Genomic DNA, 72,089 nt, shown 5'->3' with positions numbered 1-72,089 from the left:
GGAAGTCTGCCAGGGACTCTTATGTATGGAGACTGACTTCTGCTGGAAACTCAGAGATCTTGTTTAGTGCACAGCGAATGTTTATAATCTTCATTTTTCCTGAATGTGAAAAAGGATACACTTAATATCTGTCACTCCTGGCAGCTACTTTGTGATTAAGGGGAAAGTAAGTCTGAGAATGAAAACAGCTCTCAGGCAAGGAAAATGCCAAGAGAATTAGAGAGATGGGCTGGAATGATTGATGGTTTAGTGGCTACGAGCACTGGCTGCTCTTTCTTAGGAGTCGGGTTCAACTCCCAGAACCCACATGGTACCTTACAACTGTCTGTAGCTCCAGTTTTGGGGGCATTTGACAACCTCTTCTGTAATCAGTTGGCACCAGGCACATACACAGTACACATACATATAATGCTGGAAAAATACTTACCCACATAAAATAAAAAGAAAGAAGGAAAGAGAGAAATAAAGAAAGAAAGGAAGGAAGGAAGAAGGAAAGAAAGGAAGAAATGATAGGGAAACATAACGAGATGAGCTGAGCTGCTTGGAAACTTCTGTCAGCAAAGTTATTTTTGTAGAGGCTTGAGTATAGATTTCCTGTGTTCTGCTTCTTGAAACTAAACAAACAAACAAACAAAAATTCTGCTAATAAACAGCTTCCTGCCGTATAATAACTTCCTCTATATGAACAGAGATTCAGGTTCAGCTTTGCTATTGGCTCAGCTCCTGATTGCCCAATGTTCCAGAATTGCAAGGTATGGCAAAATGGGCCAGACTTTGTGGAAAGATGGATAGATGGACGTACAGCCAGCCAGTCCTTTCTCTCCCTCCCTCCCTCCCTCCCTCTCTCCTTCTCTCTCTCTCTCTCTCTCTCTCTCTCTCTCTCTCTCTCTCAAACACACACACACACACACACACACACACACACACACACATATAAAGAGGCTTGGATGCAAATGCTCTTTCGAGTTTGCTGTACAGGTGGCCATCTTGGCCTAGAGGTCAGTCTCTCTAGGGCCTAATGGTGTGGAGTGGAGGCTATGGTGACATTTAGCTACTGACACTATTCTTTACTTGCCTGACTACCAAGAAGAACCAATCTAGTATATGGACCTGTACTTTGATCCAAAGAGAAAGTAGTGTGTGTGTGTGTGTGTGTGTGTGTGTACTGTCTAGCATATTCAGCTATATCAAAGAGCTGGAATTCTTTGTGGGCTTAATTCCAGGCAGAATAAAATCTTCCCAAAAAGAAGTTAGCCGAAGTTGAAGCAGTGACACTGGATGATGGCAGGTGAAAAATGAAAGGAAAATTTCTAGATTTCAAATAAAAAACTAATTGCAATCAACTACCTTTTAAATTTTTATTTAACTTTTAAATTTTTTTTGCAGTAAACTGTCTTAAAACTAGATTATGTTTTACTCTCTTCTTTAGATACAATATCAAAATCATTAGTATATAAAAATTGATCAAAGAATATGCTGCCAAAATATGGCAGATAAAAATTATATCACTGTTTTGGACCATTAATCATTTATTAAAGTTTTGAATTGATATGTTTATGTTACATATCAACTTAAAATATGTAATATATTTTGTTCTCTTCTGAATATTCTCATGGTAATCATTCTGTTCTTTTACTGGAATGAGTTCGCCCATACTAAACACTCTTCCGATCCATCTGCCTCTTGCATGTGTGATGGGGCCATTGTCCCCTTCCTGTAAGTAGGTTTTTCTCCAGCATTTTCCTTTAGTCTATAGGAAGGAGGAACATGTTAGAGTACCTGCTTATTATTTTATTTTATTTCTAAAACTCCAGTAATGAAGTCCAGCTTAAGCCACTGTCCTGTTCTTGCGTGGCTTCATTTTGTGGGACTGCTCCAACAAAGGACCACAAACGGTGTCATTTAAAATAACTGACACTTAATTTATTACATTTCTGGTGGCTAAAATCTGAAATGACCTTGTTGGCAGGGCCACACTGTTGGTGAAACCTCTGAAGATTTCTTCCTTGCCTCTTCATAGGTGTTAGTGTTCCTTGTATCTGCCTCACTCAGAGCTAGTCCTACACTGTCACATGAACTTCCCGTGTGTCTCTCCGCTTTTAATAAGGACACTGGGCACTGAAATGGGAATTCACTTAATCCCCTATGGCTTCATCTATATACATGCCACAGTTTTGTAATAAGGCTACCTTCTGAAGTCCTAGGTGAATAAATTATACATATATATTTAAGACAAGGTCTTTGTACTGGCTAATTTTGTGTCAACGTGACATAGGCTGGAGTTATCTGAGAAGAGGGAACCCCAGCTGAGAAAATTCCTCCATAAGATTGAACTGCAAATGAGACTGTAAGTTCTCAATTAGTGATTGATGTGGGAGGGCCCTGCCACTTTTGGGTGGGGTCATCCCTGGCTTGGTGGTCCTGAGTTCTATAAGAAAGCAGGTTGAGCAAGCCATAGGGAGCAAGCCAGTAAGCACCACCCTTTCATGGCCTCTGCATCAGCTCCTGCCCTGTTTGAATTCTTGTCCTGACTTCTTCAGTGATAGACTGTGATGTGGAAGCAGAAGCCAAATAAACCCTTCCCTCACCAGCTTGCTTTGGTCACGGTGTATTATCATAGCAATAGTAACCTTAATTAAGACAGTCGCACTCGGTAGTTCAGGCTGATGTCAAACTCCCTATGTAGTCAAGGTTGGCCTTAAACCCATGGCAATCCTCCTGTCTTTTGAGTACTAGGATTATAGGTGTGAACCAGAGTGCCCTGCCTAGACCTGAGTTTTCAGGTGGCATTATTTAAGCTATTATAATACACAACAGGTAAATGATTCATCAAGAGAAGATGGAGGAATTTGCATTGTCTCTATTTCATCTTCACTCAGCTAGTTTCACATTCCAGGGTTTTGGCTTGAAAAGATTTAAATTCTAAGTCCAAATCCACCCTAGTGAAAAACCTTTGGGTTTCGAGCCATTTTATCCCCATTTGAAGTTATTAGGGTCAAACCATTGGCCTACACTAGCATAGAAAGGGTAGCGGTGGCAGAGGCTGGGGCTGGGGCTGGGGCTGGGCTGGGGCTGGGGCTGGGCTGGGGCTGGGCTGGGGCTGGGGCTGGGGCTGGGTACTTCACTTTCCATCATTTCCTCATTCCAAGCTTGTTTTTTAAGACTGGGTCTCTCTATGTAGCCTCAGGTGTCCCACACTCTCTGAAGAACTCACAGAGGGAGACCTCAAACTCACAGAGATCCTACCTTTGCCTCCTAAATGTGGGGTTAAAGGTATGTGCCACCATGCCTGGTTATCTTTCCTTCTGAATGTTGCTTCTAGATGTGTTGAGGCTGAGGCATGTGGGCATCCTCACATTCCAGGGTGTCAGGGGTTCTGTTTCCAGAATAAAAGGTGGGGGTGGCTATCAGGCAGACAAAGTTAGATGGCAGGGTCAGTAACTTCTCACCTCTTTTCACTCCTGCAGTCCACCCCCTTTTAGAATGTGGAGCACCACAGCAGGTGTTGTATAGACTACAGCTGAAATAATTGCCAGGTCTAACAAAAAGAGGAAGAATGGTGGTTCTGTGCTCAGATGCCAGGAGAGAATGGAAACAAATAATCTTGGATGCAACAATCTGCCCTTGAAAGTTCAGTCGATGAAGTCCGGCCCCGGATGTGTTTCTAACACTGTTATCTTGAATATGGGACTCAACATTGCACTTCCTCACTTCTATTATATTAGAAAGTATTTTAAAAATAGTTTATCTTTGACACAACCGCATGGTCTGATAGTACTGCTGACATAATAACAAAAGTAAACGAGAGGAAGTTTTGTTCAGTGAAAAGATCACTTAGTTTGTACCAAGGAGCTCTGATTGTGGCTATGTCCTGTCTAGCCTATCTGTTTATTTATTTTCCCTATAAAATCAGTGAGTTAAATTTAGTTTACCTTTAAAGCTGCTTCCAGTCCTTATGAGATTCAACTACACCTCAATTATCCAAATCTTATATTGTTTCCAAAAAAATGTATGTTTGTGTTTATTCTTCTTGGAGTTTGTAAAATTTCTTGAACCTGAAAAAAAAATAACATTGACATTTTTTCTCTTCAAAAATTGTTTACTCCTCTTTCCCCTTTGCTTTAGTTTTGTACTTTAAATAAGCCTTTTCACTGAGTTTGTTAATCTGATGCAATTGTTTCTTTTCTGTTTTCCAACCTCAGCTTTGTGTAAGTCAGTTGTAAGTCTTTTCAGCTGTGTCCATTCTGGCTTTTAACTATCTGCCTGTGAAATTCACCCTCCACAGTGTGAGTCTTGTCCCAAGATAGTGATTTTTCTCCATTCCTTGGATTGGTATCTTTTATCTTTTGAAAAATATCTTCCCTCTTTTCAGTTGTCGTTTCTGCTCATGTGTATCTGATCACACATTGAATCTTTTACTATAGCCCATGAGTCTCTGATTTTTTCCAATTTGTTTTTCTGACAGTTTTCATATTTTCTATATAACTAGATTTGGTTGTTTAAATCTCATGTTCTACCTTGTGAAATTGGACTTTAAAACCAATAATTTTTAGTTTCAAATTTAAAACATTTTTGGGTTAATAATATCCTTTTCATTTTATGCTAAGCTCCAGTATTCTGTGTGAATTCTGCCAATCCTCATTTTTCCATAATTTTCTGTTTTCTTTTATACATTAAACAGTGTTTTAAAGTCCATGTCAGCAGTAGATCTACCTCTTTAAATTCTTCTTTTCTTTTTCTTTCTTTTTTTTTTTTTTTTTTTTTTTTTTTTGGTTTTTCGAGACAGGGTATCTCTGTGTAGCTTTGGAGCCTATCCTGGCACTTGCTCTGGAGACCAGGCTGGCCTCGAACTCACAGAGATCCACCTGCCTCTGCCTCCTGAGTGCTGGGATTAAAGGTGAGCACCACAAACACCTGGCAAAAATTACTATTTTAAGCCTTGTCATTCAGTTTTATTTAATAAATATTCCTTCTTGGAGGAAACAAAAATAACCCCTGTGTTAAATGCCCCTAAAAGATGCTCCACTTTATGCCATAAAGAGATGCCCAGTTCTGGTCTTTGATTTTCTCTCTGGCTACCCTAGAATAATTATAGTTTTTGTTGTAGCTTCATATACCTTTAAAGTACCAATTAAAATAGAATTCCATTTGGGAAACAGACAAGAACTAATATCATTTGATTTTGTGCAGAACTGTATTGTAATCTTCAAGGTGAAGATGTGTTCGGAAGGAGATGTTAGTATTTATACTATAGTATAATACCACAGTGACTCACTGGCCACCATCCCTGCAGACTCTTAATTCCAGCAACAGGTTGAGGAGTTCATGAACCCACCCCTGAGCACACCAGGGAACACACTCCAGTATGTCATCAGGATGTCATGTTTTAGGTTTTGAGATAATAAAACAAAACATTGGGGGCAGTTATGTTATTACAACTTTTTATCTGTGATGTTACTATACTGCTTAAACATTATAATAAGTGATAGAGCAGCCCTGTCACCCTTGAAGTAAGAGTGTGCTAAACACACACAGGCACACTTTCAAATTGGGCCAGGCCACCCTCATTATTCCTTGTGCCCCTTTGTGCAGGGCAGGTTACAGATAAGCCTCATCAACAACTCTTCATGCACAGGGCTTAGGAGAAGGCTGTATGCTTTGGACTGTGATGGACACACAGTAAGGGCGGTGAGCCTTCTTCCCTTCTTCACGATTTTCTCAGTGTTGTCTAATATTCCAAGCACAGCTCATCTCATTAAAGATTAATGTGAGCCCCCCAGTGGCTCACAATGTGATTGGCAGCTGCCCTGTCTCTTCTATGGTACAATCCAAACAAACTTTGTGCAAGCCAGAAAGAGGGACAGGTTTCAAACTTTCTACTTTATTTTCTAGAACTATGGGGATGCCAGTCAGCTATCTTTGATATGATACTTTGAGTTGCCTTTATGGAGATGACCACTAAGAGCCATCTCACAGCTCTGCTATATCCAGAGAGACACATATTCCTTGCTTAGGCAGCAGATACAGAAATGCATCATTCAGTGGAGCAGGCTGCTAGTCTGTAGATGGCATAAACCAGGGACTACAGCAGCTCAGTATGGGGAAGTCTTGTAATGGAGGTTGCTTTCACAAGCACCGGTAGTGACATAAGCCTTTGAGGTAGCTGATGCTCCAAGCTCGGGCAGATGTCATTGCAACACTCTGGGCCCTGGAAAGGCTGTGGCCTGCTTTCTTTTCTTCAGTTCATTTTGGATGTCTGCTCTTGTTTTCAGTAGGTTTAAAGTTTTAGTTTTCAGATTAGAGGTGATAAGACATAAAGGCTATGTGTGATTTACCCATTAAATGTCTTGTTTTTTGAAGCATTTCATTGAATGACCTCACCCATCCAAGGTGTTGTCTTAACCTTTGTGAAGTCAGGCTTATTTCAATGCTGACAACTATAGGGTGTGATCATTAATTTTAAGATGTGCCTCTTTACTGGAGTCTGGCTGTAACAGTTCTCTTCCACTTTCAATTCCAGCCTCTGTTTCGCTAGTATTGGTCACCTGCTGAAATCCCTGCATTAGACTCTTCTGTCTGCTATGGTCTGTGACAGTTCTTTGAAGCTTGCCTCACACACAAGAAGACAGAGTTTAAAGGGAAGGAAGGCTGAGGGCTGATGTGTGTGTGGGTAAGCTCTTCGGTTTGTCTCAGGTTCATTTCTCTCTATAGTTTGCTCCTCAGACCAAAGCTCCATAACCAGCTGTCCTGGTTTGCTTCTCTATGGCTGTGATAAAACTGCATGACCAAACATGAGTTGGGGAAGAAAGGGTTTATTTCTTCCTACAGCCTACAGTCCACCATAAAGAGAAAGGAAGCAGGTGTTCAATGCAGGGACGGGAAAGCAGGGACTGAATGCAGCACAAACCACGAGGAACAATGGGTGCAGGCTGGCAGGCTGGATCTGCAAGGCTTGTCCCAGCCTTCTTATACAACTCCGAATCATCCAGAGTGTCACCACCCAACGTGGCTGGACCCTTCCACTTCAGTCATTAATTAAGAAAATGCTCCAATCTGGTGGAGGCACATGTCAGTTGAGACCCCCTTCCCAGATGGGTCAAGTTGACAGACAGCTGATCAGCAGCACAGCATCCTCACCTGACTCTCCCCTTAGATCTATGAGACTTGCTTGCTTCCTGGATTCCCTTCACTGTCACGATAATTTGGGAAGTGCCTTTGTGAAAATCCTGAGGTTAAGGTCAGAACTCCAGGTACTCAGTGTCACTTGATATTTGATCGTCATTACCTTCAGAGGTTTGCGAATGCATGTATGTACGTATGAAATTTTAAACTTATTTTTAGTAGATGTAGCTCAATATATTATACACCATTGGATCTAGACTACAACTAAATTTTAATTACAACAACTATTATTATTAATAATATTAATATTATTGTTACTTTTTACAGTTTCTTGAGACAGGGTTTTTCTGTTTAGCAGTCCTGGCTGTCCTGGAACTTACTCTGTAGACCAGGCTGGCTTCAAATTCCCAGAGATCCTTGCCTCTGCCTCCCAATGATTATTACTTAATGATTATTACTTTTAGTTACAGAAATACAAAGTAACCATGCCTCATCCAGCCTTGATGCCTAATCCAGACTTGAAATGAGGGTTTGTGCCTATCGTATTGCATTTTTGCTATGCCATGTTTGGTTGATATCTCTGGAAGACCTGCTCTTTTCTGAAGGGAAATGGAGGAGGAGTGGATATGGGGGAGGAGCAGAGACAGGGGGAAACTGAAGTCAGGATGTATTGCATGAGAGAAGAATGAATAAATAAAAAGAAAAAAAAGAGAAAAAGTAAGCATGCAAGCAGAGTACTAAAGAGTATATGGCACTGGGCTGGAGAGTGGCTCATAGATTTTGCTTTTGCAAAGGACCTGATGGTGGGTCTCAAGCATCCATCACTCCAGCTTCAGGGCTCCAACATCCTCTTTCTAGCTCTTCAGGAACAAAGATACATGTGCAGACATCTGGGCAAAATGCTTTTATGGATAAATTAAATAAAAAAATTAAAAAGAATTAAATGGTACATGTCACATGCTCACTCTGTCTTCCTATAAACTTTTTATGTGCAACTCATGGTTGGATCTGCTTTTCCTTCACATATTTATGATTTCTTATATTCATGTGACACTAATTTGTGAGGGTTTTAAATTCAAGAACCTTTACATTATTTGTTTTGTTTTTTTTTGAGAAAGGGTTTCTCTGTGTAACAGCCATAGCTGTCCTGGAACTCACTCTATAAACCAGGCTGATCTCTGCCTCTGCCTCCAGAGTGCTGGGATTAAAGGTGTGTGCCACCACTATCTGGCAAGAACATTTATGTTTTAAGGTAACATCAAAAATAATTTATTTTATTATGTATTTTGTGTCTGCATACACATCTGTGCACACGAATGCTTGTGCACATGTATGTGGATGTGCACAGATTAGAAAAGGGTGTTGGATCTGGAGTCACACATGGTTGTGGGCTATGGTGTGGGTGTTAGGGAACCAAACTTGGGTTCTCTGCGAGCGCCATCAAGTGATCTTAACCAATGAGTCATTTCTCCAGTACCCAGATCTTAGGAAACTTCTTTAAAAAGTGTTACATGTATTTTTCCCTATTTATTTTGAGTATAATCTTGAGGTAACAGGACTTGTGGGAATTTCTAGATTTATATTATCAATTGAACAAAAATTTATACAATTTAATATTGAATTCTGCTATCTACGGAAAACTTGAAACTAATAAAAATGGTTTAATAAACTTATATTCACCAAGGTTCTCAGACAAGCTTCAGCCGTAGAGACTCCAAGCTCATCTTATTAAACCTCTTCACTTGTTTTAGTCATATATTTTAGAGGGGAAGTTACCCAGCTCTTAGCTAAAATGAAACTACATTTTTTTGCATGTGTGTATGTGGAGTGTGTACTTGTGTGTGTGTGTGTGTGTGTGTGTGTGTGTGTGTGTGTGTGTGTGTGTGTGTGAAGGCCTGGTGTTGTCAAGTTTCTTCCTTGATTGCTCTCCACTTCATTTATTGAGACAGGGTCTCATGCTGAACTTACAACATCAACAAACTAGTAGTTAGCTAGCTTACTCCAGAGATCCTCTATCTCGACCTCATGAGTTCTGAGACTCAGGTGACTGTCATGCTTGCCAGACTTACAGTGAACCTCACACTTGCACAAGGATTTTCCTGACTAAGCATCCTCTCCATCTCTGTAACTCAACTGTATTTATGCATTTAAAATAATTTAAAAAACATTCTTATTTAAGGAAAAGGAGGTTTTTCTTTTCTTTTCTTTTTCAAGTAGGCATTGGTTCAGTTTGAAATAGATGACAGATTTGTAGATGATTCACCAATTAGAGTAAAGTGTTTCTATGACTACCCAAATCACCTCAACACTGTCACTTAGAAGATCGTGGACTTGGCATGATTAGAATGGCCGTGTTTGAGGCTGCATATGGCATAAAGTACTTAATTACACTGAGACAAAATAGAGCAAGAATTGATATGGGAAGTGAGACATTTCTGTGGGGTCTGAGCAGGTTCTGAGGGTGGTAAATGAAGCAGAAACTGTATAAAGTGCTTGGGGATTTTAGAGTGGAGGCCACAAGACAGCATTCTTTCCCAGTGCTTCTCAACCTTCCTAATGCTGCAGCCCTTTACTACAGTTTCCTATGTTGTTGTGACCCCCAACCATAAAATCATTTTGTTGCTGCTTCATAATTGCAATTTTGTGGGCCTCACAGTCCACAGAATGAGAATCAGTGCTTTAGATTGAGATGACTGACCAGAGTTTATGTCTTTTTTTTTTTTTTTTGGTTTTTTGAGACAAGGTTTCTCTGTGTAGCTTTGGAGCCTATCCTAGCACTCACTCTGGAGACCAGGCTGGCCTTGAACTCCCTCCAGAGTGCTGGGATTAAAGGGGTGCGACACCAACCCCCGGCTAGTTTATGTCTTTTACTACTAAATCTAAAGTAATTTGATAGGGATAGCAAGTGGTTGCTTTATATAATTAATTAGCTAATTAACTAATTAATTAGTTAATTAATGGATTTTATTTTTCAAAACAGAGTCTCACTATGTAGCCTTGGGTGGCCTGGAACCTGTTATGTAGATGAGACTGGTCTTGAACTCAGAGATCTGCTAACTGAGGGCTGGGATTAATGACAGGTGCTACCATACTCCATGTTCAAAAACTATATTAAAATATTAAAAGTAAAGAATAATATGGCAGTCTAGCAACAGGACAGCAAAGAAGCTTACTCTTCGATTAGCCATCAAGGTTTTCTGTAAAAGAGAGATGCGGGCTAGGAAGTGAGCAGCTGGTCACAGTGAATGAGTATTCTGGAATTGTGTTTGTTTCCTTCCTGATAATGATAAAGCTAACATTATTGATTTGTTTATTGTTACAGTAAGGTGTTTCATTTATTGATCCATCTACTCTTACACCAACTGTATGAGATACATAGGTGCTTTGAGTAAGAATAGTAAAATTAATATTAATATATTTTACTATTATTGTTACCAATCATCATTGCACTGGTAACTGTCTGTGTTTGTGCATGTGTGTGTGTATGTGTGAGTGTGTTTGTACATGTGTGTGTGTGTGTGGGGTGCATATTTATGAATGTTTATATACCTGGGGAGGCCAGAGATTGACATTAGGTACCTTTCAAAGTCACTTTTCTACCTTATTTTTTGAGAGGTAGCCTCTCACTGAACTTGAAACACACTGATTGGCTACAAGGACCAGGCAGAGAATTGCAGGGATCCTCCTGTCTCTGTCCCTACAGTGCTGGAATAACAGGTATATGTCACAGCACCTGGCATTTTAGCTGGACTCTGGGGATCTGAACTTGGGTCTTTATGCTCACCTAGCAGGCTCCTTACTGACCAAGTAATCCCCCACAGCCCCTGTTCTGGCTGTATTACCAGAGGCTTAGGAGAAATGGGTCCCATTTAGCTTAAAAGCACCAAATTATCTCGAAGATAATGCTTCATTTTTTCATTTCACACTTAATATCTTTTTGTGACAAACTTTCCTGATTTCAATCACATTTCCAAGGTGCTAACTATAGCTTCATGCAGATCACCACTGAATGCTTCTAATTTTAAAAGGCAAACATTATCTATGATTTGAATCCAAAGCAGCATGGAGAATATACTCCTGATTACAAGATATAACAGTGAGGCAAATTCTAGGTAATATGTTGCATTTGCAACTTCTGACAACTGTGTCATGGACCTGAAAACATGCTGATGATGGGTCTTAGCTATGACTGGCTTCTTATAATCTATCTAGAGTTTAGCCATTACAAGAAAAGGGGAATGAATGAACAGGCTCCAATAGCCTGCCAATCACTTCGATGAGTGCTTTACATGTAAGGTGGAATCTAGTTGTAGAACCACCCAGTGAGCTAGATAAACCAGCCCAGTTTTTCAGCTGAAGAAACAGAGTAGAATTTGCCCAAAGCACCTAGCTGAAGTAAGAATTTTTGTTTACAGATTCTTCAACCTAACCTAATGAAATGCAAATTGGCAATCATAAACTATATCGCCTCTCTATGTTGTGAGCAATTAGTGAAAAAGCGAAGCGAGGAATTGCCTCTGAGCTGGTGATTACTGCGGTCAAGGATGGCTCCATTCTTCAAAGAACTGGAATCGATATGCATTCTCTTCTGTGGGAATTCAATGAGGGTGCCTTGTAGTTAGGAAAAGTACGTTTATTCATTTGAAGACACTTACTGTTCTTCTGTACCTTTCTTAGACTTTCCTTTTTTATTTTAGAACACACTCCAGGCTTCTAATAAAAAGCTTTTAGATTTATCCGTTATGGTGGCACTACAAGGCACGTGACCCTAAGCTCTGAGGCGTGCCTTGGAAAGCAGTGTGATTCAGTTCGAAGGCTGCTGCTTGGCCCAGGGTTGCTCTCTTCTGCATGTTTTCCTTAGACAGTCCATCCACATCTGGCCATGCATGTTCTTGGCTTTCATCCCATAGACGGTGAACTGTGACTTTTCTCCGATTCCTTTTCCATTGTGATTCACGTATGCATGACCTGTCTGATATATGTCTGACCATGTACCTGTACATGCTTTATAGACTGATAGGCCAAATTGGGAGAGACAGTGTTTCCTATCTACATGCTATAACCTTGCTTAGTGAAAGAGACAGAGTCCATAGGGATGGGGAGGTGAGGACGAATGGCTAGGAAGAGTGTGATGATAACGTATTTTGCTTCTGTGGATTCAGTGACTGAGGTCTTAGTAAGGAAACCTAACGCTCAGGAGGGGGCAGTGTAGAGCAACCATAGACAAATTGCAAACGTGACTGAATCTTCTGGTAGCGTTTGGCTTTTTTGGTCCTTCCTCCTCTAGCATCTTTCTCTCTCCCTTGAGTCCTTCACCATTGCTTGTGACTTCTCATCCAGGACAGTGGTTCTCAGCGTTTGGATTCCTTGGATGGCTTGTGTCAATGCAGATACTGGCACCTGTGTCCAAAGCTCTCAATGCCTAAGTAGATCTGGTGCTAGAGTCAAGGAGTTGCTATGAAACGTCTATGAAACGTCCGATTGTACTGATGCTATGGGGGCGTGGCCACGATTTGGGAAGCAGTAGGCAAGGGGCTTTATTGGTCATCCTAATATTTTCCATCATTAACTCATTTAGTCAACATGAGATATTATTGAGCCAAGCAATGTTGTCTCAGTTTACTCTATTGCTGTGAAAAGTACCAAAACCAACTTGGGGAGGAAAGATTACAGTCTGTCAGTGAGGGACTTGGGGCTGGAGCTCAAGCAGGAACCTGGAGGCAAGAATTGGAGCAGAGACCATGGAGGAACATTGCTTGCTGCGTTTCTCTGGCTTGCTCAGCTTATTTACTTATACAACCCAGAACCACTTACTCAAGGGTGGAATTGCTTACCATAGGCTGGGTCCTCCACCTAAATCATTAACAAAAAAAAAAAAAAAAAAAAGCCCCACAGGCCAATCTGATGGAGGCAGTTTCTCCATTGAGGTTCTTTCTTCCTATTTTATTCTAGTTAGTATCTAGTTAACAACAACAACAACAAAACTAACTAGCTAAAATGCATTAGAAATTCATGCATTCCACAGAACCTCAGGTTTTTGACCACCATGCAGCAGTGTCATGAACACTAAATGGTTTAATAATCTGTGGAGGGGCTCTAGCAGGTCCAAGCATGGCAAACATAGGCTAGGTCATGGCAAATACCACAGACAGGTTTTGACCTTTCCCCCCTTTCCTCTCCCTTGCTAAAACCCCTTACTTTCCTAAAGCTAGCCCCCAAGGTTTATTCCCTTGTTTGGCCACTGACTCATTCCTGAGACAAAACACCAGGTTCCAACAATCAAAATTCATTATTTGGCTAATATGTGCAATGAGGGTTTACCAACTCACTCCAGCACAGACTTCCTCACTTTCCCCTTAAAAACCTATTTTGAGGAAGCACCCTCTTTTGCTCTATTGCTTGTTTTGCTTGCCCTGGCTGCTGCTGCCTTTGAAGTCTCCCAGAGAACCCCTAGCCTTTTGGAGTAATAAATCTCCTTTTTGCTGAGAATTTGGTGTCTGGTTGTGTCCTGTACTGATTCCAGGGGACCAACCTCCCTTTCAGTCTTGTTTCCCAAATCCCACGAAGCACTCTTTAGCAGGAAGGACTTTCCTTGCAGACTGTCACTCTCTTACATGAGATAAGTCCAGAGGCACCCCTCAATAAAGCTCTTAATTGTGCCTCAGGGGTGTCAAGTCTTGTCACTCATACGCTTATAACTTTGTCAGTACTGGTTACTAGACATAAGCCTTGCTCGTGCATGCTTTCTGTCTGTGTAGCTGCTTAAGGGCAAGTCACCACTGCCCCTGTTGCTGCTGCTGTCTCCTATAGTATGATGTGGTCGACCCCATGGGTACTGCCCTGTTATGCTCCCAAAGCAGTTAACATCTAGTATCTGATCAGCACTGGAGAGATCCCTCAGATCCTGTGTCATATCTCCTCAGCTAAAACCCCAAATGTGTTGCTTGTGTCTCATTACACCTCCAAATACCCCCATCAGTGTCTTCCAACAGTTGTATCTCCCATGATTCTGTTAGGGCTGTAGAAGTGAGAATGGGTGAGTGTGCAAGGCTTGTGATATTATCCCATGCTGTCTTTCCTAATCTAGTGTTTTGATGGGTTCATAACACATTTACGAATCCACACATCAGATATGCTGAACATATTTGAATCACAGAAAGTGGCATTTAAACTCTCAAAGTACTAGATTTCTGCCATTTTTTCCCTTGAACTTGTATGGTGCTTACTTACAATTCTGAAGCATTTCTAGTGTGCACAATTCAACCTAGCATAGCTATGGAGCCTTCCTTCCTTCAAATACAATCCCACAGTATATTTTCTGTTGTCTCAACTGTGTTTGAGGTAAGGGGAGATTATTTGCAGTTCTGGTCTAATTTCTTTCTAGGGGCTCAAGTGTTGAGTCACTTTGACCCAATCTTTACCTACTTTCAAAGATTCAGATCTACTGCTGTGTGCTTCTGTGGAAGCTGGGGATGTCCTGAGGCCATATGCAGGTACTGATTCTTCCCCATGTGTGGTCTTCTGGCAGGGGTGGGGCAGCACACAAGGACTCAGTGCCCACCTCTGAAATAAAAAAGGGTTGTTTAGATTCCTTGAGTACTTGGTAATAGTTTAGGTAGCCTTCAATTAATTTACCAGATTTTTTTCCCTGATAGGGCCAGAGGATTGGCCAAGTGGATAAGAGTACTAGCTGCTCTTGTATGGGACTCAAGTTCAGTTTTCAGCACCTACTTGGTCACTCACATCCATCTGTAACTTCAGTTTCAAAGGATCTGACACTGTCTCTTGACCTCCATGGATGGCAGACACACACATAGTGCATATACATGCATGCAAGCAAAACACTCATACACAACAAATAAAGTAAAAAGATCTAAAAATAAAGAAAAACTATGATAGCTTTAAATCCAAGCAAATGGTAATTATTCTAATATTCATAAGTCATCTAAATATTAAGTGGTAAAAATAGCAGCCTTATAAGTACTTCTTACTTCAAACCTAAGTTAAGTTGGCTGCTCTACATTTGGGGAAGGTTGAGACAGGGTCTTGCTATGTAGCTCTGGTTGTCCTACAGCTCACTATGTAGACAAGGCTAGCCTTGAACTCATAGAGATCCCCCTGCCTCTGCCTCACAATTGCTGGGATTAAAGGCGTGTGCCATAACACCTGGCTGCTGCTATATATTTTATCTATCTGTTGTGGTCTGCTCCCACAAACATTTCTGTTAATACAGCAGGGCCATTCTAACACAACTTTGAAGAGGTGACACCGCATTCCTGGGGAAATGAGGCTAAATGAATGATGACAGGACATTTCTTTACTGGGGAAAGGTCAGAAGCCTCCTTTTGCTCTTAATCGGGTTTACCCACAGATCAAGGAAAGCACATCCAAGACAAGGAGATGTCAGGCATTTCATCCCTTGGAAATACAGCTACTCTGTCTCTTGCTTATGTATGAGGTTGTAAGCTATGACAGTCAGTGTCACTACACAGATTTATAAGGACAGCTCTGAGGAGACAGATTCTGCTGAAGCATTTATTCCACTACAAGTCAATGTGGACAGGTAGCTCAGTAAGAATGGTATCTAAGAGTGATACAGATATACACAGATTTCTACAAAACAATGTAAAAGATGGAACTTATTTTGCACACAGTTTAAGAGAAAGATAAAATACAGAACATAGAGTGCTATTTATACAATTACAAGCTAATATGGTGGCTTATACTTGTAATACTAGTGAAATTGAGGCAGGAAGATTGCTGTGAATTCCAGGCTAGAATGGGCAACAGTGAGACCCTGTCTCAAAATAATAACAAGACCACCACCAACAAAATAACAACAACAAACCCCACTAAAGCCATACCCCTTGGTACCAACTAAACATCTACATCTGTCAAGAATTATTAAGATGAGAGTACTTCAGTTCCCTGACAGGGTGGCTTGACTCTGTCCAGGCCTGGTGTGAGAATAGTTAGCAAACATGTGGATAATTTCCACGTGGGAAGTAGGAGAGAGGCTGCAGCAGAATTGTAGTTTCAGGAAAGTGGTGCATCTTAGATACCAAGATGATGGTGAGGGTTAGGGACCCAATGGAAAGAATACAGTGAACATCCATTCATAGGTCTTTAACATGTAACAAGCAAGGGTCAACAAAGAAAAGGAAAGGCTTAGTGAGGGAGTTTCCAGTGAGAGTCCCTATTCATTTTCCTTCACTTTGCAAATAGCTTTCAGGAGGTGGGGGAGCTTGAGCTCACAGGGGCACACTGTAGAACACTTGACAGGAGAGGGGAATGAGAATGTACTGGTAGGAAACTTATGCCTATGCACTGTCTAATTTGGTTCTAGAGTTGTTCCAGGTTGAAAGCAAGGCAACCTTCACCATAATTGGATCTTACAAATGGAATTCTTAGAATCTACTTCTTTGTAAACCTTGGTTTCCTTATATATTATTATTTTTATGGAGAGAAAATATTTTAGTCATAGAGTTTATTAGTATCTCTGATAATAATAACTTTGAGTGTTACACATGCACAAGTCATATTGTGATAAATTTTTCACTCATTCTGATTTCAGCTTCTCTTGAGTCCCACACTACCCAATGGCATCATTCTACTTGGTTTCAGAAGAGATCTTGAGTAATAGGTGGCAGGGCCTTCCATGTTCTGAGATGAGGTGTGGACCACCACATGGAGGAAATTGGGTTGTTATACCAGGTAACTGAGGGTGTGTGTGGATAGTGACTATTCACTTGTATTCCTTATGAGGCATAGGTAAGGAAGCCAGCTTGCTGGTCATCTGACATGCTGCCTTGGAGAACAAATGGGAGATTGTGTATGTATAAATATTATATGATTAATATATAATATATATGTATCTAGTAACTCTGATATAGCAGGAGCCTGATGGATTTCATGGTGTTAGGAGATATTAACAGCCAGATAGAGAGACACTTTGATATTGTCCCCATTGAAGAGACTGCAAGATGCTCATTGGAGGGTCAGTTTCACTTATACCTCATGCCCAGGAACTGCTCAGTAGATTGACAATGTCAAAGGGAAGTTTTTCTGTTCCACTTCTCTCCATCTGCTACCCTTGGACATTGGGACAGCTAAAGCCAGGCTTAGCAAGTAGTGAGGAGGTAGATGGAACCAGAATATATTCAGGAAAAACAAAACAAAACAAAAAAACATTTCAGATGGGTCTCCTTGCTTTTTTGTTTGTTTGTAGATTTGTTTTCTTTTGTGTGTTTGTGTGTGAGGGTTACTCATGAATTCCTGGCCAAGTTCCAGTTCCTGGCTATAGGTTTTTGTTTGTTTTGCTTGAGTGTGTGTGTGTGTGTGTGTGTGTGTGTGTGTGTGTGTGTGTATGTGCATGTGTGTATTTAATTATGCTGCTGTATCCATCTCTTCACCAGGCATTTTGAAAGGACTAAGGTAGCTTCTGCAGAGGGAACATGATTCAACTCTAAAATGAAATAAAAATATTTTGACTTTGTTATAGAATCAAACATTTTAATAAGGTATGTAGATACATCTAGGACTAACAATGACCGACAAACTTTAAATGCCCTCCCCTGTCTCCCTGTGTAGCTGGTGCCCACCCGCAGTTTCACTCAAGGGTTTTGAAGAAACCTTGAGGCCCCAGAACAGGTCTCAGGAGCCCTGGAAGGGAGGGATTTTTGATTACATCTAATGAGTCTCATCTGTTGTATTGGTTTTATTTTTATGAAAAAAAAATGTCCTGTGCTTGTACCAAATGCTAGAATAGTAGCTTTGGCTTGGCACAACGAGCCTCAGTAGATAGAAGATTGAGAGGTTCTGGAAGGTGTGGACAGGGGGAGATAAAGACAAACATATTACCAATTATTCCAGGTGGTCTTTCCATCATAGCTGTCTCCTTTAACTGCGATGGGAAGCTCTCAGATGAGTGCTGTTGTTCAGCTGTTGGATGTGGAACGAGATACAGATGATTAGACAAGTGTGAGTATACACCACAACATTGAGGGGGAGAGCTGTGTTTGCTTCCTTTCCTGCCCATTCTTTACTGACCACATGCCTTAGTGTCTGCTAACCCCTGTTGTGACTGAGGAGGAGTATGACTTGACCATTATGTTGAGGTAAGAGAGGAGTCAGCCAAACTCATCGGCACATGCAATCTTTATTTGCTTCCTAGGCACCCATAAAGTTGCCTTTAAGATGTCTGGAAGAGACTTCTGCCAAGCATTTATTTTTAACTTTTCATTTAATATTTTATATTGTTGAAAACAGGACTTAAGAACTCCCTTATGTCAGGCAAGTGTTCTATCAGTAAACTATATCTTAGCCTATGGCTTTCATTTGTAGAGACTTGGGGCAATTAATCTTTTGAATATGTGAAAAGTATAAGATAGCTGTAAAAAGCAGCTCAGACATTAGCCCCTCTCAGAAAGTATCTAGAAAATAAATTCATGTTCATGTTGTATGTGCTTTAAGAGTTTGGGAGCATAAAGAAAATGACTTCAGTACCAAAGCCTGTTGGAAATACAAGACTACTGTTCATCTTGGAATTGTTTTGTCTCTTTTCACTATGTACCAGAACTTCTAAAGAGGAAGAAAAGTTTGAGAATGGGAAATTGTCAGCTTTTTGTTTTTGGCACTGTAACAGTATTTTTATGGTTAAGCAGCATCATAGTCTGATCTACTCATTCATGACCTTTTTCCTAACAGGGACAATTGCCCCTGTCTCGAAGGTGACTTCTTGTTTGACTCCATGGCTGTAGAAGCAAAGAAAAAGAAAAAAAAAGCCCAGTGAGTCCCCAAGGTGGTCTGCTCCTGCCTTTGTGCCAGGACATGTAAATGACCCAGGCCAATCACTAACCTGTTTTTAAAAGCCCTCCAATCAGAAGGAGCCCAGGCTGCCTTCTAAGTGCTGTTGCTGGGTGCAGTTGAACACCGAAAGTGCCTTCCTGTCTCCCACACTCTAATCTCACACTTCCATTTTCCTCCTCATTTCCAGTGACCCCCTTCTTAGGTTTGTGTCTGCTTCCTGGTCCATTCTTTTCAGAATTGGTGGAAGACAGCTGTTAGTCTGCAAACAGCCCAGATATAAGGTAAGATGCAGGCCCTGGTCCTCTGGTATCTGGTCCCCACCTCCATAGGGTCAGGCAGGGGTCAGCAGAACTCATTTTAGGGGCCTTTATTTGGCAGAGGAGTCTCCACCAGCCTCTGCAAACTCTTCAGATCGCTTCATCTTCCCAAGGCTGACACGCCTGTGTTGGTTAGCTAGTGGGACACTAGAGGGCTCCCAGGGGTTGAAAGAGGCAGAAAGTTGTTTGAATGAAAACTGACTCCGAACTGTGTTTTGAGAATTCAAAATTAAATTTTATTTTTTTAGTCATCTTTCAAAAAGAGCCTCACGTGCCTGAAAACTGTGCCACAGCTGGTTTACAAATCATTTTGCTTTGCTGTCAGGAGGCAGCAGCTTTGAGAGTTGAGCTGAGATGTCTGAAAGGTGGAACTCTTTTGACCATGAAATATGTTCTCTTTACATGCCGCAGTCTCTCCAAGTTCTGTGCATTAGGGTCAGGGATTCCATTCGTCCTGGAGCTGAGCGAGCAGCCAGCAGGGTAAGTAAACTGGTCTTTTTCTTTTTAAACCAGTTTCTTCCTCTATTTTAAAAAGTGGAGAAAAAAATGTGGAGATTCTTTTCTTTCATTCTGCTCTCTTTAGTGGAAAGAAAAAAAATAAAAAGTAATTACATTTGTGGTGTGTGTGTGTGTGTGTGTGTGTGGCTGTGTGGATGGTGTGTGAGACGAGAGAGAGAGAGAGAGAGAGGAGAGAGAGAGAGAGAGAATAAATGTTCCTTTTTTCCAAGCTACACAGACAGTAAAGACAGTTAAATACCAGTGTAAGGTATTAGAATGTACTGTGGAGACAATCCCGAGCATTTCTGTTAAAGAGAAAATGTTTAAATGTGAACTCATTACTTGTTTTTGCCAAAGTAGTTAGTACATATCGCATAAAAATTAGGGTGCTTCTAAAAATTTAAATGTGCTTATTACTTGTCTTGAGTTACTTCCGAATCACACAAAGAGGGTGTGTAGGGAAGCCCGGCTGATGACGTTTTACCACGTTGCTTCACAGTCAGGTGTAGTGTGGCTTTAACTATAAGCCACCATGTGCTCTTTGCAGTTTGTTTTCATTACTTTAGAGTGAAATCAGACTCTCACACCTGTCTTGTTTCCATGTTTTACACTTTGACCCCAAACTTGGTAGTGTTTATGGAAGGAAAGGGTTACTCTCCTCTTTGCTCTTGCAGAGGAACCAAAATGGGTTGAGATGGTGACTCAGTCAACTTCGTTTCCACTCATCCCCAGAGTCAGCCTTCCTTTCTCCTGAGGCAGGCTGATAGGAGTTTAAAAGGCTTGTGGTGGCCCTGCCCTGAGCGTTCCCAGCGCCAGCAGCGACCCCTCTCTTTCACCTCTGCCTATTGGAGACCACTTAGATATCGAAGCGGACTGGACGGCTGGATTCAGGAAGCCATGAATCATGTCACCAGAAACAAGCGGCAGACTTTAAACTCCATTCAGCATGTGGAAGCAGCAGAGAAATGACCTGTCCAGACAAGCCGGGGCAGCTCATAAACTGGTTTGTCTGCTCCCTGTGCATCCCTCGAGTGTGTAAACTCTGGAGCAGCCGGCGTCCCAGGACCAGAAGGAACCTGCTGCTGGGCACTGCCTGTGCCATCTACCTGGGCTTCCTGGTGAGCCAGGTTGGCAGGGCCTCTTTCCAGCATGGGCAGACCACTGAAAGGGGGGCACCCCACAGCCGCGACATCTCCAAGGTACTCTTTCCGGAGATCCCCCTGGATGGTACCCTGGCCCCTCCAGAGTCGCAGGATAATGGCAGCACACTGCAACCCAACGTGGTGTACATTACCCTACGCTCCAAGCGGATCAAGCCTGCCAATATCCGTGGCACGGTGAAACCCAAGCGCAGGAAGAAGTATGCAGTGGTATCTGTGGCCCCTCGTCAGGAGGCGCTGGTTAAGCCATCTTTTATACTGCAGGAAGTCGCGCAGGCAGCAGATGCTGAAGTACCTGGCTATGCTCAGGGTTATCTGACTAAGGTTGGGGAACGACCCTGGAGGGTGCTGCGTGGTCCTGGAATCAGAAGTGGTGTTTCAAACTTGCGGCAGCCTAGGGCTCGAGAGAGCAACATACGGATTTACAGTGAGAGCGCCCCCTCATGGCTGAGCAAAGAAGACATTCGCAGAATGCGCCTGCTGGCTGATGGTGAGGTGGCTAGCATCCTGCCAGCAGTCTCTAAGAGTGGTGCCCACTTGCTGGTGTTGGAAGGGAGCACTTCAGGCTCCGTGCCTGGGTGTGGGCCTAGTCCCTGTGGGTTACTCAAGCAGCCTCTGGACATGAGTGAAGTGTTTGCCTTCCACCTGGACAGGATTCTGGGTCTCAATAGGACCCTGCCATCCGTGAGCAGGAAATCAGAGTTCATCCAAGGTAACAGATTCACTTGCTTCTTATGTGCAGCTGTTGGGAATTTGGGATCATTTTCTCTTTTCCCTCATCCTCTCGAAATGATTTTTCTCCACCCACGTTTCCCATTTGGACAGCAGCAGCAGTGCCGTTTTTCCATACTCCGTGGCATTCTTTCTCCCAGTCTGGTGATGCTAGAGTTCCAGCACATGGCTTTACTGAGCATGTGAGAGTAAGCCCACACTGTGCAGTCTTTGCTCTCCATTTCCCTTGCTGCCCTTTTTCATGGCATATTAAATCTAATTAAAGCCAATGACAGTTTGCATGATGACAAGAAGCCAGGGTAGAATTTGCCAACAGCCCATATATTATTACAGGTTTCTATGGAAACTTCCTTACAATGATGCTTTAAAGAGTAAGAGAGGGTTAGAGAGATGGCTCAGTGGTTAAGAGCACTCAATGCTCTTGCAAAGGACCAGAGGTGGAGGAGTTTTGTTCTCAACACACATGTGGCAGCTCTCAACCACCTGTAACTCTAGTTCAAGGGTATCCAACACTGTCTTCTGACCTCTGCAGGTACCAGACATGCATGTCCGGTACACATGAAGACAAACACTTCTGCACATAAAATAAAGATTCAATTAAAAAATAGTAAGAGGAAACTGAGTAAGTTACCTTTCCTCAGTAAACAGGATCTTTGCCAGAGGTTCAGACAGAATGGACTGCATAAGAGCCAACACTTTAACTCCCCCTATCACCGATGGATTCAGCCTCTTTATCCAATAAGTAGAGAAAATAAGGTGAAGTTGATATGCCTAGAATGTGTGTCATGTGATGTCTTCAAACTCCATTGTTTACAGAGCATGATTTTCAAAATTGGGTCTTTCTGGAACACAAAAGTAGTGTCTAGGGCATGTGGCCACAAACTCAAGTGCAAGGTCACAGTGCTGGTCTGTGGGGATGTTCATGGCCACACAGAGGATACTATCTGAATAAGGATACCATGTCAGTGTTGGAATCTGAATTTCATCCAGTCAGTGGCTTGTGCTGAAACATAGAATAATCAACACGTTACAAAATAAATCAATGCTGAAATGTTATAGTATCTCTCTCCCAGTTTCTTCAGCTGTAAAGTGGCAATACTGTCCTCTTCATGAAGTTGCTGATAGCTCACACATGGAAAACAGTTCTTGGCACAAACTAAACCTTCAGTAAGTGCTGGCTATTGCCTTTATTACACTAAGTACATGAAGTACCAAGTTCATTGAGTTGCTTTGAGCCTTCAACCTTCAAAAGTCATTTTCTCTTGTGGAAAATTAAAAAAAAACCAAACTAGCAATAAAACTAGTTTTGCTCTCAACTCTGTCACAATTGCAGCTCAGTGTGATAAGTTAAATCCCTAGGATTTTGTATCAAATGGCTCCAGTGCTTGCTCTGTCCTTTCTGGTATCTTCTCCATTTGGATTTTTGGAGTCGTGAAGTCAGGCCAGCTTCCCCAGGAGCCTCTGAAATAACTCATGCAGTTGTACATCACCTTATACAAGTGAGCTGTTAGGGTGAGGCAGGCGGCATGAAGAGACCAGTTCCGGCATGCAATGGACACTCTTACCAATTCCTCTTTCTATGTTGCTTTGTGCTCCTGATTCCATTGAGTGTGGATTTCCCCTGTCAGGACCTCCCATTCTTCTCTTAACTCAAACTTACACGCACAAGTCTGAGATCTGGCTCATTCATTCTGTGTCATCATTCCCTTTCCAGGAGTCTCTATGTCTGGCAGGCAGTACTATTTCCTGTATTCTTTATTGTATGCCTGGATCTTATTGGAGAGTATAACATGCTGCAGATACTCAATGAACATGATGTCAAATGATGCAGGAATTCCTTCTTGCCTTGTTCCTTAGATGCTAAACAGTAAGCCGGTATCTGCCTCCAGCTCCTAATGTAAGGACAAGTATTAGTATTTTTACAGTAAATCTTGGCTAAGGTTCTTCTAGTGGCCTCTTAAAAAAGTTCTCTGTGGAGGCCAATAGCAAATGTTGCTGGTAATATCCTCACAGTACAAATAATAAGGCTTATAGATGTGTTATACTGAGGACCACTGGCAGGATGTGTTGGCATTGTGCTAGCATGATTTGATGATGGGTTTTCTGTAGGAGGAGCAATAGTGTTTGTTTAGATGATATGATTTGGTCTAGAAATACATCTTTTTATATGGAAGAGACAGTAGGTAGTTAGCACATCTTGTATATAATATTCCCTAAATATAGTTTCTATTCTTTAACTTTTAATTGTGATTATGAAAACACATTTACATCTAGTACAATGAAGGCAAAGTTAAGTGTAGCTATTTGGATTATCTCAGAGACTCTAAGAATCCTACACAGTTGGCATTTTTTAAAACCTTAATTTGAGATGAAGGAAAAGTAAGGCATTTTAGGGTCATAAAAGGAGAATGAATTCTTGAGAGCATAAAAAATTCTAATTCTTTTTCTCCATATTTTTATCTTAAATTTCTAAGTCTTTCCCATTTCCACCAATCAGCTTCTCTAAACAAATCCTTTAAGAAGCCACACGATCGGCCTTAAATTTTTTTTTTTACTAATTTATTCTTTACATTCCAATCCCAGTTCCCCCTCCCTCATCTCCTCCCTCTACCCCACCCCCACCTCCCATCTTCTCCACGGAGAGGGTAAGACCTCCCCTAGGAAGTCTACTAAGTCTATCCCATCATCTCTTTGAGGCAGGACCAAGGCATCTGGTCTGCCTTTTTTTCTCTCCATATTCTTAGCAATTATAAACTTGTTATTTAGTATGGTTATCGCAGGTGACCAACACTCATGCACACATACAGGTGGTGGAAACCTCTTTTCTCAAGATAACAGTGACCGCCATCATAATTGAGACTTGTCACTTCTTACCAAGCACCATTTTTTTTAAAAAAAGAATTGGGTCTCTATTATCATATTAAGTACACATAAAACTTTTCAGAGGTGCACTCAAGTCATTGGATCTTGGAACTCCATGATAAGAAATTGATGGGTCTGGAGATTGAAACCTGGAGTAAATGTGACTTCGATTAGAAAGCACATAAGTATAAAAGGAAGATAAAAGAGATGGATGACATTTCTAGGGAGACACAAAGGAGAAACCTGAATGATTTGCACACTCTTGGTCTCGAAGTTGAAGCTCCTTGTTGATTCAGTCCAATGACAAGAGGTTACCAATTACAGATACATTCACCTTATAATAGGTTTATGTACTGGATTCAGATGCACTTAATATGGCTAACCTATGGGATCATGGCTCAGCCTGATCACGTATTCCCCAAGGACATTTGCATTAGTCTATAGCTGAGTAAAATTATCTACCACAAAGTCTATTTTGTAATAAAGGCTCATACACACAGAGAGATGTGTCTTGCATACACAGGATGGGATGTAAAACACAATATCCAAATAATACCTGCAATACAGCATGCTGACAAGTGTTGGTTGTCTACCTTCACAGTCAGGTGGTTAACCTGGGCTCAATGCTACCACCTGGCATTTCTGCAAAGCCTCATCAGATATTGCTAGTCCAGGGAGAGATCAAACCTCAGAATTCAAAATATGGTTTTTATTGAATACTCTTCGCCATCTTAAAGTTGAAAATTTATAAGTTAACTCGAGCCATGGTACAGGGACTGCCAATACACAGACTTTCTTCAGCATATTTTTGAGATTAAAACAATTAAATCATATACATACATGTATCTGAGTATTGGCTTATGGTTACTGGTGTAGTGTCTTCAGAATCCAGAGCAGGGCATTGGAGCCCCTGGAGCTGAAGTTACATATGATCTTTTTTTAAGGGGGTGTGCCACCACTGCCTTTGTTTAGATTTTTTTTAAAGATTTTATTTATTATGTATACAGTCTTCTGCCTGCATGCCAGAAGAGGGCACCAGATCTCATTCAAGGTGGTTGTGAGTCACCATGTGGTTGCTGGGAATTGAACTCAGGACCCCTGGAAGAACAGTCAGTGCACTGAACTGCTGAGCCATCTCTTCAGCACACTACATGTGATTTTTAACAGCCTGACATGGGTGCTGGAAATGGAACTTATCTTCCACAAGGATAATATGCGCTCTTAACTACTGAGCCACCTTTCTAGTCCTGTCTTCACAATTTTAGAAATTGATAAAAGTAATAGTGATTCAATCATCACAGTTATTAGCTCAGATTACTCTTTGGACCAGTTCTTGGTTGTAGAATGATACATTTTATATGAATGTTTTTTGATATGAAATATATTTTTGACATCAGTGGATTTGCCAGCATTTATACCCAACCATTTTCTGAGATGCTGCAAAGCTATTACAGAAAAAGGAGAGCATATATATGGGTATGTTTGTAGTTAGGTAGGGAATGACAGCAGTGTGTCACCATACTATATCTAGTCATTATTATGGGCACAGATTCCTGTTCTATGGTTCTCTTCGAGAGAGGTCCAAAGATAAATAAAGCATCCAGAGTCCTTAAAAAAGATACAGTTCTTGCCTTCTCTTCAACCCCTTAAGATTAAAAAAAGTATAAATCTCTAAGGAGGAGAAAGAGATTGGCTGGACATACATAGGTGAAAAAGAGCAAATTGTGCAGAGGCTAAAGACTGGTAGTCTATGTAAAACTTGTTAGGACCAACATGGCCAACTGGGATGACCCCTAAGTGTCCTTTTCTTCATTATTAGGATATCAACAGCTATGTGCTTGCCTAACAAGTACAAGGCCCTTGATTCAACCCTATGTACCACAAAGAAGTGAATAAAATAAAGTATCAGTAACATCTGATGTGTAGACTTGGTATTAAATAGACAAATCATCACATGTGCTATAGGTACTGTGTGATGCCTAGCAGTAAAATCTTTGTGAATGTGTCCACTGCATTTGACACCTTGACAAATGTGGGAAATCACATATAAGGCTAGAAAGTGGGAGAAAACCCTGCTTCGGGAAAAATCCTCTCCCATTCCTGGAATTCCTTGCTTTTCTCCACCTGAATTCATGAATAATCCTTTCCTTTGCTAAGGTTTGGGTATGAAACCTGTAATCTAAAATCCTGAGGATCTTCCCATATTCCTAGAAATCAACACCCACCACTTTGGTATGTCCTACTGTCATTTTCTTAATAAACCTCAACTTAGTTTTATAAACATATGAAATATAAAATGATATTTTCAGCAATATTCAACTATTATAGGTGACTTGGGTTATCTATAAAGACCCAAGTATTAGACGTAATGCAGTGTATAATGGAGTCATTATCCATGTAGTTAAAACAATTTACTACCATGGACCTGGTATCAAGATGCAGTTGGAAAACCAGATAAGGACAGAAGAGCCACGCCCCCAGCCCCTATTACTTTTGTTTTAAGCAGGGAAATTCTGAAGCTGTATAAGGTTATGAATTTTTCTTCAAGCCACATGGCTAGTGACTAGTGAAGATGGAACTTGTTCCTGATTCTTCACAGGCTAATTCTTTCCCAGGTTTCTTCTGCAAACCAACACCATGTTTTAAATACTATCTGGGACAGTTATGGGATAATGACCAAACTGTACACATTTGAGCATGGTATTTTCTGATTGTGCTACTGTGTCAACAGATTTACTTTCTTTTTCAGTTCAACAATATAACTCTGACTTAGTTTTTGCTTGAGGGATGAACTATTGATGTTCTACCCTGACCATTGCTACACTTATTTTTAAATGCAAGCTAAAATTCTAATATTTACCAGATTTGTTTGTTTGGTGTGAACATAGGCAAATGAAAATATGCTTGAACATAATTTGTCTTCTGCCTCTCTTTTCTTACACAAGACTCTCAAATTATTACAAAGGTCACCAGATACTTTGTGGTGGTATGTTAATATGTTCAGATGACTTTTTGAAAAAAATATTTAAAAATATGTTTTTATATTTTATATAGGGTAAGACAAAGCAGACTGTGACTGTGTGAAGGTCAATACATTTAAAAAGGAAACCCAGGGCTGGGCTAGATGGCTTAGCAGGTAAAGGTATTTGCTGTCGGGTCTGCTGACTTGAATTTGATATCTAGAACTCATCCAGTGGAAGGAGAAAAACAACTTCTGAAAGTATGTGTGTGTTCACCCCAAGAATGAATGGATGGATGGATGGATGAATGGATGAATGAGTGGAAGCCCAGTGCCCTCTGGATTGGTAGCTTTGCCATAGTTTCCCAAGAGTCTGCATGTTACTGTGAATGAGGCTCAGGAACACCATTTGGGTAGCATTTAAACATCTTGCTTCTTTTCATACCTAGCATGGAAGATGCATTATGTATGCTTTATTTTTAGGATGCTGTTTTATTGCCATGGAGCTGTCATACTGAATTAAGGTAGGCTAGTTCCAAAAATCCTGTGCAGTATGCTGCTTAGATGACAAACTACAGGCACCACACAAACTTCCATTTAAATTCATCGTGTATCCCAAGTTGCTCACTGTTTCCCAACTTGCATTGCCTCTTCTTACAGAGCAGGAGAAATATATTGTGTTTTATTCTTTTCCCCATCTTCTCAAGTTTACTGGAGCAGCCCTGGGGAGTCCTAGCTGATGGTCTATCTGCCAGGGTGGAAGGACAGCAGCTTTGCTTTTCCTGTTGTTTAGGGAATCAGGTAGAGATGGAATCTATTTGCTTGGAGTTCTGAGAATGCTTCTACAGTTTGGAAACATGATGGTTCTGAATCCCGCAAACCTTCAGCATGCCTGCAAACTTTCTTACAATATTTATTCAAGAGCGTATAATCATGTTTTATTCTAAAATTGTTTGCTCAAAACCACATTGTGTTCTTTATCAGAAAAGCCCCAAGGCTATTTCTTTAGCAATCAAATTGAGCTGGCCAGCTTAATACTTGCATTCATTTGGGAACAAAAGTTTACTGAGTATTGCTCCCAAGCATCACTGGCTGGCTGCAGTGTCCTCTTATTTGTCTACTACATACCTTCACAGACACACTGGAGACCTGGAAACCCTCTGCTGTGCATCCGGAATTTCTTCCTTTTTCTGACATTGGACTGGGACAGAAGTGATAGTGAATGGTTGTTATGGTGTTCACACTGTAAACACGTGTCTCAACTCCACACAAATCTATGCCTCTAAAATTGTATTTATCTTTTTTGTTTTAGCAAATGTTTATTGAGCACCCACCTTATACTTGTCCCTCTTCCAGTCCTTGGAGCTGCATCCCTATACAACATAGCTCAGGGTGATTGTCCTTGTGAGAGTGACTCTTACTGCCACTGATTGCAGGCTTCACCCAGCATCACCCTGAGCTCAAGGTCATGACGACTCTCTGTATGGCCTGAATGTGCTACAGCTCTGGGTTGGCAGAGGGACTGCACAAGTTCAGTAGGACCAGACAACCTTCCCTTCCTTAATTAAAAGGCAATGCTTATGACTTTAGCTCAATCCAGCTGAAATCATCTCAATGTACTGGTATTTAATTTTGTCTGTGAAGCACTGTCCCAGAACTGGGGAAGGGAGTGGGATTTCTAATTCAAATAGCTGTGTAACTGAGTGTGTATACTGACGGTATATACTGCCTGAGTTTGAGTCCTCATTCAATCATTTGCTGAACCTTTTTTATTAGCATAATAATGATGAAAATTAGAATAATGATATTTATAATAATATTTAACATGGCTTTGTCATTAAAAGTGATTCAACACACACACACACACACACATATATATATATGCATATATATATATATATATATATATATATATATATAGAGAGAGAGAGAGAGAGAGAGAGAGAGAAAATAAATGAAAACAGGTTACATTCATAGGTGTTCAGTAAGTGCTATAACATCTATAAACTCAAATATTTATTATAGCACCTACTGCATACTTATAAATGTGACCTTTTGTTTTCATCTGGTTTCTAAGCTGATTTAGCATCTTGTGGTATGCCTTTTAGATCAGTAAATGGGCACCTACAATTAATTCAAAGCAAGTCCTATGGCTGGCAGTAGATGATACTATTGTTTCTAATTTTTGAAATGAGAATACTTTCTATTCACCAGCTCATTAAGTCCTGCAGGAGTCTCATACCCATGACATCCTCATGGTACAGATGTCCTGTGGAGAAACTGAAGCTTAAAAGATAACATAGGTCCCAGATGATGCATTCTGAAGCTGAACTACAGATGTGAGTGGGAGGATTCAGTAGTCTCATCCTTCATCATGCTGCCTTGTGGCCTCTGTGATCAATCATGCCACAGGAGGGCTTCCAGTGATTGTATTCCCATTCCCTAGCCATCCAGATTGCAACCTCCTTTCACTAACCTTATTTTCTTGACTGTTCTGACCTGATGCTTTCACAGTTCATCTCACATCAGTGGATCGAGGCCAGTAGGGGTGTGTGTGTGTGTGTCTCCACCACACCTTTCTTGTTCCTGTATTCTCTAACACCATGCCTGTGTGAGAATCAAGTACCAGGTGGACAGAATGAGGGCATGGAAATCTTTGTACATCCCTAGATCTGTTGCTCAAGTTTCTATCTAATCCTCATCATTTTCAGGGAGGTCATTGAAATGGAAGATTACTGGGGTCTTAGGCAGCTGCATTTTTATTCTGAGTCCATTAGCTATGTCTTAGAAGAGTTATACAAGAACATCGAAAGATCATGAAACAAATCATCCATGCATCACAATTGTTTTTACATTTATTTAGTTGTGTGTGTGTGTGTGTGTGTGTGTGTGTGTGTGTGTGTTTGTATGTTTGTGTGTATCCTTTGTATCAAAGGACAACTTTCAGGAGTTGTTTCTCTTCTTTCACAGCATGATCCAAGGCTCAAACTCAGGTCATTGGGTGTGTACTGGATGCGCTTTAACCCACTGAGCTATTTTGCTGGCCCAGAATTGTCTCTTACAAGTCAGTGTGGATAGAGAAGGAGCTGGGATAGATGTAGGAAGGCAGACAACCTAAAAGGCTTGGGAAGGCAGTGTGTGCTCAGGAAAATGGAAGTAGTTTTGAACTGGAGATTAGAGCTTGGGGATGAAGCAAGACAAGTCTTAGATGGGCAGTATGTTCTCTATCTTCTCAGGACCCCGAGCTTTGTGTTTAGCACATGGAGAATGTTTTAGAATGTTTTAGACATGGAAGTGATGTGGCCAGGCTTATATTCTAAGGTCAGAAACTTATGGCTCCTTTAACAGCATAAACCAAGGACTCTCTGGACTAGGTTCCCCAAAGGTAAGGAGGATGTCACCTCCAAACTGTGATTGCTTATAGAACCTGGCACCCTTACCAACATTACCACCACCCTCAGAAGCCAATTGAATCCTACATTTTTAAAAAACTTTTGAGACAAGGTCTCTTTGCATAACCCTGTCTGTCCTGAAATTCACTATGTAGATCAGACCAGTCTCAAACTCGAAGAGATCCAGCTGTCTCTGCTTCCCAAGTGGTGGGACAAAGGCTTGTTCCCTCATAGCCAGCCTGATTCTTGCATTTTAAAATAAATGCTGAGGCAGGAAGAGTCTAGGAGTTTCCATTTAGAGACACCCAGGGAGTGGGTGTTTGGGGTAGCTCCATAGGCAAGCTTCAGAACAAAGGATAGTTTTAAAAGTAGAGTTGATGGCTCAGATTTCTTAGACAGGTCATGATGGGCAAGTCATAAAGCATTCTTCCCTGTTCCCAGGACAGACACTTATCCAAGAAGTTAATGCTTAATGAAACTCTGGGATGAACTAAGCTCTTCTCAACCTAGAGAAGATGAGCTATGAAGTGAGTGGTAGTTACTTAAATACACAGACATGCATTTTTTTCTTGCAGAAGTGGTTTAAATTACCTAGAAATCTAATGCCCCTTTAATTTTAGTTTTAGTTGGTAATTGTGTATACTTATGGGTTATAATTTGCTGCTTTGAAGGGGCATGGTTAAACCAGGCTAATTAAATCTATCATGCCACACACTTGGTATTTCTTCATAATAAAAACATTTTAGCTTTGTCCCTCCCCCATTTTAAAAGCAGTTTTGAAATACACAATGTGTCATTTTAGTCACCATTCTGTGCAATAGATCATTACTTTTTAAAAATATTCTCTTTGTCTCTCTCATGTGTATGTAACGTGGAGTGTTCTCACCCATACACTCACATATCTTGTGTCTTCCTCTATCACTTCCCACTGTGTTCTTTTGAGACAGTGCTTCTCACTGAGTCTGACACTCATTGTTTTGGCTGGACTAGCTGCATCTTCCTATCTCTGTCCCCACCCTTAACCCCACTCCCAACAATGAGGCCGCAAGCATATGCAGCCACACCCAGAACTCAGGTCTTCATTCCTGTACAGCAAGCATCTTATCCACTAAGCCATCACCCCTGTCATGAGTTTATTCAATCTTCTTTGTCTTATCTAACTGAAACTTCAAATTCTTTTTTTATCAGCAAGGCCCCTCAAGTTGTCTTTATCTTGTCTCTAGCAGCAAACATTTATCCTCTCATAAGAGTTCAAGAAGTCTTGAAGTCCACATATGGGATCACACTGTATCTATCTTTGCCTTTCTGTTTACTTAGCACAAGGTCCCCTGTTTCATTCATGTTGTCCTGTGTGACAGCATTTCATCTTGTATAGAATGAATAGTATTCTGTCATGTGTGTGTGGTAGCATGTGATGGTGGCCATGCAGGTTGCCTCTACTCCTTGGCTGTAGTGAATGATGCTTAGGGAACATGGGAGTGCAGATGCCTCAGTGAGATTCTGGTGTTTGTTCCCTGGACAGAATCTAGAAGTGGGCCTTATTGGGCCATATATTCCCCTTTCATTCTCCAAGGACACTGCAAACAGTTTTCCACAGTGGTTCTATTAGTTTGAATTTTTACCAACAATGTCTGAAGTTTCTCTTTTCTCTGGGCCTTTACCAGCATCTATTTTTCATCTTAACAATACCATCCTAATAGATGTATGATGATGTCTTCCTATGTTTTAATTTACAGAGAAACCTATTTCCAAGACTAGTCCTGAAACCCACAGCTTGGTTATTTTTGTAGTATCCATACATACAGAAGCTACACAATCTTGTCTCTCTACCCTTTCTCTTTTAAAACAAAAAAATCTTATAAAACCGTATGAAGATTTGTTTCCTTTTAAAACTCAACAGTGCTGGAGCTGGTTTCACTGGACTTAGTCTTACAAGACCGGTTGAGAAAGTTCTCTCTATGCATCTTGGGTAGGTTAGTATCTTACTCAGAGTTGTAGGTCTTGCCTCTGGTCCTCTCATGGCTTCAGGATAAAATCAACAATGTGTGGCTTTTTTGTTTGCCTTTCCATAGCAAGCCCTGAGTTGCTTCTTAGTAGTTTCTTCTCCTAGTGACCAGTGACTTCCAACCACATGTCTCAGATCAGTCTTTAGTTCTTCAGTGTCCCTGTACATGTAAAATTCCCTTTAATTCTTTCAACTCAGTTCTCTCTCAAGATTATCTCAACCCCTATATTCCTATTTGGGCCTCTCTTATACATGTTAGCTTGTCACACCAGCCTCAAGTGGAGAGATTTCATCTGCCTATTCACTTCAGTGAACCTGTGAACATACAAGTAACATACAGATTAAGGAGATTGTATTTAGAAATATATACATAAATTTGTGAAATAACAATGAAAACAAGGGTCCATAAATTTGAAGGAGAGTGGGAAGGGTTATATGGGAGAGTTTGGAGGGAAGAAAGGGAAGGGATAAATGTAGTTATATTTTATAATCTCAAAAATAAAATAAAAAAGAGAGATAGATGGGAAAACTGTATATGTGTGTGTGCCTGTATGTATGTATATAACCAGAGGGGGAGAAAGGGGGGAGAGGGAGAGGGAGAGGGAGAGGGAGGGGGAGGGGGAGAGGGAGAGGGAGAGGGAGAGAGACTTTGCAATACTGCAATACTGCAATACTGCAATACTTTACTTGCAATACTCTTGGGCATGGTAGGCAAAAGATCTACTAGTGAGCTCAAGCTCCATTCCTTGGTATTTTGATAATGTCTCTTTCATGTAGGTCATTCTGTCTTTAGAACAGTAATATCACAAACTCAAAATGCCCTAGCCTCAATTTCCATATGTTGGAATGAGGTGAGCACCATCACACCCAGCACCAGTCTATTAGTTTTAAAAAGATTAAACTTTTTTATTTTTATTTATGCAGACCATATGTATGTACAACATATGTGTGTTGGTGCCCTTGGAGGGCAGAAGAGATAAGATCCTTTGGAGCTGGAGTTGTAAGAGTTTGTGAGCTGCCAGATGTAGGTGATGGGACCTGAGTTCCAGTCCTCCAAAGGAAGAGCAAGAGCTAAACAACTGAGCCATCTTTCAACATATGTCTCTGTGTGTGTGTGTGTGTATGTATGTATGTATGTATGTATGTATGTATGTATGTATGTATATATGTATGTGTGTGTGTTCCATACCCTGCTTTTCCAGGCACTGAAGAAGAATGGAGTTAATAGGACTTAATTAATTTTCATATTTAGACATTTTCAACATGACCATTGTAGCAGCATGCATGAATTGCTGTCATGCAATGGGCAGCCCATAGTATAAAGCTTTCTATCAGTGACTTGCTGATGCTTGCAATGGAGCTCATGGAATTTGTTTCCTACAGTGAAGATCTCCACTGTCTTTGACTACTAGCCCATGTTTTCTTTCATGGATCTGTAGAGTTGTGTTTAGAGAAAGGCTCTGAGCTGGACTGTTACTTCCTTTTAGTCTCATTCACAAGGAGTTTTGGAACTTGGCCCATGTGACAGAAAGGGCTTTTGATTCACAGCTCAGAAGACTTTTGCTTCTCTTTGTCTGGTGATGAATACAGGCAGACATTCACTCTACCAGTGTGCTTGGACTGCCCTATAGTGTAGCATAACCAGTCAGACGGTGTTTAAAGTGAAGGGAATTTCATACATGTAGACAAAGAAGATTGTGCAAAGCAAACATTCTTGGTTAATTTTCATGTCCATCTTCTCCAAAGAATGTGCTCTTTGTGCTGTTGAGTAAAAAAAAAAATGACTTGAGAGAACATCAAAATTCTGAGGGGATATTCAGATATTGGAAGAAAAGAGTTTTACTGGCAAGTCTCGTTTTTTTAAGACAGCTGTGTAACCTTTAATTCACACGGACATCAACACATCTGTCAAAGGCTGCTTTCCCAACACTCTGACAGCTAGAATTTTATCTCTTCACCATTAAGATTTCTCCAGAGAGCACGGCACTGCATCATTTTGACAAATCTGAATGGGGGGAGATGAACACGGCTCATCTCGAAAACACTTCAGGGCAAATGCCTTTAACCAGGCTCCTGTTTTCAGAGACCATTTTCCCATCATTGCTTCAGATCTATAATGTTCCTTTATTCCCCTTAAAAGCTGTATTTTATATCAAGTGGAATTCTTTCCTCAGTGGCTCTCCTGATCTTCTCTGGGATCATCCACTACATTGACAGATATTCTTACCTGTGGGGGTCACACAGACTCAGGGGCAGTGGGAAGACTGAACTGCAAGGATGGAAAAGAGGCCCTGTGCTCCACTCACCAACCATGGAGCCTCAGATCAATAGCTTTTTTGGTTCTCTGGAGATCCCTTCCCTCACTGGCAGGGGAGAATGTCTTTATGTTTTCTTGAGGAAACATGGCTGTGGAGAACAACCACTTGTGCTTATCTGCTGAACTACCTTTGGCAGTTAGAGAATGACTTCTTAATTATTAGAATGGAAAGTACATCAAAAGACCAAATATGGTGTGTGCCCATAATCTCAGCACTCACAGAGCTGAAAGGAAGGTTCAAGTCCAGCTATGGCTACAGCTGGAACCCTGCAGCTATGTGATGGGAAGAAACCATGAGTTGTGGTGATGCACATTTGTAAACTCAGCACTCGGGAAACAGAGCCAGGTGATCTCTGTGGGTATGAGGCCAGCGTGATCTACATAGCAGGTTCTAGGCTAGCTGGGGCTATACAGTGTGACAATGTTTCAAACAAACAAATTAGCAAACAAACACCAAAACAACAAAAACCATCAAAGAATTGGTTGATCTACAGAAGAGAAACGGTAAAACCATAGGCTAGTAAGGATTACAGCTTGCCTTGGGGAGCAGAAAGGGGATGGGATGGGGGTAGGTTGGGGGGTTAAGGAAGGAGGGGAGGGAGAGGGAACTGAGATTGACATGTAAAACAAGCTTGTTTCTAATTTAAATAAAAAAGAAGGAAAAAAAAAGGATTACAGCTTGTGGCCAAAAATGGCCCGCTACCTATTTTGATTTTATGAACTGACTTCTGAAATTCTGCATGGTGATGTCTGCATTTCATATGCCTAAAAAATGATAAAAGATTAATATTACTACAACACTTGAAAATCATATGGAATTCACACTTTACAACAAAACTGAATTAGCTGTTCCAAGCAACTGTTGCTTTACTACCTATCACTCTTTTGTGCCATGGTGACCCTGAGCCAACATATAACTGAACGACTGTGATGGAGACATGTGGCTAACAAAACCCGAGTATTTACTCACTCACTGCTTTTTGCACAGTATGCAGACCACTGGGCTACATTCCTGCAACACAATTATAGCTGTGCTACTTAAATACTTAATCATAAGATAAGCAGTTATGCTGTAATATTTAGTGAAACAATTATGAAGCCCTGTATATATGAAATGGTCCTATTTTTTTCTTTGTGTAATTTTTGCTTCTTTATCCTGGGAAAAATTTAAGCTTCATGAGAGCAAAAGCAAACGTTGACACCTATCTGTTCATAGTTTATTTTCATTCTCTAAGACACTGCACAACTTATAGTAGTTGCTCAGTAGGCAATACGTTTGGCTGAAGGCTGATGTGCTATGAGGCTGTAGGAGGTGCATATGTAGAAAGGCTGCTATAAAACATTTGTTATGTATTTATGTTATGCACTAGGATGATGGTTTTATTTATTTGCCTTAATTTTTCTTTCATTTAATTTATATATGTCAACATAAAAACCTATTAGTAAGGTATAATGTTCAAATCAGGTTGACCTAACTGTCATGCTGATTTTACACAGTGGGTGACCATAGACTACAATTATACCCTTAATATGTTCAAAAGTTTTGAGGAAGGGATTTTCAATGTTTCCACCAGGTAGAAGTGATAAAAGTTTGAGGAAAGACTTTTCTCTTTAACTCACAGTCTTATTTAATAATAGCGAAGTCAGCTTCCAAAGATACACAATGGCTCCCGTGTTACAGAGGAAGAGGCAGGCTTGAGGAGGCCTTGTTCCCTGTGTAATGTTACAGAGCAAGGAGGTCACAGACCAAACAGCAAAGGTCTTTTGGGTTCCATGGTCTAAACTTCAGCCACCAGTTAACCTTGTTCTCTTCCTAATTTCTAAAGCTATGTATTTATTCAGGGGAGAGTGAAAGGGGCAGGGAAACTTTAGAAAACAAAACGTGGTGGTTTGTGATGACAATTGAGTGTGTTTTTCTTAACTATACATGCTCATATAGAATTTTCATTGCATACATTGAGAGACTTGTTTTTATTTAGTTTAATAGTAAGGCCAGGGTATTCTTAAAGATTAGGAGATAGCCTACAAGGTCTCTCTGACTCCTGTAGACCACTTTTTGCTCTTTCCAGGGCTTGGGGTGTACAGGAAATAGCTGCTTGCCTGTCCCTTGTAATGACTATGCTGTGATATGCAGTGTTAGGCTTTAATCACCTTTGAACACTTCCTTGCTCTGAGATGAAAAGTGCTGTTTGTCACAGTGTCAAGGACCCTGGCTCACAGCCTCTTGCAGTTCAGATGTCCTATTTATTTGTCTCTGAAAGCTGTGTGATATTTTCTATTCATATTAGGTGACATAGGCCTGATTTGTCTTTCCCACATGATAGACAGACCTTGTATGGATTTTATTCTCTCTCTCTCTCTCTCTCTCTCTCTCTCTCTCTCTCTCTCTGTCTCTCTCTTTCTCTCTCTAAATCACCACAGTATTTGGAGTATACATAATTGTCTTTGCCTTCTATCTTAGAATGTAATCATGTCTCAGGAGCCCCAGTCGCTTAGTAAAAAGAAATAGAAAGGAGGAATGTAATGATAAAAATAGTGTTCCTTTGGGTCAGCTTGAGGTTCTTTTCTTCTCTTAACTGAGTGGCAGTGACTGTGCCATATTCTGCATAAGCCAAAGACCTTTCTCATGCTGTACCCTACTCTGTTGGTGAAATGGAGAGTGAGTTTTCTTTGGAACAGGCTGGGATTGGGGGCAGTTAGAATGATTGAGTGCTTTTAAAACACTTGGTATGCCACCAGCTTCAGAATGGGTCAAGCGGCTGACTGTTTCCTGCAGATAAGAACACTGTGAGATGCAAGCAAGAAAAGTTGAATTGCTGGCTGGGTGAAGAAAGTTATAGATTCTGAACATCCAAGGCTGTTTCAAAGGGCTTTCAAAAATTCCCGGGGCATGCCTGGACATTCCGGTCAGAATTCCTCAGGGCTCTATTGTTCAGGCTTGCTCAGAGTTAAGGGGGCTTTTTAGGTGTTTGTAATTGCGTTGTTTTCTTCAAGAGCACCACACTGACTTTTGAGTTATAAGCAATCCTGTTCGTCACCATCGCTGTGACTTTATTTGGCTGAAATGTGTGCTTGCCAGTGACAGTTGTGGTTGTGAGCCTGAAATGTTGTTGAGTGGACTCCATCCTGATCTTTCCTGTTGATGATGACTCCACTGGGGCTTAGCATACTTTATTTAGTTTAGCAATGATAGACATTATATTTCTATCCAGTGACTGAGATCCAAAGAACTTGAGTGACATTTTAATAAATATCATCTATGAGCACACAGTTGCAGAAGTGACATTTGCTTAAAGATACCTTATGAGGTTATATGTGCATATGTGATCCTTTTCCAAGACCACTGCTGTGCTTGCATGCTTCCTTTCAGAAAGGAAAAACAGAAACAAACACACTTCTTTCTCTTGCTTTCCTTCTTTGGAGACTTTGGTAATTGATATGAAGCATCTAATTTCTCTTTGAAATTTGTGACTTCTAAAAATTCTCCCCACCCCCGGCATCCTTGTGTAGCCTCCAAAAATCAGACAGCTGTTATTACAAACAGAGGCCGCTCTGCTCAGACCCTGAATAGACAATTATAAATGTCTGGATTCTTTCCTTTCTTGTGGTGGCTGCTTTTAGATGTGGAATAAAACCATGCTAACCAGAGGAGGCTTGAGTGGTGGTTAGTAGCCTGTTTCTGCCACATCCATAAATTTTGTTAAATTTTCTCTTCATTGTCTATAATAACTTTCCACTTCATAAGACTTATAACTTAATATTATTGTTATAAAAATATCCAAATTTGTGAAGGCACAGGGAGCATGGAATTTGTTTAATCAGTGTCCCACATTAGATGGGTAGGAGTGAGGGTATGGAAGTGTGAGTGACCTTCTCAAGAACACTTGTCTACTCAATAGGGCAGCGTGCTGAGTGAACTGTTTGCTTTTCTGATTCTGTAGATGGCCACCCTCGTCCTATCATTCTCTGGGACTCATCTCTAGCATCTGCAAGTAACGATAGCCATTCTTCTGTTAAGATCACCTGGAAAACATATCAAAAGTCGCTAAAACAGAAGTGCTGGCTGAATGGCCGGGTTCCCAGACCTGAGTGGGGCTGCACTGAAATCCATCACCACGAGTGGTCCAAGATGGCTCTCTTTGATTTTTTGTTACAGGTAAGCTTATCCAGTTCTCTAAGTGGTTGTCTAAGACTGACGGTGTTGTCAGGCCTCAAAGGAATCTTCAGCACCTGGAGTTTCTATGGAGTTGCAGTTTAAGTTCTAGACTGCTGTATTTGGCCAAGTACAGCATGCGTATTATGAAATTTTGTATTCTGGTAGAAGATTTTGTCCTGACCCATCCTGCAGCCATTCAGTCCCAAATAAACACACAGACGCTTATATTAATTATAAACTGTTTGGCCTATTGCTCAGTCTTATTACTAACTAGATGTTACAACTTAGACTAGCCCATAATTCTTATCTATGTTTAGCCACATGGCCTGGTATCTTTTCTCAGTAAGGCATTCTCATCTTGTTTCCTCTGTGTCTGGCTGGCAACTGTCTAGAATTCCCAGAATTCTCCTAATCTGGTAGTTCCACCTATACTTCCTGCCTGGCTTCTGGCCAGTCAGGATATTATTAAGCCAATATGAGTGACAAATCTTTACAGTGAACAAGAGCATTATCCCACATCAGATGATTGTGGATATTCTTTTAAAAGTTATTTTCTGAAGAAGTAATCTAGTGGCTGGCCTGCAATTTGTCTACTCATCCATCATAGCTACTATATATTGAGTCGTAGGGGTGTGTTTTATCATATTCTGAAGGCCAACTGAAGTTTGGTGAGGATTGGTATCTCATTCAAGTTCTTGTAATAATACTGGGAAGACACATACATACATACCATGATCCATATATTATGAAAGTAGTAAAAGGTAATTATCTCTACTACCGCACCCCAAATTTTTTTGGTGTTTGCTTTCTTTGGAAGTGGAATAGTTAGGAAACTGTAGTATATGAAATGAAAGCCAGATCCATACCGGAATTGCTGGCTGAATATTAGTTCTGATTGTTCCGAGGTCAAAAGAGTGAGAACATGTGCCACTAAATAATGAAGAGAAAGCGTCTGAGAAGAAGTAAAAATAGGAGGCTGTAGAAAAGCATGAGAGGAACATGGATATGACAATGCTTCATGGTAATTAATCATCTTCAATATGCCATTTAAAGCAGAGCCTTTGTCCAAGCAAGTATTGGGAGTTCCTGCCTGTGGACATAGGAAGTAACAAAAGGGAAGGGCTCCTTTTCACAAGTATGTGTGGACTGTGTCACCCTACTGTTCATTACCCCAACTAGCCAGAACAACTAGCAGAACTAGCCAGCTGCTCCATTTTCCTTCTGAGAACAGTAGCAGCTTTGACCCACATAGGGACATTGTTGGCTGTCTTGATGAATATGAGCATATGAAATAATCACCATGAATTATAAACATGCATACATATTCCATATACCTTGAAATAATAATGTGATTAACTTCCCACTCATGGAACACTTACACTGTGCCAGCATGGCTCTAGGCACCCTGGATCTAAGCACTAAGCTATTAAGTTACGAACTAAGTACGATTGTTATTCCTACTTTAGAGATGAGGAAGCTGAGGCAAGCCTAAGTCTACTAGTCTTGCCAGGGTCACATGGGCAATATTCACTAGTCTCCGGAGTCAGACTGAGAGTTCTGCCTTGAGAATCAAGCCTCCAACAACTTAATTTCATCCCTTGTACAGAAAATAGTACCATCTGTAGCCACTCTTTCAAGTGAAAAATTGAGAAGCCAGCTGTGTGCTTCTGTGAGGGCCACATTCATAGTGACCAAGTCTTGATGTCTCTTGATTTGCTTTCTTGAAGAAATCATTCACTGCCCCGGTCTTAGCTCAATCCTTTGTACTTTCTTACTTAGATGACTCCTTTTAAACCTTGCAAACTGTACTTTTTTGCAAGCAAAGATCACTTATGGCAAAGGTTGCGGGTCTGCAGGTCTGTGGGGTAGTCTATGCTGTTGCTCCCTCTGCCTGTGGTAGGAAGGTTTTCTTCCTTGATAATTTTTGAGGAAGAAGTTTGGGCAAGGCTTTTCCAGAACTCAATCAAACCAATATATCAAGTGGGAGCTCTTTACTCTGGTTTATAAGTCTAAAACTCAGTTTTAAGTTTCAAACTCAGAAATTGCATTTATTAATCATCAATTTAACTAGTATTTGCAAATATACATATACACACATATATGTATATATATGTAAATGGCATCTGTTGGGAGGACTTATTTTTTATTTTTAATTATTTATTTCTAACAGTGAAGAGGCAAGAAGCTAATTTTCTTTAAATAGTGCATCGTTTTACCATTTTATGTGTTAGGTCTGATAGTACCAGCTTCCATCTTCTTCTCTACTGTGGGAAGCAGAAGGCACTGTGATGTTTCTATCAAGCAGATGTAGGGTGATGAGCTCTTATTTGAATTTTTCAGTTTTACATTGTATATGGGATTGAGTATATTATATAATTCAGTTATTTAGTTTGGTTTCACTAAACCTCTTGTTTAAATTATTGCCATCTTATAACTTTCCTTATTGACTAAACTTTGCATATTGTGAAAAGGAGCCCTTATTAATGTCTGTACCTGCCAGCTTTCTGAGACATGACCAAAGAGCTGAGACAATCAACCTATGAACAGAAAAGACATCATGGTTCACAGTTTTTAACATTTCAGGCTGTCAATGGTTGGCCCCATTACTTTGTGTGATAGATTGTCATGGAGCAAACCTGTTTATGTCATGGACAATAAACAAATGACAAAGAACAGAGGGGCCAGAATCCCACAACTTCCTGTTTATCTTTCCTCAAGAGAGATTAATGAACATTTGTCACCTGTGATATGTCAAAGAACTGATTCATCCAAATCAAGCTTGGTGAACCAATGTGCTTAGTGACCTTATAGGCAAATAGGGGGTGGTAGTGGTGGTGGTCATTTTCAATGGTGACAAATACTACTACATCACCAAAATGTGCCATCCCTTCATGGGTAGGCCATCATGGTAGCTGAATTGTGAGGTTCAGCCTTCAGTTAGGTGTTTACTTCCTATATATCCTAGTACCTCTCAAGATCATATGCAGCTTGGGCACACAAGCAGGTAACAGCAATATTGTTTGACTTTTCCTGGGGAGACATGAACCAATTCTGTTCATCCAATTTAGGGCATCAATGACAGAGTGCAGGAACAGTTCTAACCAAGTCTAACTTTGCAAACCAATGATTTATTGGGGTTACTTACAGATACATTCATGAAGTGTTAAAGGAACATATATGACATAAAGGCAGCTGTATCACTGAAAAAGACAGTCCAGGATTCTAGGACTCATGAAAACTGTATCCCTGGAGCTCCCTGTGTGATTTGTAGGTGGCATGGAGGTAGTTCCCCACACAGAAGATTCTCTCTTCTTTCTCTAGTCTATTTACGTAAGAGAGGCCTTGAGACACCTACCTTTCTGACTTCCTTGAGTTGAAGCTTGGGTCTCATTAACTTCCCAATTCTTTTCCACTCCCCACAGGAGTGAATGTTACAATTTAGAGGAGGTATTTGACTAATAATGTGCCCTTCCTTCAGCTCTGACACCTTTTCTGCCACCTTTTTTTTAATGATACTCCCTGAACTTTAGTGGGGATAATATAAATGTCTTGGAATTTTCTTCCAATTATAGCTAAACATTAAGTCACTATACATAGAAAGAGTCACATATTCTAAGTAGTTTTACAATGTATGAGTCATAGTATCAACCGCTCATAGCAACAAAAAGAGGTTTCCCCCAGGTCAAACCTGACAGTACCAGTAGTCTATGGTGTATACAAAAATATTTAGAAGACAATTTGACAGGCATGCTATGTCCTTTTAACTAAACAATAACACTGGGGCCTCTCAGCTCTCCAGCCACAGATCTTTGCCTTGATTAGTTTACTGTACTAACATGAGTTCCCTTCTCTGGAGATAGTCTTAGGTCCAATTGAAAAGCAATTGATTGAACCTACAACAGGTATGCCACATTTTGCTTGGTATGTCGGTAGTGTGGTATGTGGTATAACTTAGCATGGCTTTTGGTTTGGGGACAATTCTCCCCAAACGACCAGAATAGGGCTTTCCAGTACTGTAAAAGCCAGGGAATATGAAAGGAGCTTCTATCTTAGTTTCGGCTTGAATTTTCAGTATCCTAAAAACAAAATGTGCAATGTCGTCAACAGTAGGAACTTACTCTGTAGGTCTGGCATTAACCAACAGCAGGAATAACAGACTTTGTGATTTGTGAGAATTCAGGGGCCTCTCTAGGCAATAATTCATAGGTCTGTGTTATACTTAGATGTAACTGTCAACTTCACCCAGCTTAGGATCACTTTCAAAGAGTCTCAGTTGAGTAATTTTGTTTATCAGGAGGTCTGTGGGCTTGTCTGTGAGGGATTGTCTTTATTGTTAATGGGTGTAAGGTGGTCCTGGTTTAAGAAAGCTAGCTAAGTCTGAGCCTGAGTGTGTGCCATAGAGTAAGCTGGCAAGCATCATTCCTCCATAGTTCCTGTGTTGAGTTCTTGCCTTGACTTTTCCCAGTGATGGATTGTGATCTGGAAAGGTAAGATGAAACATACCCTTTCCTCTACTAAGTTGCTTTTTGCCAGAGTGTTTTATCATAGCAACAGAGAGGTAATTAGAATAGGAGGTAACCTATTCCTGGGACCAAGGTTTTTATTTAATAACATGGATTCTTCGAGTGCCTTTCCCCACTCAAACAGAGTGCCTTCCCTCAGAATCTTTAACATCTGTTTTCACTTTTCCTTTAGATGTGTTTCCAAATTTGTAGCATACCCAAGACACTCAAATGTATTATGTAATGAAACCTTTTTATAGAGGGCAGATGTCTTAAGGCTTACCATTGTCCACTTTAAGAAAGTGCCAATTGGTTTTCGGATTTAGCTGCTAGAGTTAGACTTTTCAAAGTGTATGCAGGGCCTTTAAAGAAGCATTGAAGGATCTTACCATTTGTATAAATTGTTTTATAAAAAGAGCAATGTTGAATAGGGTGGAATGGATGGGAGGCATGACCATATTTAGCCTTCTTCAATCCACTTGTTCTCCATGAGCTGTCCTTGCTTCCTTATCCCTGGGCACTACTGTGTGACCTCTAATCATCTCTCCACCCTATATGGTTTCCACTGGGCTGTTTTGCACTGCTTAGCTGAGCCAGGATCATGGCTGCACTCTCACGAGCTATTCAAGCACAGGCTCGAGTCCAATGCTGTGGCTGTTATCACTCTTTCAGTCATATTTAGCTGCTGAAGAAATCCTGTGCTGGATGTAAAATCTGTACCCCCAATATAATTTTCTTATAGGGGAGAAATGTACACAGAATATTCCGGGGGAATAATTGCCTACTTCTAGGACAAACAATCCTTTTTAGCTTTACCACTCTGTCTTCCATTCTTTCTTTCATGTCTTTGGTGAGCTGGTGCTTAGTCATTAGAGCCTTCCTGAGGTTCACTACATAGTATTCAGTGCTCAAGTTTACCCTAAGAACTGTCTTCACACATATCTCATCACATTGGATATTGGGTGTCCTGGACATACCCTTTTGCGTAATTCCCTGTTTAAATGTTTAAGTCATTCAGATCTACCATGACCTCTTCTACCTCATCAGGATCATGCCCCACCTGGGGCTCAGCAAAATAACAAAAATGCTTTGGGAATGTATTTCTTCCTTAGTTCTTCAGCGAACCCATTCCATTAGGTTTGGTGAGCAGGCACAGAATGTCATCTCCCTCACTCCGTTTCCTCAGTAATGTTATTCCTTTTGTCTTTTAGTCCCTGATATTCATGGGGACCCCAAACGCCTATAACCACATGTCCCTAATGGACTACTTGAGGTAGTTCATTGGGGACAAATTTTCATTGTATTGTCTCAAGGTTGTATGAGCAGTTACCCAGTATCTCCATGTCTTTGGCACCCAAACTGATCCCATTCATCCTCCTGTTCCATGTTCTACTGCCTCATAAGCCAGGCTATGAGGGCTTCTTTTATTTCTTGTTTAAATGATTCTTTTCACAATTCGAGCAGTTCAAATGCGGAATTTGCTCATAATTATGGCTTCTTCTATAATTAATGTTCCTGTGTGCATGCTGAGTCACGGATTTTCTCTTCCTCTATATTAAGGGTCTCACTGATACTGAGGGATGTCATACATCATTTTTTTTTCTCACTTTCTTCCTCCACACTGACTGATTCTGCTCAGAAGTTCCATGTTTTTGATCTCAGGAATGGATGTTTAGCAAATTGCTAATATTTTATTCTCTTTCTTTTTTTGTGTCTGCAAGAAATGGCAAGCCAACACTTCTCTCTCATCCTCCCCCCTTTCCATATTTTTTTCAAGTCGAAGCCTAATATGAAGGATAATATAATCAGTTCCTTTCCTTGCAAGTCTTCCTTTGTCTGGGGGAGATTTTTAAGCCTCAGTTGCATGTTTTATTGACCCCCTCCAAGACCATGCAACTGACACTACAGTCACTTATGATCCTAAACGATATATTCTCTATCTCTCAATTTGGGTTCTTGCTTGTATTCATATTGTATGTACATCTTACTCATGGAGGTATACCTTCTGTACCACATAGAGAAAGAGGGTCACCTTGAGTTTTCCCCAAGGATGTCCTGCCCTGATATGGCTCTATCTTTGTTGTGATTCAGGAACTATCTCCCAGTATGTGGTAAAAAAAGGGGGGGGCATGGTGAAAGTTGTAAGTGTATAACATGTTTAACAGTGAGAATTGACTGCAGAGTTAAAACTGGGATCCAGGAACATTAGGGTTAAGAAACAGAAACTTGCTGTGGGATATGAGATAGCAAGTGGACCAGATAAGAGGAAGAATGAGGCTCTAGGCCAGGGACAGCAGGCTGGTGTCCCCTCTCTGAAGCTTTTGGGGACCAGATGGAAAATACTATTGCCCTTCTAGTTAGTCTTGCTTTGAAATATAGCTAATGCTACCAGTCTAAATTAGAAGTGAGCATGGCTTCTAATAATAACTTTCCACCTACGTGACCACTCTAGCTGACCCCATAGACAAGGTGTTACATATAAAGCTGTGCTAGAGTTAACTCTGCCATGATAAAGCTACAAGCTGATCATATAAATGTGAGAACAAGGAGCACTTAATACATTTATAGCATTTGAGTCATTGTAATGTCAAAAGTAGCAACAACAGCCAGTTAATAACAGATAGTCAAAATTAGTATCTGTTAGCACAAGTCAGAGATGGTAGAGAGGGACTTTAATCACAGCTAGCTGAGTGTTTAGTGCATGGTGAGATCATGTTTAGGCTCATGATCACCTCCCTGCTTGGCAGGAAAACTTGCAGAGTGTGTGGGCATTCTATTGAGTTGGCCCAATATAGCGCAGAGAGCTAATCAGTCTCATAGCAATTACCTCATCATTTGTCCAGTTTTCCTATAAAAAAAACCAGAGAAGGAAATTTGACATCTTTTTCTTCTCATGGAAACCCTTCCCACTCTTGAGAGTTTCTCTAAATTTTTCTCAATTTCTCATTTTCTGTGATTCTTCTGAGTAAGCTTGATTTGGCTTTGCATGTTCCCATGAGAGTCCATCATTTTAGGCTTCAGTAATGTGAGAAAACAGACTTGGAGCACTGTCCCAGAGTGTGTAACACCTTAGGTCCCTGGATTATGAATAACTGGGATATGAAAGATTCCATTGTCCTAACCCTTCTGTGTCAGTTGCAAATATGTCTTATCCCACAGCAGGGTTCATGCACTTGCCACTGTAGAAAGGTGGTATAATAACCCCATGGGAAAAATGAAGCTCCTTGTGAATGCTTTACCTACAAATGGATGACCCTCAGTTATGTGTCTTCTCATCCATTGCAATTGATGTACAAATGCTCAATTCCAACTTTCCTTTGGTTATGTGGTTCTTTGTTTGGGCACCAGTTGTGATGAGTGACTTTTCCTGGATAGATGCAAATAAGTGTCTATTTATCTATCACAGGAAGGGCATTAGTGACAGACTAAAGAAATGATTTCAAGTCTAGCTTGCCAAATCAATTAATTCATTGGAATTGCTTATAGGTACATAGTCAATCCAAAGGCAGCTGCATCACTAAAAATCACACACTCAAATGGGTGATGACCTTGGGAAAGCAGCATCTTTGGAACTCAATGTCAATTCCAGGCAGTTCCACCAAAGATTGTTCTCTTTCCCCAACAGCTTTGGGAGGGTGCCTTGTAGGAACTATAAGCTTCATGAGCTTCCTTTGTCTAGTATGTCTTGTTAGCTTCCCGAGTCTTAGAAGCCATTGCCTTCCCTCCAGGAGGGAATATTTCAAGTAGAAGGAAATGGTTTCACAAGAGACTGGAATCCCAGGTCAGGATTCTCTCTTCTACTAAGAAGTATAAATAGATCCATTGCTATCACCAGAGATTGAGCTATCTTTGTGCCGTTTTGTTTTTTGCATTATCATGACTAAGGGGCCAAGTTTATCTCAATTCTACAGTGATTATCAGATTTTCATGTTCTTCCTGGAGGAAAAAGCTATGTTATACCATCTCCAGTGTACTGAAGACTTGCCCTTAGACTTGCTGTACATAAAGTTTCATTATGTCTCGATCATAGCCCTGGGACCAATCCTTCTACTAATGGGCCTTTATGAGACATTCCAGATCCAAACTACCATAGCATTTTCCCTTTGCTTCTTCTGATACCAGAGGAGTAGTTTTACATTTTATGTAAGATCACATATAATTGGTTATCTTACTACTTATATATACCATCATAAATTGTTCCTAAAAATTGAAGGAGTTTATGAAACAAAGTCTGTATTAAACTGGCTACTTTCATGAGTGCCATAATAGTTAATATTTTTGTATAAATTTTTTCTATTCAGTAACATGGAGGTTGGTTTTTAATCAGAAATATGCCTTGTCAAAGCGATGCTTGGGAATGTAGTGAGTGGATTTTGTGAACGATTTTAGATTTGTTCTGCCTGGAGCAAATTACAGTCACTTGTTCTGTGATGCCAGAGCAAGGGCCAGGGAACACAGAACAGTTGTTATTCTCTGCATACAGTGTCTATTTGTTTCACCCAATTAACAAATCTACATTTGGAAAGGCTGGGCCATATTATTGACTCTGTAAAGTGCAAAAGAGCCACAAGCAATCTTTTCTTTTTGAAGTGTGCGTGTATGAACTGCACAGACCAAAATTTATCACCAGGGGGATGACAAAACGAAGTATTCTAGAGAACATTTTGTGTTTCTAAGGTTTGGCCCAATTTCTCCCAAAAGATTAGACAAAATAACAGGAGCATGGAAACCTTGTTTCCTGATTTAGGAGACTTTACTATAATGGTTAGAAATTAAGAATGGATTGGTTTGCAGAATATGAATGTCAACCATGCTGCTAGTCATTTCTTAGCCTTGAGAAATTACTTGTTTCCCTCTGGTTGGTTTCTCCATCTGTAAAACAGGACACTGTTTAGAAAGCTAATGAAAGAGCAAATTACTTTTATATATACTTTTGTGTATTTAGAATGATACCTGATACATAGTCAGAAATACTATTCATTAATTATGCAAATTAAATACCTAGAAATTCATAGATGTAAATAAAAGTTAAGCAAACCAATCTGCCCATCATTTTATCCATTAAATTGAAAGTAATTTACCAAATAATTGAATTTCTTTGAATGATTATGGACTATAATACTTCTCTTCCAGGTCTTCTGTTATTAAGGTTTAATTCTTTTTGACAACTCTGTCTTTTCTTATAAACTCTGATTTTTCTCACGGGCAAGTTCCTGTCTTAATGGACTTGTAACCTTTCTGTTAACAGCCAAATGTTTGGAAATGCCACAGTATCTGGGGCACTGTTTTTGGTCAAGGAAAACTACTTACTTATATTAAGATATTAAATTCAAAGTGTCAAATTGGGATTTTTATAAATGAAAGAAAAACTGCTTGTAACACAGAAAGTAAGTAATGTTGTTAAAGGAAGGAAATTAGGGGAAATTTTAAATGGAAGAATTAAATGAATAGAAAATGTTTAGCATTTTATGGACTTACATTTTCTGAGATTATTTGTTGGATGACAAATTAATGGATATTTTCCTTTAAGGGGCAACAGTTGTGTGTTCAGAGATATTTGCTTTCACCACCACCAAAAAGTTATAACATATTTCTTTGTACTGTAATAGGCTTTCTCCAGCTCTTGTTTGTCCTAGACACAGAGGTTTAATGATGTACATAAAAAAAGTTGAAAGAGACCATCTCCTGCCTCAAGAGTTACACAATGCAATATGAATAAAAGATAGCAATAGTAGATTATATCAGGCACCATGATAAGTCTTAAGGAAAGAAATAGGAAGCTATGGATTATTCTCAAATGGTTGGCTTGAGAATGAAGTTAGGGAGTTTGACATTTAATCCAGAAAACCAAAACTTTGTAGCAAGAAATTTTAATGGAGAAGAATCTTAGCAATGAGCTCAAAGTGTGAAAAGGTTTCTCGAATGGGAAAATGATGCCTGAAGCACTTCTTGTTTTCCAAACGAAGTTTTCTCTTAAATGGCTCTGAGTAATAAACCTATGGTCATAAATTCAACAATTAGCCACAGTTTGCCTTGTCCTGACAGCTGTCTCCTCCAGTTACCTTTTCTCCCCTTCTCATCTGGTGCCTAAGGAATTTGCTCTGGGTTGAATTTCATAGCATTCCCTTTGCTTTGATCTTTGTGGGTTGTTTATTTTCCCACTTAGTGGTGTGATAAAAGTAAAAATGCCAACCATCTAGTGTGTGTGTGTGTGTGTGTGTGTGTGTGTGTGTGTGTGGTGTGCACACATCTGTATGAGGGTGTATGCCCTTGTATGTGGACACCAGATGTTCACTGGCTGGCCAGTGAGCCACTGGGATTTTCCTGTCTTTGCCTGCCAGCACTGGGATTACAAGTGTGCCTCCTGGCTTTTTACTTGGGCACAGGGAACTGAACTCAGGTACTCATATATACACAAGCACATTAGCCAGTGAGCCTTCTATCCAGTCCCCACCCTCAACCATCTTCTATGTAAAGGAGGACATACTATCTTTCACAATCTGCTTATGGCCCCTTGATAGATGATAAAGGACTCCGAAACATCCCTTCTTCTCCCTCCTCAGAGACCCGAGCTCTCTCTGGCAGGTCTCAGGAGCTAGTGAGGAAGACCTGCCACAGGTGATAATTCCTGTGGCAGGAGATAAGAGTAGTTCAGTGTTCCAGACATTGAGATTTCACAATTTGGTTCTGCCTTATTATTTTTCAGAATTGGAGCATTATCAATTTAAATGACCTATGCTCTTGTATTTATTGGAAGTTCAAACAAATGGTGCAGTTTCTCATTTACTTGATAGCAAACAGTGAGGGAAAATGACCTCAAATAATGTCTTAGGAACAAGTAGCTGGGAAAGTCTGGGATTAGCTTTAGGGATAGTGGTTAAATATCATGATGAATTGCCTTGGACCTAGTAAGTAAAGAGGAGAGGAACAAAGGGTCTACAGAAGTATGTATTTCTGCTTATTGTTTGTTGAGATAGCAACCCAGTTCTTATGGGGAGTATGTGATAATCTGAGTGATTTCCTTGGCTATAGGTCACTTGCTCAGGTAAAGGATGTAGGGACTATGCTTTTCTAAACATTAAAAATGACCATGGTTCATGGATATGTGATGTGTTCTTCAGGACCCTGTGCTTTACTGAAGAGCTATTAGCAGGCAATGGGTTTTGCTAAAGAAGAATCATCAATTTTTTAGAGTGTGGCAACTGGTAGGTCTTCTATGCACCAGTGGATGGTCAAACACTCATATCAGCACCACACATAGGACTTAATGGGTTGTTGACAAGCAAAAAAAACAAATGAGATGTGATGTTGTAAGGGAGACATGTTGGGAGGCATATGGGGAAATTGAAGGGGGGAATGCTGGTGGCTATGACCTTGATTTATTATATTTATGTATAAAATTCTCTAGAGAAAAGAAACATTATTTAAAGAACCAATTGAGATTAATCTTCACAGGGATGGACATGCTACACACTGGCAAGTATTATGATTATTATAGAATTTTTGTTTTATAAAACTATCTCATCAGTGAAATTCAAGAGACATTATTTCAGCATTGATGATGTTCTTTAATATACTTAATGGCTGTGCTTAGGATGATAATGATGTTATTGTATTTAAAAAGTCTTCCCAAGAAGGTCTCCCTTCCTTTTAATATTATCTTGCAACATTGCGATTTCATTGAAATATCCAATACTGTTTACCATAACTGGGTAGACAGCCCAGAAACCTTGGTGTTTATTGGTCACCCACAATGTTTATTGCTTTTTACTATTTAGTGGAATAGAGACATTGGAAGTGATGTAAGAGAAGGATTACTTATGAGATTAAAAGAACACGAAACAGGTTTTTGACATTAGATGAAATTGATAAACCATGTGAAATTATTGCTGTTAAGGAAGGTTTGGAACTATTTTACATTGGTTCTAAGAAAGTTTGGTTTTATTCTTTTCCTGTTTGAGGCAGGGTCTTGCTGTTACCCACACTGGCCTTCAGTTCTCCTGAGTGTAGGGCTACAGGTCTGTCTCATTATACCCAGCTGACTAACTTTACTCAATTATCTCATTACACACATGTAGTGAGATTCCCAGTTGGAAAGTTTAATTCATGACAGTTTATTTACAAGTAATTCATACATTTGACTAGTTATTATTTTTATGCATGCCTTGCTAAAAAATTTGCATTTAGTTGTTCCCTCGGGCTCTCAGACTGACTGTGGGTATTTTTATCAACTCCTCCCTAATGACTTCCTCTCTTGACCTACCTGTTTTTGCTCGTTACACAATCGAGTTAAATCTGCCAGGTTTGTGCATTCGTATTCATCTTTTAGCCTTCCTCTGCCTATCGTCTCACAATCAAGCAACAGCAAATTTTGACATTTCATCAAAATTACTCCCAAAACCCATCTCTCTTCTTCCTTGAAAAGACTCTCTCCTTTATGAGTCAGATACCATCCAGGGCTCCCAACTGATCTTGGTGGTCTTAGATGCCATTTACTGTACAAATTGTCATTGAATCTACCTCTTAGAAAACTAAAATATATCTGTAAGGACTTCTGTTTGATTGGATACTTAAATTTAAATGCATTAGTGCTTTCAAAATTATTATGGAAGTCAGGGTTATAGCTGAGGGATGGAAGACATGCTTAGCAAATGTGAGGCCCTAGCACCTGTCCTCAGAAGCAGAATAAATAAAAACATAAATGAAGTGATTAAATTAAAAAAATCAAAGTATGCAAAAGTAGGTAAAGCATTATAATGAACCCCCGTTTATTTGTCCACAATTCCCTGTTCACGACAATCTTGTTTCCTCTTTAACTCTACTCATTTCTTGTGGCTACATTAATTTGAAAGAAGTCACGGACATTGTACTGTTTCATTTGTAAGCAATTCAGCATGCATAACTGGAAAATAAAACATGAGCATATTAGCATACCTCAAATTATTAATAGTTTCTGTCACATACCAAAGATTTTTATTTGTCTTTTAAATGGTATATGTATATACTTCAATTTGTTTAAAAAACTGGATTTCAATAAAGCCTAGCTGAGTAATCAGTTGGGGTCTCTAAATATGTAAACTCCAAGACTCCAAGCCTACATCTTCTTACTTATGTATTTATTTATTTATTTTCATTTTATCTTTCCATTAGCAAGATCACATAAAGCCAGTTTCCTTGGGCCTGCTATGTGAGTCCCAGGGGATGAGCTATTATATAGACAGGAGGACTGCAGAGAAAACTTCTGGATGGATTTGGTAATTGCTGGGCCCTCAATTTGCAGAATCTAAAACAAGTCAACACTTTATTCTTGGATTCTCTTCATTGGGGTCCCTGTTTGCTATCAATACAAAAGCACAGGACACAACATTCCCTGTATCAGAATAACATTGCCAATTCTTTTCAGATTTCCTTTTAGTCTTTTCATTGGAGACTTAACTCCTGCCCCATCCTCATGCCCCACTCTTGCAACTTTTCCCAGATGTGACCCTCTCATAAAACCAATACCTGTCTTTCCACCTGGGAATCCTGCTACATGTGTGTATCCATGAGTTCATATGTAGTAAATGGATTTTTGTGCATCTTAAAAAAGTTGGCCTACTGCAAATTGGGTTTCTGTACCTTCCTACACCTGTACCTTTAACAATTAAGGAGCGACAGAGCATGTAAAGAAAGGTAGGGAGGATGTGTTCCTGAGGACAGTTCATGAACAAGGCATTACCTGAGTAGCGGTGGTGCACACTTTTAATCCCAGATCTAAGGAGGCAGAGGAAGACAGATCTCTGAGGTCAAGGTCTAAAGAGCAAGTTCCAGGACAAGCAGGACTACACAGAACAACATTGTCTCAAAAAACAAATAATTTAACAAAAATCTCCAAAACCAACCAAACAAACAAGTAAGAAAAGAGTAAGGCATTGTCCAGGAAATGCTCTCTAGATTGAAACCAGATTCTTTTTTCTTCTAATTTTATCTTTTATGTGTATGGTTGTTTGTTTACATGTATGTCTGTGTACCACACGGAGTCCATGGAGACCAGAAAAGGACACCATGTATTCCCAGAACTGTAGTTTGAAATGGTGGTGAGCTACCATGTGGGTGTCTGAATAGAATCCTAGAATATAGATTCTCTGCAAGAGCAGCTGGTGTTCGTAACCACTGGGCAATCTCTCCAACCCTGGAGTCAGTTCTTGATAAGACAGGTACTGACTTACTGTGTGGGACCATTATAACAATGTATGAAGTCTTTGCTTTACTTTTTAGGTGTTTGATTTAAATAATTTTTAAAAAATCAGTTATTCTATTTGTGTTAGTGCATTTCAGCACTTCTTATTTTACTTTGTAAGCCAAATTGAGAATTAAGACATTTAGAGAAACACTGAAGGTTTTTGATGAAAGTCAATGGTTTTCTAGTGAGGGATTTCTATAATTTTCTGTTGGCCACCGTTATTATTTTGTCAGTAGCCTATGGACATAGACAAAACATCATTTCCATGGCCTGCTTTTCAGTGGTGCTCCACCGCAGGTGTCTTTGGGTTGATCCTCACATCTTCTGCCTCTTGGACCACTCTTTGATACTTCTCCTCTCAACAGGACAGCTCCTTTAGATTTCATGTCTTCACACTGCATTCCATCTGAAGGTCTACTCATTGGGAGGTCCACAGAATCTTTCTTGGCAGAGATTGAAATGCTTTCTTCTGAGAAGTAAGTTTGCTCAAGACCTCACAATGGGAAAAAGGAGACAGTGGGATTACAGGGTCTCTGATTCAAGAGACAAATGCTCTCCATTTTTAGGGGCTTTACATGGAGCATACTTCTGGTTCTAAACTCATCTTCAAGAATATAGCAGATGCGGAAAACAAATACGTGTATGCTGAGCTATGATAATTTTCTCATCCGGGTTTTGACCTCATTTTCTGCTAGAGACTTGAGGTTTAGAACCACTTTGTGCTCTTACTTTACATCATGTAAATTATTTAATTGTTTTATTCTGGAAACAAGAGAGGGGGTGAGGAAGAGGCGTGTTCTTTAACTACATGGACTCACACTTGGCTTATGAGCCAAAAGCTGGCCTCGGGAGTCAATATCTCCTACTCTGGAGACTAGCCAGTCCCCCTTCACCACGTTTTTAAGTTTTTAGATAGAGTCTCACAGGCTGGTCTCAAAGTCATGATCCTTCTCCTTGACTCTTCTCCTGTATGCTGGCATTACATATCTGTGCTACCATGTCTGTTTTAGTCCACTTTCTTTAAAGAAAAAGTTGTGCCTCAAAACCTATAACTGTTGTTAAGGAGCATACCACTTACCAAGATGTCTGCTCCAAATATGAAATATTGAAGAATGTTTATTTAGTTTTCTTCTAAATATTAAAAAATATTTTACTGTAATATTTACCTAACACCAGAATTTCAGAATATATATACAATTTGTGTTGGTTCAATTTGTGTTCAAAATCTTCTCTTAGTTCTTTTGAAATAGGCAATTAATTGTTGTCAACCTCAGTTGCATCACTGTACTACAGAACAATTCTCTATTCCTTCTATCAGACTGTAACCCTGTGCCCATTAGTCATCTTCTCTTATCATCCTTTCCCAACCCTTCCAGTGTCTGTCAAATACCAGTCTGTGTACAGTTTCCATGACATCAATACTTGAAACTTCACATCAATGAGGCACGTGAAATTTCTCTTTCTGCGCTTGACTTATTTCATGTAATATAACGTTCTCCAGTTTTGTCCATGTTGCCAAAAACACTAAGATCTTACTCTTTTGTATAAACAGTACTCCATGTGTGACTCATGATTTCATATTCCATTCATCCACGTTGACACCTAATATAATTCCATTGTTTGGCTGTCATACAGAGTATGGCAGTGAGCATGGGATGTAGATGCCTGGTGGACACACTGATTTCATCTTTTTTGGATTTGTACTCAGGACTAAGATTACTGGTCATAGGGTAGAAGAACTTTGTCCATGTTTTTGCACATGTCTAGCATTCATTACCAGAAACTCCTGTTTTTGATTTCTCTAAACTAGGAGGTTGGTTGACCTGGTTTTTTGTTTTTGCATTTGAGTAAAAGAAAGAAATGTCTGGTCTAAACCATGATATTCATAATCCCATATTTCTTTGTGATAACCAACTAAATATTTTTTGGTCAATTCTAATTTTATTGCTAGCTAGAAGTGAGGAACATATTGATTAGTTATGTGCCATTTTTTTAAAAAAAATATTTTCACAGTTGCTGTGAACTTTCCAGACAGTGATGAAACAAATAATACACAGAATGTTTCAGTCATGTGTAGTTATATAGGGGGATGATGAAAAGATGATGAGTTTGAGAAAGCCTGTTATTCTGTACATAACCATTTGAGATTCAAAGGCTCCTTAATACATTCTATGTGCTAACTTTCGCTTTATTCCTAATACCATTGCTCCTTTATGAAACCCACTTACTTAACTAACATGAATTCAGGGAAACTGGAGTTTGTGAGTTGGACTTCTGGGTAAATCTGGTGTGAAGCAAATTAAAGACTCTGTATTCTCATTAAGACTGATGAATGTCTACATGCCCATTCTCCCAGATATTCCTATGGAACCACTATAATGCATACAGTGTTATATATATATTTACATTAATACCTATATAATTATTTAAAACTTTTATGGTTAATTTTTGGCTACTGAGGATGTAGACTCAGAGACAGGGTTAAGGGTTAAGTAGGAGCTAGTTGATCCCTTATGAAAGTGAGGTAAAGATTCTGTTAGTCTCATGTACTCCCAAGCCATGTTAATATTGTTGTTTATGGACATCATTCACTAAAAGATAGATGGATCTTCAAAAACTGTCATGGGATCAAATCAATGGGTTTTTATCCGGAGCAATGGGATTTATAGGCTTTTCAAGGAACTATGAGATCAAAAGTATTTTTGTAATACCAAGACTTGTTTTTTTCCTTCCTTTGCCATTTTTAATATGTTATTATTCACACCAGTAAGTGAATTTGTTGGAGGACATTGCTGGCTGATTAAAGGTTGCAGTCTCCCCATGGTCTGATAGCTTATCTGAGTAACTAGACAACATGGGACTCCCTCCCTGCAGCAGAACTTCCTGCCTCTACCTGCCTTTATCTGGAAAATGTCCTTGGGCCTGGAGGACTGACCTTATCTGAAAGCTGTCTGTGTGTAAACTAGATGCCTTATTCATCTCTAGATTGCACTTTGGCACAGATTCCTGCTAGAAGACTTGCTCTAGGAGCTCTACTATGGGACCCTAATGCCACATACTAAGCCTTGTTATAGGAATGTGCCACTTAATGCAAATTAGGCTCCCCAATCCTATATATTCCTTATAATCTGGAATAAAGTTGAGTTCATTCACTGGAATCTGTCTCTGTAGGGTTGTCTCCATTCACACTCATGGGCCATATACAAAGCTTTCTGTTGCCCCTTCTGTCTCCTTCTCCTCTCAGAGTGATGAATAGGAGGAGAGGGAAAGAGGATGCCCACATGAATTTGTTGATATCTTAGCATGAGTTAAGGTAGGTAACCATCCATCAGTAATAGCTCCAGTCTGTACCCCTCTGAATGTCTCAGGAAAATACACAGAGTAAATGCCAGATTTTTTCAAGAATGGCCTTGGTGAAGTGATACTTCATTAAATGTCTGCCTATACATACTTTTTAAATACATTGAGTGATAAATGAGAAGACATCTCATGTATTGCATCTTAAAGCTCAGTCATTGTGTTGAGATGTTAATAAGATGGCAGTTGGAGAAGGATGGAAGTCTGGCTTCATCACCATGTCAGCAGTGTTTACTATTGTTCATGTAAGGTGAGTGGACACATGTGGGACCAGTCTTCATTTTTTTCATTAACAAGCAATTATTAAATACACATTCTTTATAAGATAGGAAGTGCACTGGTAAAACATGCAAAATCAGCCATGCTTAGCACAAAGGCTGTAACACCCATGGCAGTAAGCATCTTGGCCTTCCTAGCATGAGATGCCATGGCAGGCTGTTGCGAAAATCAGCTCTTGTGTCTCTTCCTGGGCACCAGGGTTACCCTCTTGGAATGGTTCTCTTCACTTGTATGAAACAACTGTACCCCTAAAACCCACATGCTAGTTTGGATTGTCTTAATGAGTAAGACATCTATAATGTAATAAGCCTTACAATGTTTTGAAGATTTTTAGCTGGTTATATATAAGGTTTTAATTTATAAGAAGCAAAGAAATGAATCCATCTTAGAATGGGAGAATCTATATATAGCAGATGTAAAAATAATTTTGAAGGCAAGGTCAACTCAGAAAGCAAAACCAAAATATTTTGAAAGACTAGCAAACAATCAATTTGTCAGAATTTGTTACTGTTTTAATTGCGTTCCATTAAGAATTTGAATCTAGCCAGCGGTCAGATTTGTCACATATGTTCTAGCTGTGATCAGAATGGCATCTGTGCATGGTCACATAGTTGGACTTTATTCTTTTCAATTTTCATTTAATAAGTCCATATTATTGAGAAAAATAAAATTGACAGGAATTCTATGTAAGTACTAAATATGAACAAAGGTCCCTGTACAAGAGGCCAGTTTTCTGGGGCATTATTCCTTCAGATATAAACAACTGGGAGTTTTATCCCCTTGATTATTCCAGTTTATTTAAGCTGAAGTACCATCTCATTTTATTAGAGGAATGCATTTAAAGGAGATTTTTCTAAGATTAGATATATTTCATTTCTAATTTAAATTTCTTTGCTTAACATAAATCCCTAAGAAAAATTTTAGGTTATTTCATTCTCCTTTTGCTTTTTTATTTTTTAATTTTTAAAAATGTTATTTATTTTAAGTGTATGAGTGCTTTGTTTACATGCATGTGAACCACCTATGTGTGGTACCCAGCGAAGATTGAAGAGGGCATCAGATCTTCTGAGAGGGAAGTGACATATGATTGTGAGGCACAGTGTAGGCACTGGGAATTGAACATGGGTTCTCTGGGTGGACAGCAATACTCAATCCTGGAGCCAGCTCTCCAGCCACCTCCTTTCTGGGTTAGATTTCTCTGCTTAATGTATGTTCAGTCTACAAACCAAAACTTTACAAGATACAAAAATATTTGTCTTTTTCTGTTTGTTAATTTTCATGCTTTTTAAAAGTCATTGCAGGAAGGTGGGTGTGTCCCTGGCAGAGGTTATTTTTACTCAGCTCTGCCTATTCAAATTACAGGAAGTGAGTTTCTTTTCCTAAAATAGGCTGTTGGTTGCCTGGTGCCTCTATCCAGAGCCTTTCTGTGGTGCAGTGAAGCTTACAACAGTGCATCTAATGATCTCAATATATCATAGCATTCAACATTGAAGAGAGAAATACTACTATGCCTTTCCTTGTGGCCTGTAATAGGGAAGAAACTAGAGATCCATCTGAGGATTGGTGCACACTGCTAGAAATTTAAATGTGGGATTCTTGATGGAGACAGGTTAGGGCAGAGACACTAAGAGCCTGTACTCCATGGAAGACCATTTCTACGGTTCTCACCATTCCTCAACTGCCCAGCTAGTCAAATGTACATATTTACTAATCTCACAGATAGTTTCTGTCAAGGCATCATGGAACACAAGTCAAATTCATTGCTTCATGAGGTGATCTGTGTCACTGGTGACCCAGTTCCCAAGTGGGGGAGAATGCATTCTCTCTCCATCCCTTCCTTCCTCCCTCCCTCTCTCTCCCCCTCCCCCTCTCTCTGTGTACTTAGTGTGTGTACTTATTTAACAAGCACCATGGGCACTGTGATGTTTGTCTATGATTGCTCCTCCCATGGTGTGGCGTTTACTTACATAACCATTAGACTGTAGGGACCCAACTCTGATTCCATTTGTAGCATACAGACTTATATGGGATGATGCGCTGGAGTGCATTTTCCCATATGAATTGCTTTGACAACTAAATAAGCCCAATGTTCTGTGTCTTCCAATGCTGGGAGTGGTGCTAGACAATTTGATTCTATGTCTCTTTGCCTTTTGAAATACTTAAGATAATTGTTGAAAGTAAGACCCACTTCCTGTCTGTTTCTTTTATGAACAAATGAGATGTACAATCAAATAATTGGAAGTCAGAGGAAATCTGCTAGAAGACTGCCTGTCAAGGAAAAGAAAGAATTTTCTTTTACAATTTCCATTTTATCTGCCTTTATGCTTATGACATGCAAGGCATTATGGTAGATTTTCTGCCAGAGAAAAGAACTCATGATCCATGGTTATTGCAGTTAAACCCACTGAAAGACACTACCCACAAGTAGGCAACAGGTATGGAGGCAGCTTGGTGGCTTGCTCCTGACAGCACTTTTGTAAATTCCTGTCTTGATACACCACCGTTGCTGTGTTTGCTTTTTCTGAGTACAAGGCTGTGCTTTGATGGGGGTCTGTACATAGCAAATCCAAAGTGAGTTAGAGCATTCATCAGAGCTGATTCATTAAGAGCCATTCACTGAGTGCTCACAACATGCTAGCCTTTGGATAAACTACACCGCTGTACTGCGATTTATCTATTTATTTGCTTGAATATTTAAGCCTATTTTCCCTCTTAAATTTGCTGTTTTCCTTTAAAAGGTGTTGGTTGTTAAATGTTAAAAACAAAAAGATTGGGCCTGATGTGGTGGCACACATCTTTATTCCTAGTGTTTGGAAGGTGGAGATGGGTGGACCTTGACTTAGCATGTTTCAGGACATTCAGGGTTATGTAAAGATTCTGTATCAAAAAGCCAAAACTGAAACCAAATAGTTCAAATAAAGATGTGAAGAAGTTTAAGATAGGAGCTGGGGAGATAACTTAGTTGGTACAGTGTTTGCTGTGCAATCCGTCCTGAAGCCTAGATTTGGATCCCTAACACCCATACAAAAGCCAGCCATGGTGGTGGATATTCATCCGCCAACCCCAGGCCCCACAGTGGCAGATGCATGGTGGAGGCAGAAGGATCATCAGCCAGCCAGCTAGAGCAGTCAGTGAGCTCCAGGTTTAGGTAGAGACTTTTGCCAAACACTAACAGGAAGAGTGACACAGAAAGACACTTGAAGTCAGTCTCTAGCTTTCACATGTACCTGCATGCAAGAACATGTGTACCATATACATATGTGCACATACAAATGAGCAAACATGTATACTTCCTTCACAAAGAATATTTAGATACTGACTTATTAAACAAGAACTAAGTGCATGCACACTTATACGCATATGCTCATGTGGACCAGCTTAGAATGAAGAAAGAAAAATAGATGCCAATATACAGATTTATCTAATTTATCTGGTTTAGGCCTTAACATTTGAATGATGGGAGTTCACTGTCTATGGTGGTGAGAATATCCTCATTATACTCTCCCTTCAGCTTCCCAGCAAGTTCTGTTTCAGTTCTTATTCTTTTAATGTTTTCCCCCGATGCCCTGCTCACTGCTCTTCTCCTGTTCTTCCAGTTCATTATGAGAAAATGGGGAAGTTTTCAGATAAATCTGTTTTCAGATTTTCTGTGGGGGACAGCACTCTAACCTCCACTGGCTCAGCCTTTCATGTTCTCCTCATTGCCAGCAGTGTGTTCTAACTGTACTGCTGCACAGTGTATCTTAAGGACCCAGGCTCCTTCATATCAGTCCACAACACCAATGCAAACAGTGCCTGAGAGCAATTTTAGAAATATCCATAGCATGTTAGTGGAACACTTTTGTCCACTGAGTGTAATGAAATATTTCTCTCCAGCTAATGCTGCCTGATTCTTTAAACTCAAGTCTTCTGAGCTCTCTTTCATGCATTTTTTATTGTAGTTCTGGGCTGAAGTTCTTTGTACTTCTTCTGAAACTATTACAATAATCAACACTAATTGAATACTGAACCATTTAACATTTTATGCAAATGTAAACATATATATTTATATACTTCGATAGAAGACAATACCCAAAAGATACAATCAGTTTGGATGAGAGCATGGTGATATCTTGGACTTCTGGGTTGGAATCCTGAGTTCTGTCCTTTGTGAGAAGAGGGACTCAAGAAGAGTTGACTACTTCTTCATAGCTCAGTCTCCTCTTAGTTTCTATTGGTTTGTGGAGAGATTGCAATTAGCTGTTTAATCATATTACTTTGAAGACAATGAAGAGATGAATAAATTAACCCAAGTCCTTGATGAACCTAATTTTGAACACAATAGATGGATGGGTTTTATGTAGAAAGGAGCTGGCCTTCTGCAGATGTCTAATGGCTCTTGGGGATCCAGGAAGCTAAGCAGAGGCTCCCTTAGTTCAGTGCTATAAAAGAAGTTATAAGTCACTCAGAAGATATATTTTCCTACAGACAAAACTATTGCTACCAAAGGAAAATGGACTTACGTGGAGGGAAAGATTTTGAAGGAAATATGTCTAAAAATATCTATCCCATCTCTTTAAAAAATTGGCTGGAACACCTGGATTTTTCTGAGTATAATTTTAGTTAGGTAAACATTGAAAAGATATATTTTTCTAAAGAAGGAAAGAGTACTTTTATGGAAAATGATGGTTGGCAGTCCTCTTCAGCAGTAGATTCGTTTTGCAAAAATGATTTTCCATGTTTTAAAGAATAAGAAAGTGTGAATGCAGTCAGGGCCAACAACATGGCTGATCTGGTAAAGGTGCCTTCTGCAAAGACTGATGACCTGAGTTCTGTCTCTGGTATCTACATGGCAAAAGGATAGAGACCATATGTGAAGGTAGTTCTCTGACCACCACATGTGGAGGTTGTCATGTAAACACAAACCCATGGCAAGTATTGACAAAATAAGTTAATTAATAAAATAATAAGAACTCAAACACTAATGGTGATTAACATCATTATTGCTTACCTGAAAATATTTCTCTTTCAGTAAGCCTCTTTGTAGGATACCTACTTAAAAAAAGAGACACAGATGCTTAAAAAAGGAAAAGCATTGCAGGTGCTTTTCTATGCAACGCTAAAGTGTTTGTTTTAGTATGTGCACTAAATAAGCACATTAAAAATGTGTCTGGGGTTTATAGCTGTGTGGGATGTGCTTTATTAGGCTTTAAAAACTGGTGAGCTGTCTTAAAAGCATGCAGAACTATATTTGGCATATACCTAAACCAGCTGCCCAGCAAATGGTGCTGACTTTAAGGGGTTGGGTTATGGTGGTCAAATGATCCTTGGAATATTGAATGGGGATTCAGAAGGAAAATTTTGATAAAATTCCCAGAAGAGTTAGAGGGCATCATTTAATAGTTACATAGGCCATTGCTAAACAAGTGCAAAAACAGAAGGACATACTCTAGTCAGAGATCAAGGAAACAGAGAAAAACAAACTATTTGGGGGGAAATGTAGGTATACATACACTCAGCACATGGTAATGTACCCACCAAGTACATGTATGCATCTGAAGAGTATCAGTGGCAGCATTCCTAGAAGATGTTGGTCACCATCTGTAATGTTGGTCAGAATTGCCTGGCATAGCTGACTGTCAGAAAATTGGTGAGATCATCAGAATGTCTTGTGACGCAAAATTAGATTACATAGGATACTTTAAAACACACTGTAGAAAACAGTTGAATTTGGGGAAGGCAATAAAAAGATGTCCTATGTCATTCTTTCCCACCTCTAATAGCTCATGCTTTCATGGGGTTTAAAAATAAAATAAAAGAAAACTATAAAATATAATACTTAGAGAGATGCTGCCAGGGCCTAAATTTACAAGAGCTTATGATCAAACATGAACACATTGAATATTCATGGTTCTTGCTATAGTTTGGATCATAATTCTCCCCGACATTCCCATGTATTAAAGGCATGGTCCCCAGCTCAAGGCACTGCAGGGAGGTACTGGAACTAAGAGGAGGGGTTTGGTAGGAGTTCTTGAGAAATTAGGTCAGGCCCTAGAAAGGATTTTGGACCCTCATCACTCTTCTTCCTATTTTTGGTTCTCAGCTTTCTCTGCTTTCCCACAAGTCCAAAAGCAATGAGGTAAACCGACTAGGGACTGCATTCTGCAAAACTCTTAGCCAGGGTTAAACTGGTTGGAGACTATTTTTCATTATCACCATCATATGTTCATGCTTAATTAGATTAACATTTGTAGCAGAAATGAAATTTTTTTGACTATACTAGACTACAGAGTTGGAATTTAAATCTTAAGTACAAATTTACTGATCATTTCAGTTGGTTGTTGTTTGAGACAGGGTTTCTCTGTGTAAGAGCCCTGTCTGTTTTGGTCAAAAGAAGTGACACTGAACAATGTTTGAATCAATCTTTCTGCCTTTTTTTCTAGTTCTCTGCATTATAACAAGATGCTAAAATCTCTGTAACTTTGTCACATAATCTGAATCGAACTAATGCTTCATTATTGAATCTCATATTTCCTATAGATTTCCTCTATCTTATTTCCAGATAGCTACTACAATACTGAAGTTCAGTACAATTGACTTTATAGCCAGCAAAGTATCAGAATCTGCAGAGCCCAGCTCCAGGGAGAAAACAAGAGTTAGCTCCCTGGGTCTTTAGAAGTATGATGCTGTCTCTCTCTCCTGAAGAGTCAGAGATTCTGCTGGCCACATGCTTGAATGTGATTCCGTGGGAACTGTGGATCCCATGGGTGGAGATGCTTGAGTTGGATGATCTGACATTGGAGCTGTTAGCAGAAGCTGGAAATACTTAGGACAACGTCTGAGTCAGAGGGCTTTGAACTGTGGACTTATTCTAACAGTTGCTTTTAATTAAACCGTCCTGGCCTGCAGGATTCTGGCAAGTCAGCTGTTCAGAAAGCTCCCATTCTTTGGAAATGTTCTGACCTTCCCAAGCTTTTACTCAGCATCTTGGATTTTGTTTTCATTTCCATTTTCAGATTTATAATCGCTTAGATACAAATTGCTGTGGATTCAGACCTCGAAAGGAAGATGCCTGCATACAGAATGGACTGAGGCCAAACTGTGATGACCAAAATTCTGTGACTTTAGCACACATTATCCAGCGAAAGAATGATCCAAGGCATTTGGTCTTCATAAACAATAAGGGCTTCTTTGACAGAAGTGAAGACAACTTAAACTTCAAATTGCTAGAAGGCATCAGAGAGTAAGTATTTTGTTTGTTGTTCAAGTCCCATCTAATTCTTTAGCCTGGACTGGACTGGAATTCTCTGTGTAGCTTAGGCTTTTGTGGAACTCACTGTCTTCCAATGTGACATTGAACTTGCTGTCATCCTCCTGCTTCAGCTTTCAGAGGGCTAGAATTACAGGAAGGAGCTGTTACACCCAGAAGAAAGAGTACATTTTCTAATGAAGTGACTTCTGGGACGATCACATGCATGTTAAACAACTAGTAACATTTCACAAAAACTCACACCTTATGTCAGATAGATTTCCAAAGAAATTGTGAGTATGGGGATAGAGACTCAAGGGGGTAAAATAAGCCTTTAAAATCAGCCAGTCCACATTGCCTACTCAGCTCCCACCACATTCTGCCTTAACCGCCTTGCTCAGCTTTCATTGTGAAAACCCATTGTGGGTGAAGATGGGCAGATCCAGGGATGTCAGGAGTAGGGAATAATTAGGTGGCAGAGGCTCTGTTATTAAGGTACAGGATTGGACATGGGAGGAACAATAGAGATGTCCAAGTCCATAATGAACTATTTGGCATGTCAATAGAACTAATAAGCATGGTAGGATATCAGATTCATGATAAACGACTTCTAGGAGTACAGTGGGAGGTGAGCTCTCTGAAGAGCAGAGCTCCAGAGGACAGTGAGCCCTTTAAGCTGGGTAGGAGGACTTTGGAGTACCTGGAAATCTGTATAGTAGACATAGACTGTGGAGTTGGGACTTGAACAAAGGCTGCAAGAGGTTAGACAATGAAATACTCAATATTGGCCAAAAACTCAGAGGTGACCTAATCAATCTGGGAGACATTTGGTAGGACTTAGAAAGGATAGGAGTAGAGAGGGGCTCGTGTGAAGCTCAAGAAGATACCAAGAAGATAGTGTTGTACTGTAGAAGTAAAAACACAGTTGGTCTCACAACACACCGATCTCATGTATTTGTGGATAGAGGAGGTTCAGATTCCTAAGTAGCAGCAGCTGGTTACAAAGTCTGATTAGTTCTAACCCAGTTATGTAAGTTGTGACTAAATTTCATACCAAGTGGAGCTACCCTTGTTCACTAACCATTTTCTTCAGGAATAAGACTCCCTAATGAGGTTAGATTGGAAGCTCAAGAGTCCATACCATAAGGTAGCGTAGCTCCCCAAGAGTCAAGCTACATCAGGGAAACATGCATATAAGTCTGAAGTTAATGATAGAACTCAACTTTTCCAAGCCTGAACCCACTGTTTTTCCTTGCAGCTACTTGTATTTGTGTTATGATGCTATATTACTCTTACTAGGCTGGCACATGGCTTAGGGTGTTCCATACTCAGAGCTCAAACAAAGGCAAACCCAGAAGAAAACAAGAAACTATAAAACTCACTAATGGTCCTATGTCTGCAGCACATTTCAATTTTTTCCCCTTGACTTTGTACTTAGATAATGTAGATTTTATACACCTTCAATACTGAGAAACACACTCTTCCTGTAAGTTTTGAGAGTTCCCAAGAGGTTTTTGCTAGTACTTCCCCTGTTGATGCTCTTCATAACTCTGTGAATTGAAAGCAGAATACATGGCAGATTCTCCCTTTTAAATGCCTAAGCCAAGGTGAATTTATGTATAGGAAAATTGTCATTCTCAAGATAACACTTACTGAATTGATACTACAGGGACTTAAATTTCTTTGCAGAATTGAGAATGCCAGGGGCATACAACTATCTATCTTAAACATTCACATAAATGTGAATACTTTCATTTATTCTTTTGAAGAAGATTAAACCTTAACTTTATTATGAGGAGTAATGGGTTTAAGGTTAAACCTTCCTTGAATATATAATTCACACATTAAACAGCAAAAGTGAAGTCTTTGTTAGGCTCAGAGTCATTCATTGAATATTTCTACTAACCAGTACAATGTAAAAATAATAGTAGAATAATGGTTTGCTTTCTTTTATGAACAGAACCAGTCACTGAAGAGCCTTGTGGTTTTAATACTTTCATGTCATGCATTCTGCCTCAGCTAAATTAGTTGAAGGGCTATAGAAATTACAGTCTTATGGATATTAATGCTTTATACAACAAAATTCTGCGTGCTTAATTCATAGTCCATAAGATTGCATGGCACATATCTTTAGGGAACCTGGAACACATGATATGCCTTATTTAACTTCACACTTCTGAGACCTAGGGGAGGCCAAGTTAAGGATGTGGCAAAATATAACATATGATTTAAACCAGAAATTTTCTAAAATTTCTGTATATACTGTCTACGCTTTGACCCTGTCTATGCTAGACCCTGACTCTAGTCTTTCTAAATGAAAAGAAGCAAGTTCAGTGAACTCTCTCATGGTGATTTAGCCATATCCTTCTTAAGTGATCTCAGAATGTCCAGTGGGATGTCTTCGAATGTCCTTGTTCTAAAATTTTACTTTTGTTGAATTTATTTGAGAGCAATTGCCAGCGTTCTGTTACTGTAACTAATGTCTGAGGTAATGTCTAATTACAAAACGGGAAGATTTGTCGTGGTTCCCAGCCTTAGAGGTTTCAGTCCATAGCCACCTGGGCTCTGTTTTTTTGCTCCTTTAGTGGTACTAAATGCCACAACATTTTCATTAACCATGTCTGTCCCATTAACAAATTCAATGTAAAACACAATGGTAGAGTAATGGTTTTGTTTTCTTTTATGAACAGCGCTTATCTAGTCAAGGATGGGTAGGTCCTTTTCAGCACATGGCCAAGAATTGGAAGAGGGAAGAGGAGAGGGTGGAGTTCCAGTATCCCTTTCACCACAGGCTCCAATGACCCTACCCTCCACTATGCTTCACCTCCTAAAAGGCTCACTATCTCCCAGTCATAGTATTCCAAGGACTAACTTTTTAATACTTGAACATCTCAGGGGACCTTCAAGATATAAACTAGAGCAGCATTTAATACTCTACTTAAGAAAAACACTGGTCTTTCCCCCATCCATTCTGTCATGACTATTGTTATTGTTCTTACTCAGCTCATATCATGTTGCTGAGACCTTTTGGGTACAAACTCCCTGATCTTCTGGGCCTTGTAATCTTTTCATTCTAACACTTCCTGAACCTTAGGTGTTGTTTTATAGATAATCCATTAGGACTGGGCTACACAACTCTATGATGCCTCAACCCTACACAAGGAACTGCAGGCAACGAAGGGATGCCAAGAACCAGAGAAACAGTCTTATCCAGGGAAGAGTGCACCGATTGGTTATCCAGAACCAAATAGTCAGTCTTGAAAACATACACACAAGTAACAGTATCCAGACTAGGCAAATCTTATTTAAGAATATATGTGTATGTATATACACATATAATTTATTGTAGTGACAATGAAAAAGAGGCTATGAATTTGAAAGAGATCAAGGAGGGATACATGAGGGGATTTGAAGGGAGGAAAGGGAAGGGGCAGATAATTATATTATCATCTCAAAAATAATTAAAAAAAGGAAAACACTGGCAATCACTCAAATTCCAAAGGTATAACCTGAATCAGAGAGAATCCTTCCTCTAATTGAGTTTTTTAAAAAATAATTTCTCTTTTGTTCTATTACAAGTTTGAGATCACTGCACTTTAAAGTCTAAGTTTTGCTCAGGGAGGCTACTCCATTGAAACCACACATGTTCTGGTTCCCACATTTTCTTTCATCAAACCTCACCTTGTTACTGATGACAGCAAAGAAAAGGCTTCTGTGCGATGCATGGAGCTTAAGATGAAGGGAAATGCTTCTTCAGACCTAATGTGATCTTAATTTTGTGCCTCTCTTTGTCAGTCTGTAACAAGCTTTAAGTAAAAAATTAGGATATCACGTTCTGAATGGTTTAGATAATTTGGTTCATTTCAAACACATTTCCTTGCATTTTATTTTTAGGAGAAGTGTCTGCTTGTCAGTGACAAAAACATTTGGTTCTCAAGGTCCTATTTGATAGTGTGATTTATGCCAGATTAATGAAGGCAGACCAACTAGGGGAAGGAATAATACTTCTGAGCATTTGCTAAAGAATGAAATATTGTGTTACCATTTCAGGTTTCCCGACTCTGCAGTTTCAGTTTTGAAGAGCCAGCACTTACGACAGAAGCTCCTTCAGTCTCTGTTCCTTGATAAGGTTTACTGGGAAAGTCAAGGAGGCAGGCAAGGCATCGAGAAGCTCATTGATGTGGTAGAGCAGAGAGCCAGAATCCTTGTCACTTACATCAATGCACATGGTGTCAAAGTATTACCTATGAACGAATGACATAGGGCTTCCTGCCTCAAGGGCTATACATGTGTGACTTTTTTTGCTTTTCTTAAGAAAGTATATGAACCTTAAGTGTTTCTAGGAGTGAGGCAGCATAGTTGACTACACAAAACTGACCCAATATATATCATGAACTGAGCTTAAAAAGTTTGCAGAGTTTAAAGATATGCAGATTCAAGAAGTATTGGAATAACATATTGTTTGCAAAATGCCCAATGATATTTTTTGCCTAACACTCTGGCATGTGTATCTCAGCATTGTTATTACACGTTGGTCCCAATTATTATTCCCACTAATGTTAAAACCATTTTCATGCCATTTGATGGAGTGATATAAACCAGAGGCATTGACTCTTCTCAGAAACTGTTGTCATGTCATTTGACCGATTGGCCAGCTCCTAGCAGAGAGTTAATTGACATTTTCCTGATGCTGATCATTACAATAGTTTTTCCAACCCTATTCAGAAGCAATCCCACACCAGCAAATTGGGCATGGGGGTGTGAAAGCAGCAGAGCCTTGAAACAGCTTCTAAGTAGACATGGCAGTAGATTCATTTACAAACAACCAGTGTATTTTCTAGTCTATAAACAAGCAGCTATCTCTGATCAACCAAAATCTCATGTCTATTCCTTTTAAGAAATTTACTGTCGGCATGGAAATATCCATATGTAACAATGGATTATTAGTTTGCTCTGTTAATTTTGATTCAATTTATGTCTGGTGATAAGAAAACTAAATAGTTATAAGGCATGATGTTACCTATTTGAATTTTTTTGTGGAATCTGTTAATGTTCTTATGGGTTGGTTGGTTGGTTGGTTGGTTGGTTGGCTTTTTAAAAAAATTATAAGATCTCATATAGTCCAGGCTGGCTTTGAACTCCTTATGTATCTGAGGATCGCCTTGGCCTTCTGATGCTCATCTCCCAAGTGTTGGGATTACAAATGAGTGCCACCATGCCCAGAAGTGCTTGAGCTCAAACTCAGGGCTTCATTCATGCTAGATAGGTGCTATATGATTAAGCCCATAACCCTAGCCCCCTTTAAATGACTGTTTAGCAAATTGTCATTTTATAAAGGATATGCTATAATTTCTGTAGTTTTTTTAATTATAGAAAACTTCTTTTGTGTAATTAGGTTTCATCTGATTTCACTGTTGTTATCTAGGCATTGATGACAAGTTCAGATAGTAAATATATTATGTAGATCAATTCAATATGAGAAGTTTCAATGAAACCCAAACCACATGACTGTATCTTTTCAAGAAAAGCATATGACTAGAGAACATGTGGCAAGAAATTGGGGCAAAATTAAGTCTCAAATAATTCTCTCCCAAATCCCTCTACCAACTATTTAGATGGATTGGAAGGATTAAGACTTACAATGTTCATGCTCTGAATCTTCCTGTCCTTGGGAAATCTGCAAGGTTGTCCCATATTCTACTTATATGGAGGCTTCGAATCTAGAACAAATTATTTCTCTCTCACATTGAGCTCTCTTACCTTATTTACAAGCGGATTGATTAGCCAGATGTGGAGATGTATACCTGAATTCCCAGCTCCCAGGAAGCTGTAGAAGGATTGCAAGTTTGAGGTCAGTCTGGTCTACATAGTGATATCCTGTCTGAAATGTACCCCTCCCTTCATAAAAGCTGATTTACTGACTTTTTCGTTCTTTGGAAACTTAAAAATAAAAAAGTTACAAATTTTTATCGTATTTGTTTTGTCTTCTCTTTTTTTCCAGTTGTTCCTAACATGCACAGCATTTTCTGTATTCTGACAAAGAATAATTGAATACAGTGTGAACTGAAAAAAAAAAAAGAACAGCAATCCAGGCAACATCATAGAAGGAAAGCATTTATATAGATTCTAATGGAGGGTACAAACAAACCAAGTTACGATAATAGTATTCTAACTATAACAAAAGGCAGACCAAGGGGACAGGCAGCCTCTGACACTCCTATTTCTGCTTTTCAAGGCTCGTGTCCAAGCACTGCATTTATCATCATATGTGTTTCCTTTCCCTTGGAGTGTTGACCTTTGTCCCCTTCTCTTGAGTCCCCCCACTGTAACCTGAGTGTAATTCTGACCCTGGTGAGTCCCCGTGTTGGCTTCTGTCTATGAGTTTTATCTCTTTAATCATCATCTTAATTATCTTTGCAAACACCTGTACATCCCTTCTCAACTTTTAATTAAAAGAGTTTCTGCCAAATTGTCTTATGCCTTATCAAGATGACCTACATTCATTTTAATAATTTTTATTTTTAGGAGATTTACCATTTTGATCCATACTGTGCTATCAATTTCAGGTACTTCCTTTCATGTGTCTCAAACTACATTGCCACTGGGCAGGCTGCTCTTCCAAAAGTGGGTGGGACTGTACTTTGCCTAGTTATTTCAACATGCTTAATACTAAACAGAAGGCTCAAGAACACTAATTATATAGCTTACCTTTTAATGATTTATTTTTACTTTTTATCTGTGTTTTGCATGTGTATATACATGCATATGCATGCAGTACTCATGCAAGCCAAAAGAGGGCATGGTAGACTTTGGAGCTACCTGACTTGGGTTCTAGGAACTGAACCAAGTCCTTTGGAAGAGCAATGAGTGCCCTTTACAGCTGAGCATCTCACCAGCCCTTACAGTGACTAATTAATGGTGCATTAGTTTTGGGTAATAGCTGCAAGCCAATCTTTGAATTCTAATAGGTAACATTCTTACTTTATTAAAATGATGGGAATGTTCTTTGCATTTCAGATGTGCTCAAATGCTACCATGATTTGGTTGGCATTAGCCCATTATGTAGTTTTTTTGTTCTGTTGTAACAGTTTTAAAATAGAAGAATTTACCTTAGCTCACATACAAGAGCTTATTCTCCTGTGACGTGTTTCTTTTTAGCAGATATGAAAATGC

At 39.8% G+C, this 72,089-nt stretch overlaps 1 protein-coding gene across 1 annotated transcript; it reads left to right on the top strand.

The window, feature by feature from the left end:
- The first annotated feature begins 19,414 nt into the window (after positions 1–19,414).
- Positions 19,415–70,890, top strand: Gask1b (golgi associated kinase 1B). The gene is made up of 5 exons (XM_027392916.2): positions 19,415–19,727; positions 20,420–21,617; positions 39,114–39,328; positions 64,684–64,910; positions 68,967–70,890. The coding sequence occupies exons 2-5, from the start codon at positions 20,711–20,713 to the stop codon at positions 69,172–69,174; spliced, it is 1,557 nt and encodes a 518-aa protein (XP_027248717.1). The 5' UTR covers positions 19,415–19,727; positions 20,420–20,710; the 3' UTR covers positions 69,175–70,890.
- The last annotated feature ends 1,199 nt before the right edge of the window (positions 70,891–72,089 follow it).

Source organism: Cricetulus griseus, assembly GCF_003668045.3.
Source record: "Cricetulus griseus strain 17A/GY chromosome 1 unlocalized genomic scaffold, alternate assembly CriGri-PICRH-1.0 chr1_0, whole genome shotgun sequence".
Lineage (NCBI taxonomy): Eukaryota > Metazoa > Chordata > Mammalia > Rodentia > Cricetidae > Cricetulus > Cricetulus griseus.
Note: the sequence above shows the minus strand (reverse complement) of the source record. Positions and strands in the feature narration are given on the sequence as shown.

Bases quoted from the DNA above. Each gene is read 5' to 3' on its own strand.
- Gask1b (XM_027392916.2), top strand. From the start codon at position 20,711: ATGACCTGTCCAGACAAGCCGGGGCAGCTCATAAACTGGTTTGTCTGC. The intron at 21,618-39,113 runs GTAACAGATTCA...CTGATTCTGTAG, and splicing joins GAAATCAGAGTTCATCCAAG to ATGGCCACCCTCGTCCTATC. The intron at 39,329-64,683 runs GTAAGCTTATCC...TTCCATTTTCAG, and splicing joins TCTTTGATTTTTTGTTACAG to ATTTATAATCGCTTAGATAC.